This window comes from Corvus moneduloides, chromosome 1 (assembly GCF_009650955.1).
Source record: "Corvus moneduloides isolate bCorMon1 chromosome 1, bCorMon1.pri, whole genome shotgun sequence".
NCBI classification, from domain to species: domain Eukaryota; kingdom Metazoa; phylum Chordata; class Aves; order Passeriformes; family Corvidae; genus Corvus; species Corvus moneduloides.
The window spans coordinates 154,168,919-154,226,664 of NC_045476.1; the positions used below are offsets into that span (position 1 = coordinate 154,168,919).

A 57,746-nucleotide genomic window follows, 5' to 3' on the forward strand; every position below is an offset into this window, starting at 1 on the left:
GAATCAGGGTTTCATCATCACTTTCCCCCTCCCCCCCCACCCAACATCAACAAGATTCTGCAGAGGCCTTGCCAGCATCCCACAGCTACAGCTCTTTTATGCACTTTTGCTCCCAAATAGTGTAATCACCCCTAGATCCTGCTCCAGATGATGAAAGGGTGAGCCACGGCTGCAAATGGAACTCCTTTCATCACCTGAACAGTGTGCTTGACAAACACAAGCAGCTGAAGTGTTCTCATCTTTTCAATCCTAGAGAACAGCACATCATCACCTTTTAGATGTAAGTACTTCTGCTTAACATGCACATATTACAGTATTTAGCTTAATTAATCAAATCATGACAACAGACTAAATTCTGAATTTCACATTGTTACTATCATCCATGGCAAAATAAGAATCTAGGGATGCTTAGAACAGTCAAAACCATTTACTGGTGCAGGCGATGGCAATGCTAAGAAGAGCATCTTCACCAAAATTAGTGCTCTGTCACACTATGGCAAGTTCAGATTGATCCATCATCCTAAGTCTAGCACAGAACAAGGGAGAATATGAATCATCTTAATTTTATGGATGCAGAACAGGATTACAAAGCCACTACAAAATGACTTGTTGTACCAGAAGCTTCAGAGTGTAAACTAGTGTGTATCTCTCCAGCTCGCTACCTGAACCATCAAGGCAAAGCAATCTTCCTCCTTGATAAGGTACACAGCAATACATAAACACAGAAAGAATCTTTTGTTGTAGTGCAAACAATATGCTCCCCTGAAAATGAAAGACTCTAAGTTTTCCTAATGCAACCATTGGATGACAACAGATCATTTCTTATTAAGCCACTGGAACACCACATCACTGAGCTGTGCTGAGAGAGGAGCTGTCGCCAAGATAAAGTGACAGGAATGAAAGATTAAGCATTTGATTTCATATTCTTAGCTCTTCTGCCGACTCTTTATGCAGCTGGAAAAAATCAAAAGGCACACACTTGCCATGCTTTTCTATTTAGTATGGACCCAGCCTTCCCAGTTCAAGGAGCACAACTAATTCATACAGTGCTTTATGTACCAAGTCTGTGATTTTCTTTAATGCCACTATGGTAACAAACAGGAAAAGTGCAGTCAGATGAACGCTGAGGGCCCGAAGAGTCATTCAGAGGATGCCCAATGTGTCCATCTCCAAATGAGTAAGGTAAGAGCCTCAAAAGGAATTCTGGCAGCTGTGCACATCAGTCTGGATAGAGAGGGTATTGCAGAAGTCCAAGCTTACCTCTGAAAAAGCAATCTGTATCAATCCCACAAAGTTTGAGGGTAAGTAGAAGAATGCTTTCTCCCAGAGGACAAAGGATTAATAACCAAGTATACAAAAAACAGCTGTAAAATGGTAATAGCCCAGGAAGGACACAGTCTGTCAAAACTCATGGTATAAACAGAGACAAAGAAAATGCCTTTATGATTTTGCTACTGATCAGAGAAGATAAGACTCCCACCCAAAAGCATGTCATTTTCTTGAGTACTTTTATCAACAGCAGGAGATGGTGTCACAGTGCAGCTGTCAGACAATACCCATGGACCTGCAGATCACAAGGCTTGTCTTAAACTGAAATATGATTTAGCAAAACAAAGACAGTAACAGAGATTAAAATTTTAATTTAAAACTTTGCCAACAAAAATTGATTACAAAAAGGGAAATTATCTGTACAAAATAAGAAAGGAAGTACTCATTTTAACAAGAGACTGCCATTATCAATGTATGTGGGAGGACAAACAGCAGTTCAGGTCAAGTGACAAAGTGAGAAACAAACAAACTGAGCTTGTAATATGGAATTCTGAAGTGAATTTTCCATAAACAAAATAAATTGACCTGAAGCAGCTCAGAAGCTAATCAAGGTTTATAAGAAGTCTATTTTCCTTGCAAACTTTTTCCTCTTAATTTAGAGAAGGAGGACATACTAGAAAGCAAGACCCCATGCAGTGCCATGGGCCAGTACAATGACTTTTGCTGTGCTTTCTCTCACTCAAGCCTTCCTTTGGGCCTTCCATACAGAGATATTCTGCAGTTTGTGTGTGCCAGGGGTTTAACTGAGTCACAAACTACTGCATCTTCACTTAAAAGTTGGGTCCTGACTCAAAATGAAGACAAATGCTTTGGAGACAGTGATATTCCTATGACTAAAAAGACTCCTATTAAAATGATGATTCTCAGACTGTTCAAGTCCACATCAAATAACAGCTGTTGGTCAATGATGGATTTGTATTTACAACACTGCACTCCTCTTTTCTACCTACCATTTTATACAAAGAAAGAGACAAGAGCATCTTTAAAACTCATCACTGAATAGGCAAAAATGGCAGGTCATCTCTAAACTCCAAGTTCCTGTAAAATGTAAGCACACAGTATGATCATTACCAGTTTTCTACATTTTTCCACGAGCCAAATCAACATAACTGAGTTGCAGTGAAGACATGGAACATGCATTTTTTTAAATTTCCAGACTAACCGCTTATTTTCCACTCAGCTTTGCATCATGTAGTATTTACAAGTTTTTATACCTTCAGAACCCAAGTTTAGTGAAGAAACAAAGTAGTAATAAAAATGTATCAGCCCAGATTCACTTCACCAACTTATAGTTACCTGAGATACCTAAGTTGGGGCAGAACAGCTGTCCATGCCCCACCTACCCAGTAAAACAACAGACAAATGCTAAAGTACAATTCAGTCAGACTTGAAACTCATCCTAGTGACAATGTTCTTCTTCCTCCAACTACGAAACAAAAAGTGAGCCACTACATTCGGACTTACAAGTCTTGGTTAAGCTTAGAGTAATTGTGTTGGATTTATGTAAACCTAAGCCTTACTTGCTCACTAGCAGCTCCCAGCTAGGGAGGTCAGGGGCAGCTGTCTTGTAAGAATGCTGTGAGACATGCACGAGTCCTTCTTACAGCTGGGAAAACTGAGATAAGTAAGAAGTTTGCTCAAGAGCATGCAGTGAGTCAGTAACAAGCTGGCAGTACAGCTTCCTGCATCTTAGCCATGTGCTCTGCCCATGGGAACCCAGTGCAAGGAAAACTATCGTACAGAAATCATTCCCTTTTCCACATCAAAAATTTTTACCAGAAAAAGGTACAGATACTAATAAACAGTGTATGCAATTTCTTATTTGACAACGAAAGAGTCCTGCAGTAAACCTGTTAGATTGTGTCTTCACCCTGCAAAAGATTATTTCCAGCTTTGATTCTTAGACATCTTAAAGCTTTTAAGATAAAAGTTGAAGAGTCAGTTAAACAATGCTGCAGTCAGTACCCTTAACCACAACGTTACATTTTCTAGTTTAAGCAGTATTTATGCCATCCAATTTGGCAATCAAAAGAGAAACCTTGAAGCCAATAATTCACAGATCTGGCAGGGAAAAAAACATGCCAGACAACTTCAGTTTCACCAGAACAAGCTTTGTAACATGCCATGAAGAGTTCAGAGATTTTAATTCTGTGAGTATCTGTTATTGCCATTTCAAACAAAAGCCCTCTAATCCTTAGCCTTGCCCAGCCCATGATGTAGCAGGTAGGACAAATGCTGCACGGCAAGAAACAGCTCTGCTCAAAACACATCTTAATAACAGAAATTAAACATTTGCAATTTGCTTTACAAATGCAGCAGAGAGATATCACTTAAATAATATTTCCAAAGACCCTGGGGCTTAAGCACAGCTATGGAAAAAGTCAGCTTCCTAAATCTGGGGGGCTCATTTGAGACATCTGCCTTGCACTAGATTTTACTTCACTGTGGTCAACAAAGCTTTTAACATACCAGGAAAGACAGGACACCACTAGCTTGTTCCATCACATCATGGAACAGGACAGCCAATGGATCCTGTTGCGACAGACAATACTGTATAAAGAAGGCTTATTTTTAATGGCAGAATCACACTGGACACTACTGGCTAACCTGGAGCAAGATCTACATTTTTTCCTTCTGGAGTTTTTAATTTGCTCTTGAACCAGAAACATTCTTTCTTTCTAATCAGTTAAATCCAAGAGTACTACACAGAGCTCAGTTCTTAAGCATGCTCTGCACCAGGAACAGTCGGTTCTACATCCAATTGAAACCGGAGAGTTGCTGTTTTCCAAGGGCAGGAATTCTTCACTGATCCCCTAGCCGGAAACCTTGGCCCCAGTTGTGTCTTCCACCACCCTGCTGATCTTCTGCAGCCCTTCTCATGCTGGCAGGAGGGACACCAAAGCCCGACACTCCTCCTCTCCTATTTGGCAGCCAGCGGTAACTAGGACAAACCAGAGGAGGAGGAGTTAGAGAAACAGCTGTACCTTGGGGGTAAATGCCAGACCTTTTCCATGCTCTTCCTTTTAGCTGATACACTTTGCAGAAATACCAGCTTTTCACAGTAGAACTTCAGAGAATTCTTTCCAAATCTAAGCCCTCAGCACACTGACAAATGGAAATACTGGGAAACTTCCATCTCTGAGATGTGTATGGTAACAAGAGAATTGCACGGAACCAATAAGACTGAGGGCAGCTTCAGAGCTGTTACCACCTTGAAAGACATTTTAAAAAACAACCTTGTCTTCTAATCTCTATGGAAAATTAGGTTTACCAGATGGGCTTGCAAGCACAGAATTAGAATATAAAGCTTCCCTATTCATTGAAACTTGTACAGAAAGTGTAACTGTAATTCAACACTTTATGCTATGAAAAGGGTTAACTGAGTTGCTAACTAAAGTTTGACAGAGGAGGAATATTTACAGCCCAAAAGGATGCGGACAAGGGCAACTGAACAACAAACTTTGGCTTCTGATTATAGTATTTCAATGCCAAAACAGTGAACATATCTCAAGAAAAAGCACTTCCAAAACCAAGACTTGCAGTCTCAGTCAGGGTGACTGGTACAGACTGCAAAGCAGAATCTTTTATAGCCCTGAACAAGTCTACAACTGGCTCTTATTGTTAAACATTGCTGAACTGGTAGCTACTGTAATGATACATGGGGATACAGAAAACAGATAATTTACAGGATGAAATTTCTTTTATATACCATCTGATAATTGTTAGGGAGTTCTCTTTACTGCAGCTCAATTCAACAGCAGAACTCATGACATTTACTCTCACTCTTAAGAGGGGGTAAAGACATAAGCCATCCCAAGAGGCACCAAAGAACTCTCACATGGGCCATTTACAAGTAACTCAGCAGTTTTTATGACTCATTAGCTCAGTCAATACGAGAGTTTGAAGAAGGTTGACTTAGCAAAGTATTTTACACTTTACAATCCCACCAAACATATGTCTGATGAACTATACAAAAAATTGGACCAAACAAACAGTGAGGTAAAGAATGAAGTCAGCTTACAGGAACTGAGGTGTGGACAGAAAATTCCTTCCTCCCAAATCCATTGGATATTTAAACATTAAGAAGAAATACAGATGTCCAACCAGATTTCCTATCAGCTCATTGATGACTCTGTAAAGCAAAAGAAAAAAGAATGGTTTCAAATGCTGTCTTCTCTGAAAATAAATGAGTGACAATCTTCTGTTCACCTGCCACCAGGATTTGCTGGGGTCGTGACACACAGAAAATTTCCCTTCCCTCGGCATTTTTCAGCCACTTCTTTAGAAGGGCCAACCTCCTGTGCCAGCACATCAATCAACAGTCTGTTCCACCCTCCCTTCCAAGCCTTCTCTACAGTCTGTATTGAAAACACAATTAAATACTTGTTTACATTGGGGAATTAGACCGTATAGCGATTAGTGACCAAAATAATCGTCTGCAGAGCTAGAGACGTTACTGCTGTTTTCACTGGACAACCTGTCTCCTGCTGTAGTGAACTGTTTTGTTCCCAGTTCTGCAAAAACACTGCTGAATGGAGGCCCTTGAGTATCTTCTGTCATGCATAGAAACAGCAGGTATCTAACAGGAAGTAGTTTTCACAAGTGACGGATGAGTCAGTAGGAGGCACGGCCAGAAAAGGGAATTTGGTTCTGCTGTACCATCTCCTCCTTTTATAACTCAACCACAAACTTGTTGTTGTCACTAATTATGTTACAGCGGCACCAAGAGGCCCCAATGAATGCAGGGCCCCAATGAGGCAGACTGTGCACAGAGGGGATTTCTGCATCATGGGGTTTAGTCAAAAAAACCCCAAGAGAGACCAAAAAATTCAACAAGTGCTAACATGGCATGCTATGGGCTTACTGCTGTTTTTCCTTGCTTAACAAACTGAAAAAAAAGATCAGGTTGGACAAGTCTGTGAGGGAAAGAAGTAACAGCATTATCAGAGTCAAGCTAAATTTGTTTCTAAACCAGTAATGATGGCTGGTTCCAGGGAATGACATCTTTCTTTAATGTGTGTTACTTTCTTAGTATGGAGAAGGCCCAATGCATAGAGTTACTAGAAAATACACCAAACTCTCATTACTTTCCCCTCACCTACATTCTATTCTCTAGTTCTCCCATGCACATCTCCTCTTTGCTTTTATGTTAAATGACCACCATGTGACACTGAGCATTATCAGTCAGATTACACAGTTTTAAGCTTATTTTAATATTACTCCTAAATTCAGGAGCAAGTTAAATAGCTGTAAAAGCTTTTGTAACTTCAAATTGGCCATATAAGTAAATACATACGATCCACCAATGATGTAGTTGAATCCCAGAATAACCCATGGAAGGTAACAGGCCTGAAAAAGAACGCAGTGGAGAGAGTAAGTACAAGTTAAGGATGTAAACCTGCTCTCAATATCCCACTGCACTAATAAGCACAATCATAATCTCAATGTTTTAGGCATTACATGTCCTGATCTATTAACTTAAGCAGATTCAATGTAACAAGGTTACTCCAAACTGAGCAACCACTAACATTTTTAGACAAAACATACTCTTTCAAACATTATAAGCAAGTGTGCCTTTTGCGCCCTATGTTCCACAGCAAGTCTGCATCTAGAACAAAGTCCTGAAGTTTTCAGTTTTGAAAAGGCCTGGAAATTATCAAAAGAGTCTTCACTATAAGAACGGGCAGAAACAGACAAGGTCACACAGAAAAAACCAATTTAAAATACCAACATTTTGTCACTACATTCAGCTTTTATCCAGGCTAATATTTATCAGAAATGTTATCCTTTTTTTCAAAATGATGAATTGTCAGGACATCTTTTCAGTAGAGACACACTGAGTAGAGACACCACATGGAAGACTGAAGAAATTTGTCTGCTGCATCTCAAGGAGTATTCAGCTATGTGAGAGTATGGGTCACCTTTAATAAGAGAGAATATTTATATTTTGCCCCTCACCCACTACATATGCACCTTGCAGGCAGAAATCTTTCCAATATCCTGTCTGACATACCTTAAATCTTGTTCCAAACCAAAATGATACAATCATGTCTCTGTTCAGCTGGGCCCACACATAAAGTACTGACATGATGAGAGGAATCATCAGCAACTGCAATGTTTAAAAAAAAAAAAAGAACAAAGTTACCATTACTTTCACAGAAACACAAGGAACTCAAACAGGCAGCAGGAGCTATGTTTCAGAAGTCGTTTGTAAGCATGGTACATCACCAAAGTCTTTACAGATTGCCCCAGAATCTCTTCCACTACATGCCATGGATCTGTTCAAAAACTATTGAGAAAGTTAAGGAGGAGAACCTACTTGGGTACTCTCTTTTGCATGACCATACCAAAGCAAAGGGCTCCAACCTGTGCCAAGAAAGAGCAGCTGCAGGGAGCTCCTCTGCTCCCACCTACAGGAGAGTCAGCCCTGTACCTGTGCCACAATCACTTCCAGGGCACTGACCCAAACATTCTCATCTGGGGCAAAGCTAATATGCCAGATGAAGTGTTCTCCATCCAACTGCCACCTATGTCCCCCTCCTGAGAGCACCACAGGGGGAAGGTGCTCCAGTCAATCCCCATTTTAGAGTACCACAGCCAGCCTTGGCACAGCCACCTTGGCAGAGCTTGGAGTTAACCTGTGCTCCATGCCAGGAGCTGAGGCTGTTTCAAATGCTTCTTTACATGGACTCAGTATTAGCTGATTGGACTATTTCTAGTGAAAGAAATACAAAGCACTGCTTTAGCTATCTGCTGATTTCTGAACTGAAGGCAGACTGCCCCAGCAACATTTCCATGAACTGGCTGAATGCTGTGAAACAGCTCCTGTGTTTGGAAAAGAGGTCAATACTCATCCCTTGAGGGGTGCTGCTATTTAACAGGTTCCACATTAAAGCTGGCACCCTGACATCAGTCCAGCCTTCCACAAGCCCTGTGGTGCATTCTGACTCCCCCACATAAGAACCTTAGGGTCTTTACTGAAACCCTTTTTGTATTACTGAAAAAAAGCACAATATCTAGTATCTGAAAGCATTTGACTTAGGAATAGAGGCCTAGCTATCCTACTCCTATCTTCTGAATTTCAACAAAGGCCACTCAAGACGAGTAAAAAACCCCCTATTTCTAAGAAAAAACACACTTTTACATCAAAAAACTGATTCTTCTTCAAGCAATACTTTGTATGCAGATTAAAAAAAAAAATTAAGTTCCTCTTTAAAAACACACAAATCAACACAATCAAAAATTTGTCTAAAATTTGTATAATGTGTGGGTGACTCCAGCATGCTTTTCTAAAATTTTGTAGTATCTTCCCCATGGAAAAGTGTAAGTATAAAGTTATGGACAGCCCTTAACACAATTCACTCCTGACCAGGGATGCATGATCGCTGGTTTTGTCTACCAGGGAACCAGAGAAGTGATCTAATAAATGTTAAGATAATTCTGTATGGAATACTACAGATACTGGTGGAGTCTTTAGGTGCTGGAGACAATTGAAGATGAGAACAGCAGAGGCAGACTGAAGACATGCAGTTATCTGACACTGTTGTGTCCCAAAAACACTTCCCAATTTTCACCCTTGATATCTGGGGACAGCAGAATTATTTCACTGAAACTGATTCTTAAGACCACTATCTTAATCATTCCTGTGAGGATTTTGCACTTCACAGTTCTGGTCTCAAACTGAAGCTGCATTTTTCACAAAAAAATCTTCTGTTGGCAAGTAACAGGCGTACTAAACTAAATTTGAGAAGATTAATAAACCCAAGAATCATTTTTAAATAGAAAAGTAAGAAAGCAGATCCACAGTCATTAAAAGAAATAGTGCATAGGTGACATCTTGTGCCCATTTTAGTAAGTCTGAGCACTTCCTGACTGCACAAAGACACAATTTTTGCTTCTTAACTCCCTAACTGGGTTAGGTATGGCAGTTAGATCCAAGCTTATGCCTTCAGCTGAGGCTAACCCAAACTAAAAAACTAACAATACACACACAGTAGTCCATCCAGATATCATCTGAACAGCCTAGCTTAACTATGTTCTGCAGTTAAGTCAATAATGCTCCCTATAAAGTCATTAAGTAGTCATAAAGTTTTGTAAAATTGTTATCTAAGAAACTGCACCACACTTACCTGCATATCCATTACCAAGCCAGTTATCTGTCATCACACCATGAAGGAAAATGCAGAAAAACCTGACAGGCTACAACAATAAAAAGCTGCAGGCACACGGAATACACATGCAAAGATCTTTAACGGTCAAAATTGATACTACACTGTTTTAAGTTAAAATTTCCAATGATCTAGAAATGTACAAACTTTGTTTCAATAACTGCTTTTTGGCAGCCTTTCAAGTTCCCACCTCAAGTCATTACTCCAAGGGCCGATGGGTGCACTGGCCTTTCCTCCCTGATGAAACTGGCTAGCTACAGACTCCATCAGTCCTTGCATAAAGGCACGTTAAAGTTTAATAGCTGGATTCTTTCATTAGTTTAACACTGACATTTTGGTTTTCTAACTAAAGAAATACCAGATCATTAAAAAGTACCAATACATTGCCAATGAGTCATAGAAAAGAAACAATTTCTTAAAGTGCATTGATGCAGGCTTTTAATACTCCTCTCCCACCTTGGAGCTCAAAGAATCTGTTGTAGTAACTGCTGAGTAGAAACAATCACTGAATGATTTTACTATGATCAGGATGCTTTTAACAGTTCATGAATACATATAAAATGAAATCCAGCATTATCCCAGAGCATGCATTCAAGTTGCTCCTTACATCACACAGGGAACAAGCAACTAGAAGCTTTTAAATGACCAGTTAGAAAGATACGTCACAATTAGATTAATTAAATGCTCACAGCTAACAACCTGCAATAGTAAAGACAACCATCATCTTTAAAACAACATAATTAAATGCACCTTGTTACAGCTGTGGCTCGACAGGACTAGCAGGAATAGCAATTCCCTCCATATAGTGGAATGCAACTAGAGATTATCTATTGATAAAGCATTTCTATACACCAGCTCTCCTGGCTGTATCTGGTTCACACCGATGTCACCGCTCCCTTTTTTCCACCTGCTGTGCCACCACAAATTCCTACGAGGAGGCAGCAACAGCACAGACAGAATGGGAGCATCACCAAGGATGGAGGTTCCACACCTTCTCTTGCCAATCCTGTCAGTGTTTCACTGCCCTTACAGGAGAAATGGTCTTTCTTACACTTAAATGAAATTTCCTGTGCTTCCTTTTGTGGAATTCAGTGTCCAGCTCCAGAGTCCTCAGCACAGAAAAGACACAGACCTGTTAGAGTGGGACCAGAGGAAGCTGACAGAAATTACTGGAGGAATAGAACACCTCTCTTTTAGGGAAAGGCTGAGAGAGTTGGGGACAAATTTTTTAGTATGGCCTTTTGCAATAGGACAAGTGGTAATGGTTTAAACTAAAAAAAGGTTGATTCAGACTAGATGTAAGAAAGAAATTTTTTACAATGAGGGTGGTGAAACACTGGCACAGGTTTCTACCGAGAGAGGTGGTAGATGCTCCACACCTGGAAACATTTAAGGTAAGCTTGAATGGGGCTTTGAGCAATCTGATTTAGTTGAAGATGTCCCTGCTCATTGCAGGGGGGTTGATAAGCTTTCCAGGTCACTTCCAGTTCAAACTACTGTATGATTCTATGATGACACCCCAGGCTGCACAATCCCAGCTCTCCCAGCTTCTCATGTGACAAATGCTCCAACCCTTTAATCATCTTTGTGACCCTTCACTGGACTCTCTCCAGTATGTTCATGTCTCCCTTGGACTTGGGAACCCAGAGCTGGATGCAGCCACCACACATCTCTCAAAGGCTGAGCAGTGAGGAGCAATCACCTGCCTCAACCTGCAGGCAATCCTCTGCCTAGGGCAACCCATGAGGCTGGTGGCCACTTTGGCCATAATGGCATATTGCTGGCTCATGGTCAACTCGGTGTCCAGCAGGACACCCAGAGCCTTTTCTGGAAGACGCTTTGCAGACTGTCAGTTCCTGGTCTGTCCTGGTGCCTCAGGCTGTTACTTGCCAAGAGCAGGACTCCACACTTCCCTTTGCTGAGCTTCATTCCTGACCAGTCCATTTATCCAGCCTCTAAAGATCCCTCTAAATGGTGGCACAACCATTTGGTTTATCAACAACTCCTCCCAGTTTTGTATTCAAGATCTGAAAGAAAATTTAGGTGGAACAGCACAGCTCACAGAAGTGTTTCCCAGCATTCCCAAACCAACAAGCCCAGCTTCTTCAGGAAGTTGTCTCAGTGCAGATTATCGCAACACTGCTTTCACAGGCTCAGATGACTTGTACCCAGCAGGTAAAGGATCTCTCCAGGAATTTCAGAGAATGGCAGTGATCAGTCCCTTTTGCACATGGCAGCTTTAACACACTAAATTCAGTGTTAGCCCACACAAGAGCAGCTCAGCAAAGCAACCCAGCAAACACCAGGGACACTCACCCAGTACGTGCTGAGCTCTGTGTCAGCAGAGCTTGAGTCCCCACATTGCACACTTGCGTGAGCACATTTTAAGTGTTCTCCCTGCAAGCCACTCACTGCCTTTTCAGGAAGGTTACACACTTACAAACTCTACAAACTCGCCTGGGAACGTTTGCTACATTTTAAAACTGTTCCTTGATAAAACCTAGTCTTTGAACACATTTCAGGCAGAAGCAGGAGAACCAAAATATTTCTCAAAGTTTGATGATGAGGATACAACAATGCAGATCCAGTTAAACAGGAGCATGAACATGTAATCTGCTGGCCTTCCATCAAAAGCCCCTGAAAATAAAAAGAATCATTATGAAAGGTACTGAAATTTTGATAATAAAATTAAGACAACTTTTATTTTTCAGAGCCTAAGAAAGCTCAGTTAGTAACAGTGGCTTTGCATGCAGTCTGTGGTCTGTGATTTTTTTTTTTTAATTTTAAAATGCCTTAGAATAGAACAACCTACGGACTGAAAAATAAGGCATTCGGCGTACCGCATTAGAGCACAAGCAGTGTCTACACCTAAAAAAGAACACACTGACTCTGGAGGAAAGTAGTTCTAACTACATAAGACTTCAAAATGGAATTGGACCCCATCCTTCATATGAAACTGTGGGTTAGAAGAATAGAATAAGGAAATACACGTGCACAGCAAAAGCAGAAACACCAAGTTTAATGACTGAGTCATGTGAAAACCAGCCCTTACTTAGGCAAATTGCATCCTCTTCGTATCACCTCATCAGACTCAAGAGATGCAATGCTTTTTATACTTCAGAAAAAATTAGCACACATGACAAGGAGGGTACACATGTGCAGCACATTCTGTTCCTCCTTCTAAGCTGTACTGCTTGTCTAATTCACCATTTCAAATACGTACCAATTTTTTCAGGACACTGGAAACAAAAATAATAGAGTAACATTCCCTGCAAGTCATATTAAATGAAATGATCTTTAGATGTTGAGTTTGAGACCTGACAGAGAAAAGGATTAAAAAACAACCCCCTAACAACGTGAAAACCTGAGGCTCTCGCTCTTGCTAACTGTGGCAAAAGGCTGACAGAGACCTCAGCATCTGTGCAAGACTCCCATCAACTTTCATATAAACCCAGGCAGGCAAGGAAAGCCTGAGAATACTGTTGAAAAAGACCCAGACTGGTGAGGGTGAAACACAGTGACAGCAGGAATGACAGTGACACACTCAGCACATCACAGACAAGCTGAATTACGTGCTCATAATTAAACATCCAAATGCCTAGGAAGAATGCTACTGCTTAATGTGATCACTGCTCAGCTTCATATAAGTATTTTTAAAGGAAGAAAATCTACTTTTAAGCACTACCTTTTTATAATAGCCTATGTAAAACAAAATTACTAAAATATCGGTTTTAAGTTCAGCCATGCAAATTGCATGACAGGAAAAAAACCTGCTTTGAAAAATACATCAGAATGTTTTGAAGTTGTAAAACTACAGGAACTGAAGTTTTTTTCCTTACTGTTGCCATACAACAAAAAAAATAAAGAGAAGAAGCTGACTAAGGCTGTAGAAATGCCAGCTCAGGAATCCTTCCAGAATAGGAAGAAATCAAAGCTATTATTATTCTTTTAAATTTTTCGCTTCTCATTATCTACAAGATTGCTAACAAGAATATCAGACATTTAAGTTGACTTTTCGATGAACATCTAAGGAAAGTGGACTACAAACTGCCAGAAAGCTCAGTACAGATATGGGGTGAGCTCTATCCCACAGGTCCTTCTATGAGGCCTGGGGTATAATCCAGTCATCTGGGAAGAGCTGCTGACCCATAATCTTATTCATACTGCTGGGGAGTGAACTCTGCATATTCTGCTTACTCTGTTGATATTTGTTATGTTCTTCTCCAACCAAAGCAAAACAAAAAATATATCAATCTCCCTTTCCTTCTGAAGTTACAGGTCAGCCTGTTAGGAAAGCACAAGCACAGTACAAAACCATATGGATATTTCTGACAGCTAAATTTGAAGCTGGCATGAAGCAGCAGTGTATGCTCAAAAACCATGCACAATACTGAAAAAGTTTCACTTTCTCAGTTTCACAGACAAAAGGAGGCATAGACCAATGCTGACTTCACCTGTAAACATTATCAGCAACTTATAGAACGTCCAGCTACAGAAGGATTCAGGCCTTTTTCACAGAAAGAAGGGCCAACCTAACAAGGGACTTCATTTATACCCAGAAAAATAACTGTAATATAAAAGAAATGCATTGGTTCAAACAACACAGCTGACTTCCCAGTTTCAAAATCCAGATGTGTTGTATAGCAGAAATTTACTCCCTTTAATGGTATTTGTGCCACAGCACAGACAACTAGAGCATTTTGTAAGTAGATCTACAAGCAGTGAGGTCTTTTAGTTTGCATAATTAACCAGGAACTCTTACTACACCTACCTTTGCCCAGTCACAACTGCCAGCACTCTCATGTGCTCATGATCTACTGCAGAAAGGCTCAGAGAGAAGCAGGAATGATTTCTAGCTATTAAACTACTACTTAACCTTCACTAAGAAAACAACCAAATATCATCTGGCACTACTCCTCCCCTTCCCTGCTACTCTTCTTAAATGTGATTCCACAGTACTCTCTGGATGGCAGGTCTGCCAGGGATCTCTTCTCTCTCATGGACTTCCCAAACATCACCTTGCAATGATGCAATCCCTTTTACACCATCAGTTCTAAGATTCCAGTAGAACTACACTGAAATTCTTGTTCACAAAGGCTTTCAGGAGGAGTCTGGCTTGGCAAATACTTTAATTATTTATGCCAGTTGAATGAATTTTTGTCTAGCTTTAATGAACTGGGCAGTGCAAAAGGAAACCAGTTTTGAAGCTACTTTGTACCAACAACCCCTTCTTCTGAGAGAAATGATCCATTATCGGATCTCCTTTTCTCACTTGATTTTTCCCCTTAACTGAAAATCCTTCTAGTCTCTTAACTTTTCCACGTATCTGTTAGGCAGAGGGGTAGACTTCTTTTGTAGGAGGTATCTCTCAATTCAACGCAAACAACAGAATAACACAAGTTAGCATTCCTGTTAAAACAAGAAAAAACTGACATTATTTTCTCTCAATGGATAAACCCATTATTACATTATGCTCTATCATCCTTCTCTGATAAAAGACATCAGATCCAAAAAAACGGAGGTAAATGTAATCTTTTAGTCTGCCCCACTCACTTCCTGAAATCCAGCAACTAAAAGCACCAGGCCCTCCTACTGAAAAAAGTATCAAGTTCAGATCCTAAATGGCCAAAGCGAAGGAGCCAGCCACAGAAAACCAGTTTTCAGAGCAGTTTCACATTGACCAACATATGCTGGCAGAGAGATGAGCCATCTCTTATCAGGTCCAGGCAGGGTTCACCAGGTGCATATAATTTAATGGATAACGTACCTGTTTCTAATCGTGACGAATATTGATACAAGAAATACAAATTCACCAAGTAGAGAAATCCCGTTCCAGGTCCCACTGGGAAGAAGAAAGTTGCTGTTATCGGCCGCCAGATCTGTCCAGATCAAAAGAGAAAGATATATTTATAAACTGCAGAATGAACTCATATGCACAGGCTATTTGTTTACATTCATTACTTGATAATGAATGAAAACTTGGAACATCAAGAAGATGATTAAAAATAGCCCAAGTATCGATTGCTGCTACTTCAGCAGCCTTTATAGTTGTGGGGTTTTTTCAATCTGATAAGCAAAGCTATTAACACTACACCAGAAATAACACACAACTTTCCAAACTGCTTTCCATCACATCTTTGCAGTAGTGAGTCTTTACTGCAGTGCAAAAGAGACTCACTGGCAAGGATGCTACCCTGTTTTAAAAACAGACATACAAAACCCATTCTTCCCTGTTGAACAGAGGCCAAGGAATTCACAGCCTTTAGTGTACCATTCCAGACAGCATGTGATACTCTGAACATTTGGGATCTGCTTTGGGACAGTCTCCCAACTATGAATATTGGGCATAGCCAACTGCATGGCAGCACGTAGCAAGGACAGAAAATGTCTGGTCATTCATGAACAAGCTCTTTAAGCAGCAAGATTTCCAAACTGAGTATTAGGATCCTGAACATCACAGTTCAAGAACGAATAACAGAACTAGAGGAAAAAGCAGTCATTTATGCTACTATACTTTGCGGACAATACATGAATCAAGGTAGATAGAGCCATAGCTTTATTTTTTTTTTTTTGCAGTCAGCCTTCTTCAGTGAAGATATAACGCGACAATATAACAGAAATTTAAAGATTGAAATCCCTTCTCTTCCTCCACTTTCAGCTCATCCAATGAGTGCTCTCCCCCAACACTGAACCTGTAATGTCAGAGAGCAAGGAAAAATGTCCAGTTTGTGACCACTTTTGATATTGCTAAGGCACCCAGAAACACTGCATGTCTGACACCTCAAGGCGTTAGTTGTTAGTTTACATGCACCATACCTAAGCACAGAAGCTGACAGAAGCTTTTTCAAATTCCAAACCAGAAGGTGCAAAAGACGCACTTCTTTACAGAATAGGTCATGTTAAAAGGGACCACAGTGTGTCAGCTGGGCCAACCTCCCTGCTCAAGCACGGCCATCCTAGAGCACATGACATACGATTGCACTCAGTTCTTGAATATCTCCAGTGAGGGCGATTCCACAGCCTCCCTGGTCAATCTGTTCCAGTGCATAGTCACCCAGTTCAGGTGGAACTTCCCATGCATCAGTTTCTGCCCATTGCCACTTGTCCATCCTCTGACACTCAAAGAAATTGATGAGGTCCCCTCTCAGTCCTCTTTCCTCGAGGCTGAAGAGGCCCAGCTCCCTCAGCCATTCCTCATTAGAGAGATCCTCCAGCTCCTTGATCACCTTTGTTGACCTCCGCTGGACCTGCCCGAGGAGCTCCATGTCTCTCTTGTAGCTCTGCCTCAAAACCTCCTGGGCCAGCTGCAGTTTGGGATATTTGCACACCCTGTAAGCTCAAAGTTACAGCTCCCAAAGTCACGGCCACACGATGACACAGAGCTAGGCAAGCCACCTGTAGTCACAGCCATAGAGCTCCTTGGCACAACGTCTAGCGCCTGCCAGAACAACTCCCACAGAAAATTTAGGAAAAAACACACCAGAATGAGGCACAAGACGAACTACAGGGCTGCCAGGGTCAGCAGCCCTCCTTCTGTCACCCTGGCAGGGACGCGCAGCCCGTCACCACGGTGGGGGCCCAGGGCCTGCGGGCAGAGCACCGGCTAAATCCGGGCCCAGCCCGCAGGCCCTGTACAGGTTGAGCGGGAAGGCGGCTCGGCTCCCGCCGGAGGGGCTCCGGTCACCCCTGAGTGTTGTCTCGCTGCGCGGCTACTCCAGCGCGGCCGCGGAACCGGAGGAGCGGCTGGTCCCGCGCGCAGCCCCAGCGAGGCCCCGCAGCGCGGCCGTGCACTACAACTCCCAGAAGGCCGCGCGCGCACCAAGCCACGCTGAGCTACGGTGCGGACGCCGCGAGGCACGCCGGGAGCAGTAGTGTGGCTCGTACCTGGAAGCGGTGGATGAAGGCGTCAGGCCAGAGGAAGAGGTTGACGGGGCTGACAAGGCCCAGCTTGCCCACGAGCGGCACCGCGATGGAGCCGGCGAACCAGTAGCGGGTGATCAGAGGGATACTTCGGAACCAGTCCCCTAGGTCCGACATGTCGCAGCCGCGCCTGGCCGCCGCCGAGGCCTCGCCACGAACCGGCTGCTGAGGAAGAGACGAGACGAGGGTTCAGCCGCTCCCGCTCCCGCTCCCGCTCCCGCCGCCGCCGCCGCCGCCGCCGCCGCCGCCGCCGCCGCCGCCGCCCGGTCACGGAAGGGGCCCCGAAACAGACGTGGCGCCACCGAATTCGGCCGAGCCGCCGCGCTACTTCCGGCCCCGCCCCGGCCGCCAGCAGTCCCGCCCCGGGGGTGGAACGGGGGGCGAGCCGCCGCTGCCGGGCGACGGGGTCGTCGGGCCAGTCAGCGGTCCCTTCTCCAGGAGGCGCTTGTTATGCGGGGTGCGGGAAATAGGAGGGAACGGCAGCAAGGCCTGCGCCTGCGACAGCTGTGTTTCTGAGTGACCTATTGCACTGCGTTATAAACACATCTACCTGCGAGGATGCGACGTTTTGACTCGTTTTTAGTTCAGTGTCCGGCGCTGGCCGCGCTCCGCTCTCCCGTTCCCATCCAGGCCGACGCCGGCGAGGAAAACTACAACTCCCAGCAGCCCGCGAGGCCGGAGTTGGAGCGGTTCCATTCCCCGACATCTGCGGGGAGAGCCCTCGCCTCCCTTCCGGCTCCTCTCCATTGGTGAAGCGGGAGCGGGCTGTACCACGTGTGCGGCGCCCCCCGGTTTGGAGCGTGGGCGGAGCTCTGAGGGCAGCGCGGGAGCGGCGGCGCCGGGCGGGGATGGAGCGCTGCGATCTGGGCGAGCGGCGGCAGGGGCCCGTCTGGACCCGCAGGGCCGGGGCGGCCGCACCGCGGGGGTAACGGGGACGGGCCGGGGGGAGCTGCTGCCCGAGAGGAGCGGGCGGATGGGGCAGGGCTGACCCGGGCCCACCTGAGCCTCTGCAGGGTAGTTGAAGGGGCAGCGCGAGGATACCCGGTTAGGTAACGAAGGAGCACGTTCCCCTTGAATTACAGAATCGTTAGGGTTGGAAGGGACTTCTGGAGATCATCCAGTCCAACCCCGCTGCCAAGGCAGGGCAACTTAAAGCAGGTTACGTGGAAGGGCGTCCAAGTGGGTTTGGAAAGTCTCCAGAGAGGGAGACTCCACGACCTCCCTGGGCAGCCTGTTTGGTGCTCTGCCATCCTCAACGTAAAGAAGTTCTTCCTCCTGTAGAGGTGAAACTTCTTGTGGTTTAGTTTAAGGCCAGTGCTCCTCGTCCTGTCGCTGGCCCCAAAAAGAGTCTGGCACCATTCTCTTGGCACCCACCTTTGAGATACTTACGTGTATCGATGACATGCTCTCTTGAAAGCGGAGCAGGTCCTCGAGGGTGCTGTGAAACCTCCGTGCCCAGGCTGCTCACAGTTTGGCTGGGCACTTACCCCAGTTTAGTGCTTCGGTTTTGGTGGTATTGAATAAAATGCCATGGGGGAATTGCCAGAGTTTAATCGCAGTGTGGTATGCTATGTAAATACTGCCTGGTCCAAGCTGAAAAGCAACAGCACAAATGCTGCTTTGGGTGCCTCTGCCCTGGGGGCCTCTGGATGCAGCGCCGTGAACTCCTAACTCTGTTCTGCTGGGTTAGTTTAGTGGCAGGAAAACTTCTGAAAGGCAGAGAGCAACGTTGTGAAGGTCTTGGGAGATACTGTAGCTGCGGTGATAAGTACTTGCGTTTCAGCGTGGTTTTAGAAGCAGAAGTCATATTTCATTTGTTAGGGTCTTTAATGTCATAACCCCCCCCCCCTCACATCATTAGATTTTAATTATAATTTAAAATATCTTATCTTTCTAGTTTCATTTTTATGGTCCTTTTATTGAAGAAAAGAATAGGCTTAACAGTGAGGTGCAATTAGTTCTATCTCTAGTCTGCACCATGGATGTATGACTCTTCTTCTGGTGTTCACTCAGACTTTGTAACATGCCCCCACAGCCCCATGCAAGTGCTGAGTAGCATATTCTGCATCTCAGAGAGCTATCAGCATTTTGTATAACCATGGTCAGAGCATTCTGCAAGTGCTCTGCAGTCTTTAATCAGCCTGCCAATATCCTGCACAGTTTTAGGTGTTTAGTTTAACTGTGAATTTACATCCAAGTGATAATACAAAATGATTGCCTTGCTTAGTGTTAGGCAGTAAATCCAAGAGTAGCAGATCTTCGAAATCTTGATGTCCTACTTCCTGGAAAAACCTTCCTCTAACAGCTTATTCTGCACATTTCTGCATCTGGCTCCATATTATGTGGACAGCACCCTACAAGGATAGAAATGGACAACTGGAAACTTTTTTTCTATAATATCTCAGATGAATAGTAATAAACAAGGCTTTCTTCATAGAATCATAGAATGGTTTGGAGTGGAAGGGAGCTTAAAGATCACCTAGTTCCAACTCCTCTGCCATGGGCCTTCCACTAGACCGGGTTGCTCAGAGCACCATCCAGCCTGGCCTTGAATACTTCCAGCGTTGGAGCATCCAGAACTTCTTTGGGGAGCCTGATTCAGTATCTCACCATCCTCACAATAAAGAATTTTTTCCTAATGTCTAAACCTAATCTAAACCTCTCTTTCAGTTTGAAGCCATTCATCTTTGTCTTGTCATTCCAGGCCCCTGTAAAAAGTCTCCTTACCTTTCTTGTAGACTCCCTTCAGGTACTGGAAGACCACAATTAGATTACCCCAGAGCCTTCTCTTTTCCAGGCTTAACAATCCCCATGCTTTGAAGACTGTGAAAAGAAGTGATACTAAAACTGATTTTTCCCACACCTAATCAGAGTGGTTTCTTACAGTAATGCACAGCTTCTTAGTTTTCTAGAACATTTCTTTGCAGTGGTAATGATGAGCCACGTTCCTTGCTGAGTGTTGAATTGGGCTTTCAGATTCATTGGTAGATGATACATCAGCATATATTATCAGTGTTATTCATTAATAGTGGAAATCAGGTAACCAGGAACCACACAAAAGGATTGTGAATGGTGAATTTCCCCCTACCTACCTTCCAACCCAGTGAATTACTTCCTCTGTAGTATATTTTTTATATTAGAAATACATGGATTTCATGGAAGATTTTTCATAGAACATGGAATATCAGATTTGTAAAATCATAAGATAGAAACATTTTAATCCTATGTCTTGCAAATATACATGGTAAAAAAATGATCCTAAGCGTGGTTGTTTTTCTGGCTTTCTTCCCAGAGTTATAGTAAACATCATTCGCAGTGTCCAAGGGTACCATTCAAAGACAATACATTTTCTGAATGCGGCTTTTGACAGTTCTGGGGATTCTCTCCTTGCTGGAGACCGCCAAGGGAATATATACGTTTTTGACTTGAATGGGAACAGGTAAGAATATTTCTGTCAAGACTTTTTAATTGTCTGAGACATCTGTAGCATTCAGGGGCATGGAAGTTGCCTGGACAGGATCCCACAGGTTGGGTTTTAACTCGATAGTTTTAAATAGATAATAGTTTGCTCAGGGCTGAGACTACAACCCAGTGTGTCGTGTAGGCTCCTTAAATGTTATTTCATTCGTTTAGCTGCTCAAAAAGATCAGAGGCTTGTAACTAAACAGAACAGCAATGCCACAGAACTTAAGTGCTTCCACAAGAAGTTATTCTTTGGCAAACGGATCAATGAATGAGCCATGAATTACAGTAGGCTAGACCTAGTGTTTTCATTTGCAGAAAGACATCAACCAGTCCTTTAGCTTTTTACTACTGAGTTTTAAAATATTAGCACTGATTTTTAGATCTGTTATAATTGGATATGATTTACTTACCCCGTTCTTCTGAGTTGATTTATTTTTTCTCTCTGTGAAATATATTGAAACCGATTAAGTTATTTTACTTCATGTTAAATGAACCGAAGTTTCCTAACACAAGAGAATATGTATTTTTAAATAGGTTCAACCTTGTTCAGAGAACAATGCAAGCTTGCACTGCTTTGGCATTTAATCTTCGCAGAAAGACAGAATTCCTTGTGGCTTTGGCAGATTATTCTGTTAAGTGCTTTGATACAGGTAAGGAGTAATTTCAAAGTTTAAATGCTATCTGTATTGGCATGAAATAACTACATAATTTTAGTTTTGATCTTAAATTTTTGGATAGTTTGTTTTATGGAAATCATACTGTGTATTTCATGCCATATGTCTGACAAAGAAAAGTTTGGGCTATAGTCCTGTGGGTAAATGAACCTAAATGAACCCTTTGCTTTGCCAAAGTTCTTTATTCCCACTGAGTCACACAGGCATCTGTTTAACTGAAGTCCACCACAGGACTGTAGTTATGTATGTTACCTTTTTTTTAAATGTTTGCTTAGAATGAGGTACTCCATTAAAACCAAAGCCAGTTGACAGTATGTTAGTTTGCAACTGAACAAGTTCTTAACTATATTTACAGCAAAATATTTGAACAAAGTGACAATGTACACTAAATGTCAATACTTTTGAGTATTCAAGTAGTTCTATATCCTTATTCAAAAGCAATATTAAAAATTAACTTCACAGCTATGTGTCTCTGTCTTGATTAGAAGTTAAATGGTAAAGGGCAGTAACAATTCATTCTTCATAAATTATTCTTTACCTATCAGAAAATGCAGTTGTAATGTCTTCATTCTATCCAAATATAATCTGAATTTCAATCTTTTTAAAAAGCTGTAGGAATCACTCATCTACAGTTTTAGAGTTTGAGATTATCTGTGAAGATTTTAATGTAACACAATGTTCCTCAAAATAGAGGAAGAGTCAAAGCCTGAAATCCTCTGCACTTTTTCTCTTCTTTTCAACAACAGGAAGACCAAACTTAAGACATTTGGATGCACTATCAAGTCATACTGAAGAATGTTCTAAAATAGAAATGGTACTCACCTAAGTTGGTACTGGGTGAACTATTCTTAGGGAGTATTAGACAGTAGTTACTTGATGGGCTCCATCCCCTTCTTTAGAAGACTCTCTAATCCCATGTCACCTCTCAGGTGATGATAGTTTTAAGTACTCCATTGTCTGTAAGCACAGCAGAAAGTTTGACTGTTAGTCTTTATGAGCTGCTTTGTAGCCATTTCCTATCTTTGATGGCACAGCAGTAGCTGGAACCACCCCATGGACTGCCAGGCAAACCACCCAATGTAAACACTGTAATTGCCGCAAGTGCAGTTTGGTTGCTGAGGGAAGATTAGTGGTCATGCAGTCACAAGTGGGAGACAGTGTAGTCAGAGGAACCATTTCCTTAGAATGCAGTGCACAGCATAAAAATGTTTTGGATTCTAAAAGATTAATGAGCTGTTGCTTTCTGACTCTGCCTTTCTATTGTCATAGCCCGTTCTCATTAAACCTTTCTTCTTTGCACCTGTAAATAGTTGTGTAATCATTCACACATTCTGTCCACAAGTAAAAACAAGTGCAGAATTCTAACTAGAACATTCAGTCTCAGCTTCTGTGGGTGTTCACATCAGATATTCTATGAGGCATGCTGAACTTCACTGATCACATTGTTCATGACTTTTTAAGACTGATTTTTAGGCTAAATTAAACAAGTCTGTGCAAGTTAGCTTTCTGTGCAGAACTGAGCATAACTTAAAAAATCGGTTATTTGGAGACGAGGAGAAAGTTGTGCCTCTCTATGGTTTAATAGCTGTTTGAAGACTGAGACCTTTGTTTCTTGTTTGTTGGACTGTGATCGCAAATGGTTATATACTAGTTATGCTTAAAAGTCTCTTTCACGGTATAGTGTTGACAATAAAGATTAAAGTAGTAGTTGTTCCACTTTGAATGACTTTCATATCATTTTCATCAACTTCTGCAGGAACCCAGGAGCTAGTTAGTTGGATGAGAGGCCATGATTCTTCAGTGTCTTCCATCTCTGTCCATGGCTCTGGCAAGTATGCCATCACTACTTCCACTGATACAGCTCAACTGTGGGACTTGGACACCTTTCAAAGAATAAGAAAGCTGAATGTTCGTCAGTCTGTGGGTATACAAAAGGTGAGTAAAGAGCAACTGCTAAAGGGTGAACAAGCACACCACAGGAGGTATAACATCACATATTAAAATCATATTACTTGTAAATAGTCTTTAAAATACAGCTGAATCTTTTTTGTCTTCTTTGGGCATATCATCTTAACTCTCATCCTATCACATCACCCAGACCACTGAAACCATAACTCAATAATTGCAGAGATGTGCTGTGAACTTTTAAGGAACCTCCATTTTTAGAGATACTCAAAACTTGCTTGGATATGACTTTGACTAAACCCAATTTAACTTGGAAGTTGGAACCATCTTCTAGGTTGACCTTGCTGTAGCCTAGGGCGGGCTCAGAGGACCTGTGTAGATTGATTCCAACCTGAATGATAGTGGGATTTAAGGGTGTTGTTAAAAAAACAGTTTTGGTGTCATAATGGTAACTTCAGTCACCACCACCTGCCCCATTCAGCTTCTTCTTCCACAGCTCTTCTGTGTGTGCATGCAAAACACTGAATGTGGGAACAAACAAGGCTGAAAAGGAACTCAGCAAAAAAAAATTGCTGCTTTTCAGCCTAGTGGTTTCTTTGCTTCTGTTTGCTGCACAGACACACTGGAACAGCATGGGTTGAGAAGGATGACATGTTTGTGTCAGGGAGTGGTTTAAGTAGTTCTCCCTTAGCATTACACTCTTTAAACAGGTCTGCCTGCGCCACTAAATGCCACACTTTGGTCTAAGTACTACAGAAAGTCCTGACACAGTGCCTGAGCATGGCTTGCACACGTGCTGCCCTGCAGTGAATAATCTGACAAACACCACTTCAAACCAAAGTTCTCATCAGACTGACCACTAAAAAGCCATGCTGCTTTTGCAGAGACCCAGGCTATTCATTTGAGTATCCTCACCCAGTTCTGGGTCAGGCAGAAATTCTGTCAGCTTAAAATAGTCATCTAGCAATTACTGTGAAAGATCATCCATAAATTTTTGTTTGTTTATTAAAACTGTTGTGTGTTGCTAAAATAATTATAACATCTTCCCTCCAAAGAGGCAGGCATTTCTTTAGTGGACACAAGATTTTTCTACTGCTCAGTACCTTTCTTTGTGTAGGCTATGTGTAGGGACTTCTTATTGGTAAATGGCTCTTGGAATTTGGTAGGATCAGGATGTTGCAGTATGGAAACAACCTTTAAAGCCAAACAGCGATTATGATTGAATTAACAGATCACATTTGGGAATCAAGTGCCTGCTGTCTTGGTTTGGTGCTACCATTTCTTATAGGACATTATGCAAATGATCTAGATTCCATTTTTTTGTCTTTAGAATAATGGTATTTATTCTCATGCCACGATCTAAGACATACAGATGAGTAAGTGCTTTACTGAAGTTCAGGTTTATTATTAGACTGCAGGCCTGACACTCAGGGTGCAAAGATGGATTCTTGCTTGCTCTGTGGGCCAGTGTAGCAGTGTCACACTAATCTTGTACTTTTTGATGGCCTCTTAAGCCCAGTTGCACTCCAACATACACCTTCTATTAGGTTGGCATGGGGCAAAGGTAATTTAAAAACATAGAGACTGAGGTGCAGAGTGAACAGACAGCAGGTGAGACAAATGAAAAGAAGACAAACACATCTACAATGTCCATTTCCAAAGCACCACTGTTGATTCAACAGCTGCCTGTGACCATCCTGTGGTATTTTTCTATAGCAAAGCAGAAAATTAGCAACTATTTGATACTCCAGTTTACCAAAATTTAAACTTCATTCATCTTCTCTCAATTCATTGTCTAGTCTTCCTCAGGGTCCCTGAAGGACAGACAGCTCTGTCTGAAGATAAATGACTCTGGTAGCTGAGATGACTCTTTTTCCCACAGGTTACTTTTGCTCACTGTCAAGTGACTCATTTGGCCTGAATGTCCAACTTTCAGTCACTAAGATGAAACCCAACCCATATATCCGTATTTCAAGATTTTCAAGGCCCCAAGAGATCATTCAGACCAAAACTATGAACTTTGTAGCACTGACTTAATCTCAGCCAGTGATGTCCCCAGCGTTTATATTATGTCCTTTCTGGCCCTCATCCGAAACAATAAAGTTTTACAGTCATAAAAATAAGAAAGATAAAATTTAAGTTATTTCAGTGAGTTAAAGTGGCTTAGCAAAGGGTACAAGTTTTAACCAGTGCAAGGAGAGCAAGCTCCTCTCTAGACTGTCACAGGGAACAGGGACCGGTTCCCTGTGAGATCCAAGCCTTGCACAGTTACGGTAATAGCCACACCTACCATGCTTTATTTTGCCATGCACTTTGGTTAATTTAAAATGTACTTCCTTGACAACATCCCATTTTTTTTTCTTTTCCATATTCTTCCAGGTTTTTTTTCTTCCATTGAGTAACACCATTCTCAGCTGTTTCAAAGATAATTCTGTTTTTGCATGGGAATTTGATACTCTTCACTGTAAATACCAGTTGCCAACTCCTGTAGAAGGTTCTGTATTATTTTATAAGGTGTTTGCAGTTACCAGGTAAATTGCTATTTTAAACATTCTAAGGCAGACTAAAAAATCATGGTTTTAAACAGGTTCTCTTTCTTTATTTGTAGTATTTTATGAAAGTATTGAGCTATGTACTATGGTAAGCTTTTGAACTCTGCTGTGACTGATACTTTCAGCAAGGATCAGTAGCAGTTTTTATTATAGTCTCATAGCAGTTGAAATAAAATAGGTTGATTTTTAGTGACCACCAAGGTTTAAACTATCCTTTACTAAAGCAATTTTATTATTTAGGAGCTATTTTGTTCTTTCAGGAGAGTATCACAGAAATAATGGCAGATGCAAAAGTGATTTGAGGGCATAGAATAAAATGAACAATCTCTCTCTTTAGCTAACCCTAATTTAAATTATACTATGCTGATGGAAACATTACCTCATCTGTGATCCAGGGATGGTCAGACTTTGGTAGCTGGTGGGAAATCAAATCATCTTCACTTATGGTGTTTAGAATCAAAGCGGTTGATAAGAATAATCCAGATGCCTGAGAAAGTGCGAGCTGTCCGTCATCTGGAATTCCTCCCTGGCAGTTTTGATGGGGGCTCCAGTCAGGTCAGTTTTTTTATAAAGCTTAAGACAGGAGTATTTGGTTAGTTGGTTCAACACCTATACTTGGAGGGCTTTTGGGTGGCACTGGGGATATGGGCTCACAAGATACGAGAAGAAAGTTACTGTGCTGAATCTTTGCTCAATTGTTCCTTTAGTTTAATGGAATGTCACTGCTGAATTGGGTATTCCACTTTGTTTTACACTGGCAGTATTAATGGATGAATCCTTTTAACTTATAGGTCCTTGGAGTGTTAAGTCAAGATAATGTTATGAGATTTATCAATATAGAAACATGCAAACTTCTTTTTGACATTGGGAGTCCTGAAGAGGGAATTAGTACAGCAGTGATTAGCCCCAACGGACAGTATATTGCCTCAGTAATGGAAAATGGAAGCCTTAACTTATACAGTGTCCAAGCTTTGACTCAAGAAGGAAATAAGGTATTTTACATTTCTTAAAACAGGAGCTTTAATCCCCTTAAAGTTGATATTTGTCTGCATATCTTTTGCATCAGCAGTAGTTTGCAGACGTGTTGAAGTGCCTTATTTAACAATACAAATAAAGAAACAGTGATCTGTACAGTTTCTTTCATAGTTCCTCCAGCCTGACAGGTAATTTGGTGTTTTTAAGGTATATATATCACTGTGTTACTGGTGTTGGAAGAATAGGGAAATGGTATTTCTTTCTACAGCAATTTGTCTGCATCAGTTTCTTTTTGTAATGGTGTTTTGGGGGAGATGGAAACAGAATAATTGTGCCTTTTCTGTTCCATTTCCTATAGGAAATGTTTTGCAGCTAACGCTCTCTTAAACTGTGGGCATGAATGGTGCTTTTGTTACTGTGATTTTGTTGTTCTTACCATGTTATTGGATACCAGCACCCATCATTTATGGCACAATCATACACTCCTAATCCTTCCTAAATAACAAACATTCTAAATACCAGTTCTTATTTTATTACATTAATTTATTAATGGGAGTCACATTTCTAAATACAGAATTCCATGTATCTTTAATCACTATGTCTTTGAAGTAAACAGTAACCAGCTCTGGATAATGATGGAGTTGGAGCTGAGGAAGGATGTGTAAAGATGTCACACGCATTCCATTTGCACTTTTGCTGACAGTTTGACATGAACTGGGATATCCACTTTGTCACTTGCTTTCACAATCTCCAGCATTGAATTAATTAATACCTGCCTGACACTGAAGACTAATTAAAGTTTGTAAAGGTCTTCTGTATTCTTTTAACTGGTGCTATAGAAATGCAAAGTATTTTAATGACACTGAGAAACACACTAAAGTAAATAACCTGGACAGTACATGATACACATCTATACTATCCCAATTATATTTGACTGTTTGCTAAGGAAAGGAAATAACATGGTGTTTGAGTTAGCTTGGAAGCTACATAAACCTTCTCGTAGTTAGGGCAGTTTTATTCATGGACATTGTTTTTCACGAGTATACAATCTATATGTATTTATTTACAGTACAAATGTGTTTCTATTCTTCTTTCTATGGCCATCAAACTCAAAAATGTGGCACATAAAATAGAGGTAAACAACAAATTATATTTCTGTGTAATCTGCTTTACAAGATTTTAACCAAGGTATTTGCACTTAATACTAGCCTCCACCATCCATGTTCAAAGTTGTACAAGATGGGCCCAAGTACACATCAGAGGCAAATAAACTGATAACAAAAGTGACTTCTGGAGGGTCAAAAGGGCCATGGAAATCCAAAGGAAGCAGAATTCAAAGCAGATTGCTAAAACTGCAAGCAAATACATCCCTTGAAAATAAAGAGGTAGGAAGAAGTTGCAAATATTTTGTCCTTCAGTCTGCAGCATTTATATTTCATTGCCATTTGCTTTAAAAAATAAATTCAGGCACTGATACATTTGGATATTTGAGCAGAGCAGGCATTAAGGAAATTTTAGTACCATCTTCTCTCTCTATTTAGCCCATACTCCTACAGTATGTGACACAGCCAGAGCTGCCTCCAGTCAGCTTGGGGTACCTCTGCAGTTGTTCAAGCAACTTGTGACACATATGGATATTTGCTAGATCTGATCTGCTTCCCTGCAGAAAGCAAATTGGCACCTCTAAAATGTCTGCCTAGAATCCATTTCCTTTTTTTCTTAATTATTTAGAAGATGAATTACTGTTACATTTGTTCCCCTCTGTCATCACTGTGCCATTTTCTGTCTTTATCATGTGCCTTATATGTGTATATATTTCTATATCTATATCTATCTTCCTGTTTATGTGTCACCATATGATCTATTTCTTATGTCAGTATTCTTTATGGTTTTTGCTGCATCCATCATTTAATAGTACATAGTTCAGTCAGTTTGGGTCTGATCTGCTTCTGACTGAAATCGGTGGCAGCTGTTCTTTGAGTTTAGGAGACAATAAATGATGTTTTGAATTATCTTTTGTTTTTGTTGAAGTACCTAGGACTGTGTTACATATAGCAATACATATTTGATTTTTTTTTTTACACTATGTGAGAAACTTCAATATTTAGCCACTCTAATAGATTAGAGTGCAAAGAAAGAGAAAATGGTTACATTTACTGTTGATACCATGTTTTGTAGAATGAATTGCCAGGTGGATTAAACAAGAAACGTCTGCGGGCCTTATTGAAAGGATTTGGAGAATATCCAGCTAAGTACAGGTATTTTTTGTGTGCATGTTCATGCTTGCACAAAATAAAATTGCTTGTGTTTACTGGCCTATGCTTGACTAAGGCTGCATTTTAATTGCAGGATGTTTGTTTGGCGTTCCTTATTACAACTTCCTGAAAACCACTTGGCATTCAGTAGCCTGATAGATAGGGGAATCCACAGTGCGTTCATAAATATTCAGAAAGAGTATCCCATCAAAAGTAGGAAACTGCTGAGAGTTCTACAGAGGTAAAATATATATTTGTATAAATTTAAGTATTATGGATTTTATTTTCATATAGTCATCTGAAATGTATCCAGTAGCTGGAATCAGCTGTAAGGAAAATTCTAAAATGAAATAGTAATGCCCTCATGCAATTTTGCTTTGATAACTCATACAGTCCTGCATCTGTCTTGAAGTTCACAATCTTTCTATGTTGTGGTTGTAAAATATGTACTATATTTTTGTTTGGTTTTGGACCGATGTTTTCTACACCTTTGTTTGCCTCTGTGTACAGGACCTTGTCAGCTCTAGCTCACTGGTCTGCTATCTTTGCTGAGACACCTTACATGCCTTTGCTAGCATTCCCATTTGTAAAATTATTCCAGAACAACCAGCTGATCTGCTTTGAAGTTGTTGCTACAGTAGTTGGTAAGCAATGATTTTAAAAACTCCAATATGCTGCAACATGTTTAAGCTTTCCAACACAAAAGAGCTTTCCCTGCTGAAATGCGTAAGGTATTTCCTAAGAGGCCACCAAGGTGTTACCAGGAATTAATATGGAGCTTAAAACAAAAACCTTTTGCAGTGTTTCTAGCAAAAAGTTAGCAGTTTTAACAGTGTTTGTAAAGTCTAATCGAAATGTATCTAGCATTTGCAAGCCCAAATGTATCTAGCATAATTATGTTATAATAATTAAGTCTCTGAGACATGGGAAGAGTAGTCACAGCCACCCACCCCACCTGTCACCTGCTTCCAGTCAACAGGGAATGATCTCTTTCAAGGTTTTACTCTGTTTAGTTGTACTGAGCATGTGGTAACTCAAAACTAGGCATTTGTCTGAACCCTGGCTGTGGCTGTATTCTGAAGAAACATTCTAAATTAAAGTGCTTTACACTTAAATTAGTTGTCACAGCTGCTGCTAAGTCTACAGAAGATATGTGCTGCCAAGCATACATGCCCACTTTGCAACCACATGCTGTTGGTGAATAAGTATCCAAGTTTACTGAAATTATTCTTAGTAGGTTAAAAATTACTCAGTCCAGGCTGTAGTTTTGTGAGACAGAAATACTGGTTTAAGTATTCCCATCTGCCTCCCATGCCTTAGTTCCACAGCTCACAGACTTTTTTTCATTTTATATTTGAGCCAAATTAGTTCTTCAGTCTGGTTCACTGTGTAATGACACAAAAACTCATGCCAGTGCAGCTGGAGGAGCAGTGTACTGTGGGAATGGTTTAGGAATACTAGGAAAGAGAAGACGTGGGAATATCTTAAATAGGTTTTGCTGCCTGAAACGACCTCTTAAATGCATGAGCTTTATAACCGAACTTTAAAGGTTGCCATGAGTCTTTCACTCTGGATTACAGTGGATTGTGTTCAGCTTCTTATTCTCTTTCAGTTAATTTTTGTCAGCACTGGTTTGAGTACTTTCCCAATCCTCCAGTTAATGTCCTTGGTATGATGGAAAATGTTTTGGCACATCATGACAAAGAACTACTTCAGCATTTAATAAAATACAATGTGACTTCACAGGTAATATTCTAGACAGCTTTTGTATACAAAAATATACTGCAGTGAATAGTAGTGTGCTTGTCTTTTATTTTGATGTATCTCTAGTTTGGGGGGAGTTTTCATTAAATAACAGTGAATTACGTGGGAGTGTAAAGAATGTATCATTGCTTACCTGTTGTTTTTCCTTGTCCATGATCATATATATGCTACTGTAGTTCTTTAGAAGTTTTTTGCTTTCAAGTCCACATTGCTTAAAAATCTACTAATCTAATTATAAGTGTACTTTTTTTTACATGGATATAGGTGTGATGAATTTATTTTGTAATCCCTGTTTATCATTAAGGATGATTTTAGTTTCACAAATCTAAACAGAACATTTAGACATCCAGTGAAATAAGAAATGTATTTATAATCACCCCAGATTACCCTTGAATGTTTAGAGAGGGTAATGAAACTTATCTTGAAATGTTCTGGTTTATTTCCTCTTTCTTTCATAAATTAATAGATTCTTGGTATAAGGCAAGAAAAATCATATTATTTCTTTAAGAGGGATGGTAAAATTGTACTAATGGATTATTTTGTCAATTTTCCCAAATAATTTAGGTTTATGCTTGGCCTCTCCTAGAAACACTCTTATCTGAGGTTCTAACAAGAGAAGAATGGCTGAAAGTCTTCGACAATATTTTCTCCAACCATCCTTCATACTTTCTAATGGTTGTCGTTGCCTATATTATATGTTCCAGAGCTCCCTTGCTCCACTGTTACCAAGCAGCAGATTTTGAGGTAAACGTCTTCATATTTAAGTCAATCATGTGGAAAAGACATATAAAACATTGTATCTGTTGTTAGACAGGTTACAAGGAGATCCATTTCCACCTTAATATATTAATACATCATCTGGTACTTGACAAAGACACAATAAATGAGTAAAACATTGAGCAATTTCCTGCAGTTTCATGCAAGGAGAGATTTAAAAACTTTCATAAGCTTTCTAATGTCACTAAAAGGCATTTTAGAAATTTCAATAGTTCATCAACCACAAAATAATTCTGTCTCTTTTTTGAAGATCTGGTATGGACTTCTCCCTCTGGAGACAATACACAATAATTTTGTTATGTTGTTCCATTATCCTCCTGTCCGATTTTGAAAATTAGGCAGTATTATTGGATGTTCTCTGCAGCTAAATTAAAACGTTTCCTTATGTTTAATGTTACATGGGAAGAGGATTTTTTTCTTATGAAAATTATCTCTGTAGGCAAACAAAGGGTTCCACCTTTAAAATGTGCTTATAAGCAGTCAATTTGACTGACATCAAGCAAATAACATTATTCCTATGTTTAATAATGACCTTTTAGAGATTTTCTTGGTGGCTAAGATCTTTGACAGGAAGAATAGTCCTGCAAGAAGAGAAACTTGCAAGCTTCATTGTTGAACATTGAAAGCCGAGGCAGGTTTATCCAGTGGTAGGAGTCACTGTGTGGGCTGCTGGACACTGAATTGGCACCTAGCTTCCCAGATCCCTTACACAGCTGCCATTTGAAGACAAGGAAAAGAACTAGAGCGTACTTTGACACCTTGAAGAAGTTTGGCTCAAGTCACTTGAGCTGGTGATGTTTTATGAATTGGTAGAGAAAACCTAAAAAACTTTTTTAATTAACTGTTGAAATATAGATCTTGCTAATCTTCCTGATTATTTCCAAATACGTATATTAAAAATAAATATATATTTATGTAAAAATACATTAAAGTGCATAATCTTGAGTAGAATGTAAATGGCAGCATGTCTCTTACAGTATTTCTTTCATCATCGTAACAACGTGGACATTAATGTTGTGATTAAGGAAGCCTATCATCTTATGGAGGCTACACCACTGGATATCCATCCACAGCGTATGCTTGATGACTTCACACCACTTACAAAAGAACAGTACCCTGTATTTAATAAATATCCCACATTCGTTGTGGATTATAAAGCTCAGGAACGGGAGAAGATCAGACAGGATGAAATTGAATACTTGCGAGAGAGGTATTAGTGGAAAATTGAAGACAGTCTCAGACTGGGAGGGACAGGTGGACATAATTGCCTTTGTACGTTGTAATGTGTATTCTTGAGAAGAGAGACAAGAAAATTCAGGAAAAGGACTTCAAATAGCTGCTAAAGGTTGAGAGTTGCTTGGTTTGACATGGTTTTAAGTTAAATTGTCAGTCTTATCTTAAATAGAAAATGTTTGCTAATTAGCAGAAAATACTGGGCCACAAGTCACCAAAAACTTGGAAGCTCATAGCCTGAGCCTAAACCTCTTTTGACATTGTGAGATCCAAGTTTGAAGGGCCAGGAGTTCTTAGGTTGCTATTGAAATCAGTGGGTACCATGACAAAAAGGCACCCTTAGAAACCAGTTTTTGTTAAGAATGCAAGGAAGGAAGTACCTGCACTCATCTGTAATGCCCTGTTGTCTCTAACAGTCAATATTGTAACTTTTCCTCATGTACTTTGTCACTACGAAGGGGATGCAATGTTCTTTTATGTCACCTCATTTGAGCAGTTCTTTGCTAGTACTGTTACCAATTTCGAAGTAATCAAGTAATTTCTTGATATTTGGTTTGAATGATTAACATGTGACCTCCTTCCATTTAGACAATTTGCACATGAATCAGCAGCCAAAGCACAGGAACAGAAAGCAGAAGATGAAGTCTGGTATCGAAAGCAGAAATTACTTCGAGAAGCTCAAGAACAGAGGCGAAAAATCCTACTGGAAGAAGAGGAGAGGTTGGCAGAACAGCGGCAGAGGTATTAGAATATAAGAAACATTAGGGGTCTGGCTACTGTATCCTGCTATTACATTTTTAACCATGAGTAAAGGAGAAATAACCACTAATTTGTATAAATTGTAATGTGGGATAACTGTGGTCTGATGGGTCATATTTTGGTGGGGGAATTAAATGATCTGGGTTGTATTACTGCCTCGCCTATGACTCCCTTGAGGGAATACAGCAGATTAAGGTCAAGTCACTTCATATTTTTGTGTCAGCTCCCAGCCATTTGTCTGGTTCCTTTGGATAGGAAAGTCTCTTAAACAGTCAATTGCTGTGTGTCTGCACATTGAGACTTCAGACTTGCACTGTGGGCAGACTCACACTGCAGAGAGGAGAGTCACTTACAGGATCAGTGACTGTACGCAGTCTTGTATTTCTAATGGATTTAGAAAAAAGACTGCTTTATGTATCAGTTGATGAGCAAAGAGTTGTGATAGTAATGATGCTGAACTGTAAGTTTGTACATTTTGCAGTTGGGAAGGTTTAAGAGAATTTCAACATCTCCACAGTTTCTTAGATCAGCTACAGGTAATCATAGAAACATTTAAGTTGGAAATTACCTTTAAGATCATCAAGTCTAACTGTTAACCCAGCACCACCAAGTTCACCACTAAACCATGTCCCTAACTACTACGTTTTTGAGCACATCTCCTAAACCTCTGTAACCTACAGAGGTTTTTTTTAAAGAGGACAGCAAGCCTTTATTAACAAACTAATTCTTGAGTTTGTGGTTTTGTTCCTCGAAAGAGTTTGATATTTTCCAAATAAACTTGGGACTAATTTTGTGCAGCAAGAGGTACCAGGACACTGGCAGTTATTCTAAGGAGTAGTTTCCAGTTTTGGATCCTTGCAACATTAAACTAGTACTTATTAAAGTGGAATAGGGACAGGGTACAGGACTTCAAAGCTTAACTGGAGACATTGCCATTAGAAGATATTTCTGTGTCTGTGAATTTAATTTTGTCTCATAAATGAAAACTGGACAATTTACAGGAATGAAAGCAGCTGTCCTAAGCTTTGTAAGTTAGAGACAAGCTCATAGTAACTAATGGCTAACTGCACAGCATGTTTGTGCTCTTTGGTACTGACCTTTTACATATACAGGTTCCCTTATTTCTGTTTATTTTGGCCTTGAAGGCTTGCTGTTGCAAAAACAGAACTGAAAGTAAAGGAACTGCAACTTCTAGATGCTTCTAGAAGGCGTTTTCTGAACTACCAGCAAGATCAGCTTCAAATGGAACTGAAACGTCTTGATGATGAAATTGCAAGAAAGGTTGAGTACTACTCAGGCAATTCTTTTCCATAAGGTTTAATAGTGAAAATAAACAAGGAAAAAATGCATAACTAAAATTTTAGTTGATATACTGTGATTTGTGAGCCTAGAGGTGTATTTAGCATGAGGTGGACTACTATAAGTGGTAAATGCATAATTTAACAGTTTTATTTGGCACTTAGTATGTTCCACTGTCTTGCTTTAACTGGCAAAATTCCTGAGAAAAGCCAGATTCACTGATTACTAGCAGTATTGAAAAATGTAATGGGCTCTTTAAAGGACTAGTGAATTCTCAGTTCTCAGCTGTCTGTGGGCTGTATGGCCAGATTGCAAATTAACTCTGCCATTGATTGAGAGGCTCTGCAGTGGCCTCTGGCCAGACCTGGCTCTGCTTCCGAATTACTAACTCGGGCACCATGGCATGCAGATGCTGCGAATGGAAGCTTTTGCAACTCATGGGCATGAATTGAGCCTTCGCAGGGCTATTCCTTGTGTCTCAGCAACACACTTTGCAGAGCACAGTGCAGCTGTGTGGTTGTTTCTGCAGTCAGGGTGCTGTAACACTCCTTAGCTCCAGCTCAGCACAGGTTCTGCCAGGTACAAAGCGGCCACTTCCCCTTCTGCCTACCGTCCTCCACAGTATTCTGGCTTCAGAGACTCCTTCCTCGATTCAGAGCTGCATCTGGCAGGTTATTAGCATTAGTTCAAGACTGGTATTTCCCTAACATAGCTTGGCTGGAGGCAAAACTCTTCCTATGCTGCTTGTCCACCTTGCCCTGTGCTTTTGTTATGCAGTATTTCCCATTCTTCATATGACAGAAAGTTAATCAGAACTTAGGGGCATGGGGGTTTGGACTTTCTTCTTGATAATGTTTATTCAAAGCAGAAGAATTTCTTTACTGTATTTTCATGTGTTTCTCTTCTCCACAAGGCGTCTATGAGAGAGCAAGAAACAGCTGCTGCTGTTCAAGATATAGTACTACAACAGATGGAATTTGAATCACAAAAACAGCGTTTTGAACAGGTAATTACTAGGGAACCATATTAAATATAAACATTTAATGGTTCCTCCTTTGAAGTTCTTGGATTTGATTGTGTTCATTCAACCAGACCTTGTGAGGAAAAGGAGGGTCTGGTTTTTTCTCTTTTTCCTCTTTAATAACTTTTTTTAGAATAAACCCTTTTGATAAAAACATTAGCAGAACTCACTATTATCTTGGGGAGTTTTGGGTGAAGATACGCATATCCTCCCCATTTTGTTCTTCTGTGCCGAGGTATCATTTGGTTGCTGCAGGGTTTAGCTGTGGGCTCAGCTGCTTGAGGGAAGTGAGGAACATGTAAAAAAGAAATAAGTGTATAACAATGTGTTCCTCGTCCCAGAAACTCCCACCTTTTCATCTGTGATATCCAGACATATCTGCATTTTCTGGAGAGAACAGTATAGCAGATTGATGTAGATGATGAAAAAGTGTCTAGTTGCCAACAACATCATTAAGCGAAAAGGAGTGGATGGTTCATTGGGAATGTGCAGTTCCTTTTTGAAATGACAGATTTATTCAGAAATAAGGCTATTCAGTAATAAAGGGCTTTAACCAGTAATTCTGTTTAAATATTAGTTAATTATTATAAATAATTATTATACATTACTGAAAAGCAAGGATGCCAATGGAAGGCTTTAGAAATGTTCATTTTGGTTAAAAATTCTAAGTTAAGTTGTTTAGAAATCACAGCTACATGTGCCCATCTTGAGTATGTGTAGATCCAGTGGAATAAAGGAGAAGTAGACATCCAGCTCTCTGACTCATTTTGAAACATGTGTCAACTTATATTTTGGTTTTTTAAAGCTTTTGGTCATATACTTTTTATAATTCATACTGAGTGTGACTGGGCTAACTTTCTGTTAGCATTTATTTATTCAATACACAGCCAACTGTATTGTGGCTACATAACACAAACCAGGCTAAGCTCATTTGTATTCCAGTACATGTAAAGTCAGCTCTGTCAGGGAACTAATTCTACAGTGATCATCCTCTCTAGGCTAGAAAGGTAGCAATTATTTAACTAGCTGAGGATCTCTTGTTTGCCCACAAGAGTCTGTGCAGAGAGGCTTTCCCGGCAGTTTCACTGCCATCAGTGAGGGTCCCTACTCCAGCTTCAAAGGCCGTGTATGTTGACTTTGCCTCAGTTGCCCAACAGATTCCCACAGGCCTGGGAAGGGGTTACGACTTTTCCAGAAAATTGTGTAGATGATGTGCCCTGGTGAACATGAAGAAAAGGTGGTGCTTTTTCTGGATCTGCTGTTGGGTTGTACTACTTTGGCAAATCATCTCTGCGGTCAAGCTGCAGATGTGTTTATTACAAACTCAGTGCCATGAAACACAATTTATATTTGTGAAACATTTCAGGGTTTTGGCTAAAATTTTCATGATGAGTCTACTTTATTTAGGTTGGAATTCTGCTTTTATTCTCCACAGTAATCCAGAGAATGAAATTACATCCCCTGTCATGACTCACGCCACTGTTAGGACTCATGCTTCATCTAATTCCAAGCAGATGAAACAGCAGGGTCTATGACTTTCTTGGACAGTTACGATATGTAGTGGGATGAGATGTGGGGATATATTCAAATACTAGTTTAATGACATTTTAATAAATATTAAAGAGATGGAATTACCAATGTGAGCTAGTAGCTTAGCAACAATAATTTTTGTTTGTGTGCTTGGCAGCATCTAATCCAAGACCAAGAGGCAGTTACAAAGGAAATGAAAGAAGAGGTGGATGCCCATCGAAGAAAGGTGGATCTGGAAGATCAGCGTGTTCAGAGATTGATAGAAATAAATAAAGAAGAAATACAGAAAGCTCATACAGTAAGACAGTTGCATCTTAACATGTGTTCTGGGCAGTCAGTATGCTAATTTATACAAGTAGTACTGGTTCATAGTATTTTGATTGCAATTAACTAGTTCAAGTTAATATGGAAATATTTTCTAAAGAAATCTAATTTCTAGGTACCTATACTAATAGATTAAGATTCCATGTTTAAAGTTTTGAGGTTTTCAAAAATCTGACTGAAGTGTCCAAACAGCTATATAATATTGAAATTCACTGGACCTGCCAGAAATACTAACTTTTTTTTTACTTCTCAAAACTTAGCATGTAAGACTCAAAAGTACTTTTCAAAACAAGTTATCCTTCTGTTAAGGAACGTGTTTTGTTTGTAACCATAATGAAATCTCAAAGGAGATTTCAGTTGGTAGTACTTGGCAGGAAAATCAGCTGTAGAAACTGTCTTCTAGATCACAGTAATGAATGTGTGTAGCTTGACATTACGAATTGCTCAGATTTCCAAGCTCTGAACTTGTAACTGTGCAGTTGGAAAAATAGTTGCAGCTATCCCACTGCCCATATGCTTGGCATCTGCATTTGTATATTGTCTAGAAATAAACATACGGGTCTGAATTTTTGTAAACAGCGTTTGATTTTTGGAAGCAGATGGTTGTGGGTGAAAGTATTGGCATTCAGGTATCAATCTTATGTCAGCTGCACTTGTTAATGAGTGGCTCTAGCAGGGACATCTGACAGGGATACTGGAGAACACCTCAGTTTGTCTTGCCTGGTCTGTAGGTAAAGCTGTGCAGTTGGAACAGACTGAATTTCTGGTAAGAAAGGTGTTTTGTTAGGTGGCTGAAGAAAATCTAGCCAAAGCTGAGCAGAAGCACATTGACACCGACTGGAGGCTGCAAACGCAGTGGAGACTCAGGCGTGATGACCAGGACCGGCAGAAGTGCTACCAAGAGATTGTGAAGCTCCTGCATGACAACAGGGTGAAAGAAGCTGAACTCCTGAAGGCTATGAGGGAGACAGAAGAAAAAAAGGTATTTGCATAATTTCTTTTTCTAAGTGGGCCTGGCAAAAATGTCAGTCTTTTGCCTGTACCAGAGAGAGCACAAAACTGAAATGTATCCGGGAAATATTTTGTTAGAAATCTCCTTTTCTGTTTCGACTGGAGTTTCTGGAAGCACTAGAGTGAATTGGTAAGGATGTTTTAGCCTTAGGAAAGCATATTCCTATTTCTGTAAGTTCCTCTCTTTTTTTTTTCTCTGACCCAAGACTTCTACCTTTCTCCAGGTGTTTGAAAGAGACATTTTTCAAAATGAAACCTTCACATATTTGGATTTTAGGGTGAAGCATAATCTGTAATAATCCAGATGGTTCTGTTTGTTGCTTTTTCCTTGCAACACATCTGTTGAAGACATTTAATATCTCTGTTGCACAGTGGGAAGACGTTGTACACAAAAAAGTTCAACTGGAGGAAGAGCAGAAGGTGGCTGCTGCTGCAGATGAGCACAGGAAGCAGTTCTTAGATGACAAAATGAACGATGCGTTAGAATTGGCTGAGAAGCTGCAAAGGGAAGATGGCTGTTCTGGTGAGCACGTAGATAATACAGGTCTGTGTGGATGTTGGCATGCAACAACATGAAGCATTCAACAACAAATGAACTGTCCAATATTTGGGATAAACTTAAGCATAACTCCTTTACACAAGTGCTTTTTGGTAATATTCTTTCATGAAACAGTTATATCTTGGAAAGAAATCTCGGTTTGATATCTATCAGATGCAGCAATATAAATGGCATTTTTGTAAGAGCACAGGTTTAGTTCATCTTAAGACAACTGTAAAACTGCATCCGTTAGAAATTTTCTGTCAAATAATGCTGTCCTGTGAGGACATACAGTATTATACCAAGAAGTGGCTTTTCCAAGTGTCTGTTCAAAAAAAACCCCAACAAACCCCAACACATTTATGTGCTTCCAGAATTGGCCAGTACATCTGATGCCTTTTCCTGGTCTTAAAATCAAGAGTCATACACGGTTAGAAGGGGAAAAGGGATTTTACCTTGGTATTTATTTTAAGGATCCTTCGGTGTACACGTCTAGGTCGAATGCATTGAGATGCACCCCGCCGAGTCTATCCCTGTGTGTCTCTCTGTGTGTCTCTGTGTCTCCCCCCCCACCATTGGGTATAACATTATAGGTTTTACTAATTAGCTTATCTATCACAGATTCCCCAATGAGAGGCTCAAGTGAGCCCCCCTCCCAAGGAACCTTCCCCTGGATGGTTCTATCTTGGTTTACAGAATGTGTTCTGGAGAGGACCTTGGGGTCTGGGGCACACTGATCCCTAGCTACGAAGCTTCTAAAATGTTTAGTCTCTTAGCTTGACAAACAAGTCCAAGAATGTAGGCAAAAAGCACTAAGAATACAGAAGTTGTAAAAAGGTATAACAGGGGTATAAAAGAAAAGGCAAAAATCTTCATGGCATCACATCCTTCTCAAGTGCTGCATTTATATGTTTTTGCAGATATTTCTCCTATCCCCCCACCATATTTCCAAGGCTCACATAAAATGAGTGATTAATATTAGGGTTAAGTGGTTAGTGTTGCTTTGGGCAAACTTTTTCAGCCTTTGTCCTTATTTACCTAATGTTTTAGTATGGAGTAATTTGCAACTGTGCATAATTAAAATGGGTGTCTCCTAAAACTGCAAGCATGAGTAGCCATATTCCATATAATCTTAGTGGCCTATTTGTCAGAAGATTAATTACATAGGAAGAAACAGCACATGTAATTTCTTGAAGAGCTGCAATTTCTTAAAGGGAATTTTAAGAAATTAATGAAATTGCAGAGCTGTAATTCTGTAAAATGAAATGCAGTGATGCATAGCTTTGACCTGAAGAGTACTGACCTCTAATTCTGAGCAAATTGTACTTGCCATTAGCTGGAGTGGGTGATTGTTCTAGCTTTGCTTCCTGGAGAAAAACTGTTTTACCTCCAGCTAGAAAAATTCACTAGAAGCTTAAATATTTTTAATTTACAAAGGATCCTTCTTTCCATTTCCCACAGAGAGACACTGTGATTTAAAGGCCACGTGTACAGAGAGAGGGCTAGAAGTCCAGCAGGTGCCAAGGTCTGGAAACATCCATCTCAATGATTTGTCTACATTAGCACCATCACCACGCAGTAAGTTTCTAAGTTAGGACTCCCTTTCACATTTAGTTTCAGAAGCATTGCTGGAACACCTGACTGTGTGATTGAGTCATTAGTTGTGTAGGTGTTTAGTGGATAGTAAACCAATTTATTGTTGTGCTCTCTTTCACACCTGCAGAAAATGCCTTTCCTACCAGGGGTGGCACAGGTAGGAAGTGCCTGAAGTGTGTCACGTTATGAGAGTGGTCCTAATAAACCTCAGCCTAGTTTAGTCACATTCTGACTTGATCATCTTGCCTATGCTTTTCCTGTGTTCATAGTTGTGTATGATTTGGGAATGTTGAAAGGACATCTTTCATAAAATATGACTGGGAGTTATAGTCAAGAATTAGTCTAATCATTTCCTCTGGTCTGTCCTAGCCACTCTGGCAGTGAAAGCACAGTTTAAAATCCAATGCACCTTATGTACAAAAGTCTGTAGGCAATGGGAACCTCTGGACCTACTGTAGCCTCCATTAGCATCTGACCTGGTAGCCAAACAGAGGCACTGCTTTCAAAGAACTTGCTCTTACCGGTCTGAGGGCTGCCTCACATCCAGTGGTACCAAAAAACAGCATTTCTCTGCCAGAGGTGTCTGTTTTCCAACAGGTATTTGTAGTGTTTGTGGAAAACCACTAGTTGCAACGTTAATTCCAAGTTTCTTGCACTTCAGTGTCTTTAGACAGAAGCCGAACTGAACTGGCACGCCAGGAGCGGGAGCTGATGGCAGAAGTCCGGCGGCTCAGACAAAGGCTCACTGCACAGGCCCAAAACAGACACCCTCCAACTCGTATCCCAGCTACAACATGGTCACCTTGAGATGCTTTGCTCTGGACCTTAGCTGTACTTTCAGATTATTAATCAGTGAAAAGCTAAATATGTATAGTGTGATTCAGGATGGATCATAGACTGTTTACTAAAGACTTGGGGAGATATTTTTATATAAGAATAAAATGCTAGCTAGAAAATGTCTGTTGTTTGTAAACTTCTTGTTATTTGTTACTTCTAAATAAACTCACTTTTTACCATTAAATTACTGCATGTGCAGTATTTGTATACTTCATTTTTCTTGGTGGCTGCCTTGACTTCAAGAAACAAACCACTGTTAAAATGTTGGTTTTGTCAGTGATGTGTAAGTGGATTCTACAAGTTGCAGCAGGGAAATTTGCAATTAGAGAAAAAAATCCTTTCCATCAAGAGCCAAACACTGAAACCAAGGCCCAGAGAGGGTGTAGAGTACAGGCTGCTGGAGATGCATGTCGTTATAACACACATTAGCAGGTTCATTTCACGAGAAAGAAGGGGAGAGAGGATCTAAACTAATACTGGCACTGGGCAGACCCAGGCAGCAGCTTTTTGTCACCTGGAGCTGAGAACAGTCTCTCTGCTTCTCATTAAATTACATGAAGATCTAAATGCACAAAGGTACTTGGTTATCCTTGCCTTAGCATCCTCTGCATCTGAAACTAGAGAGTCACATTAGCAGCAGCCAGGGTCCATGGAAATCTCACTGCAGCCCTCAGCAGAGTGCGGAAAAGAGGCATCATTCATTTTCAAAGGGAGAAAAATGCAACAGGTCACGATCATCTTGGAGGCAGAGGGAGTAGATGAGAAAAATTGCCTTTTTCTGGTGATTGTCTTGAAGTTTACATATGATTATTTCTATACTTAAAGGGAAATAATAAACCCGCTGAGGTTTTGGCCTGCACCTTGGGCCATATGTGTATGTGATTATGGTTTGTAAAAACGCTGAAGCTGTAAATGTGCATAAACTGGAGTGTTTGTGGCACGCGGGGCCGGGGTCCTGCCGTGTCCCCACCGCAGCTCCTGGGCCCTGCCCGACCCCGGGTGTGCCCAGCCTGACCCCGGGTGTGCCCACTGCCCACCGCAGGAGCCACTTCCCCATCCCCCACCCCTGTACGGGCTCGGAGGCTGAAAACCGTCTGCCAAAAGGTAGAACAGTCGCAGAAGTTCTTCCCGTGGGCCCAGCACCGGGACAGACAGGCCCTTGACCTGGAGCTGCCACTTCGGAAGTCACGACAGGCACGACGTGGAAGTGACCGGCGGCCTCCGAGCGCGGCGTCGTGCGGGTTTGTCGCTGCAAAAGCGCGGGGGAGGCGGCCGCGACCAAAAAAGCGCTGCCCGCCTTTGCCCCGTGTGAGGATCGAACTCACGACCTTCAGATTATGAGACTGACGCGCTACCTACTGCGCTAACGAGGCGGCTGCCCAAAACTTTTTCGTTTGGGCCCTCGATGCTGCCCACGGCCTCGCTCCCCGCCGGGGCCGAGAGCGGGCGCAGCGCGGCCCGGCCTCGCCTCTGCCCACACCGGGCGGGATCCTGTGCTGGCCGCGCGGGGGCTCGGCGTGATCATGTGGGACCGCAGGATGACAGCGGGGCTTCGCTAGGGTGACAGTGTGAGGCCCCACGGGATAACCTGTGAGAAGCCCCGCCGTGACCATGTGGGGGACCAGAGTGACCCTGAGCCCACATGGGTGACCATGAGAGAACCTGGCCGAGGCGGGGAGGGCCGTCCCTGGCCCCGATCGGCGTTGGCAGGGCACAGTCCTGCATGTCAGGGTAATTAGATGGCATAATTTTCGGCCTAATTGCGCAGAACAGGTCAGGAGATAATTAGTGACTTTCGGCCGCGTCTGGCAGCTGCGGGCGGATGTTGGGGGCGGAGGGAGGGACGGTGTAGATTTTAAAATCACCCCAGGAGCTCAGGACGGCCCCGCCACCGCCCCTCCTCGGCCCCACGTGGGTGTGTCCTGCCCCCCGTCGCTCCGGGATTAATATCCGAGCCATTTCGTACCCTTCTCTCTTTTTGTACATATTGTCTCATCCTTACGTGTAATTTTTTTTTTTTCCCCACCACATAAGGCACCTGGCATAGACCCAGAATCTGTGAGGCCGCCCTGAAAAGCCGTCCCTGTGCGTCCCTGAAGGCAGCCGTGCTCCCGAGGGCAGGGCGGCGGGACCCTTTCCCTGCCCACACACGGCCTCAGCAGCCCTCACCCCTGCCAAGAGCCGCGGCCGGCACATCCCCTCGATCCCGCGCTCCCCTCTGCAGCCGTGGCACAGGGCTGCGTGGACACCGAGCTGCCGGGGCGAGGGCCAGCCCAGCCCGCGTGAGGGAAGTGTGTCACACGTGGCGCTGCAGCCAGGCACGCACACAGGAATGGGCTCCCGCCCGCCGCTCCTCGGTCAGACCAGCCCGGCTGCCCCCGGGCTCCGGCCTGTTACCCCGCTGCAACCCGCGCCTCCGTGCACCTAATGACACAGCAAAGATCTGCCACGGGGACAACGTGACTCCAGGAGCTGCAGCCTGGGGAAAAAAAACAAAAAAAAACAAAAAAAAAAAACCAACCAAACAACCCTAAATGTGCACAATCAAGTGATGAGTGTTTGTATTTCTGATGCTTTGAGGCCAGCTCACAACCCTTCCTCCACGTAATATTCAGGATGTTTGGGAAGGGGTATTTTTCTTTTAATAGGATGGCGTAGTCACAAAGCTTTAAAGAAGTAAGTGAGTGAATCGGCTATGGTAATAGCAACATACTCCGTACGGGGCACAGTGACGAAGTTCACATCTATTTTTAAGCCTGCCTGGCAGCATGTAGGTGCAGAACAGAGCCCATGACCCTTTTTACTGTTCCGAAGCCATGGACATGGCTACTGTCTCTGTTCCAGTTCAACATCAGAGCTGGTTTTTCTCCCTAACGAATACTATGGGAAGACAGAGAAGCCTCAAGCTGTTTTGAAGATTGTGCAATGATGCTTGGGAGCCTACCTGCTTTTGCTTGAGTGCTTTCCTCACTCATATTTCACGGGATGCGGCAGGAAGGGAAATACAATCGAATCCGACAGCCGTGGTAAATTTGACTCGAATCCCTCGTATGCCCTGGGGCTGAGGTGGGTGCCTCTCAGATAAGCAATCTAATCAGCTTTGCGCTTGTGTCCCATCTGGAAACAGATTGTTGCCGGAGTACACCACCACCTGAGAAGCAACCTTCAGGTTTGTTTTGAAGGTAATTGTACAGACAAATTCAGGGAGTGTGAATTTGCCTGTGGTAATAAGATCTCTTTATTTTTATTCATAGTTAATTCGTTCAGCCGAGGCGATTTCATGCCAGAATGCAGTCCTCAAACAAGAAGGACGATTGCACTGCCTGTGGCACGCATATGCATGGTGCCTGCCCAGCAGATCGGCTGCTGCGACAAAGAGCCATGAACCACCCTAGACATATGGGCAAGATAAGGAAAAGGCTGGAGGATATCAAGAACCAGTCCCCGAAGTTGACAAAAGTGGATTTCAGCCACAACGAAAGCATAAGATTGGCCACCGACGCCTTCTTGGATGGTGGGACAGACTCTTACCTCGAAACTCTAAGCAAAGAGGGCGAGGTGGATTTCCTCTCCTCGGTGGAAGCTCAGTACATCAAGGATAACGCCAGGGAGTCTTATTATGCACAGGAGTCGCCAGCTGCCGACGGGGCAGCTGCGCCAAAGCAGAACGATGCCGGGTCACTGCCTTCAGGGACCTACTTCCCCACCATTTCTGACTGCAGTGAGCCGGCTCTGCTCCACACATGGATTACAGCAGAGAAGCCCTATTTAAAGGAAAAGTCCACCGCCACTGTGTATTTCCAAACAGAGAAGAACAGCAACATTAGAGACATCATACGCCGGTACATCCACAAGACCACTCAGGTATGGGGAGAGAATTGCTGTTCTCTCTGCACTTGGTTGTCTTCTTCCTCTTACAAAGCTCAAGTGAACATGGTGTTTAATCCAAGGCAGCCCTGTGTGCTGCAGTGTAGCTTTGCTCTAGAAAGTGGCTGTGAAGAAGCTGTTGAACACAGGCAGTGCTATTTTTTAATTTATTTTTCTTTTAAACTCACACCAACATTTTTCTATGTTGGTGCCTTAAAAAAAAGCATTCCCTCTTCTCTCTTCTAACCTCCCATTCTCCCAGTGGATTAAATGTGCTGTAGAAAGGGTGGATTGGCTCTGTCCCTTCTCATGTAGCCCCAGAAGAATGGTTTGATCTATTCAGACCACTGCACCATTAATGAAAATTAAGCCTAAGTGAGCTTTCAGCCATGGAACAATCCCAGTTGTTCAAGGGGATGTGGAAGATGTGGGTGAAGGGGAGGCCAAAGAAAGGCAGGTATGGCTGGTATGTCAGCAGCCATCCCCAGAGGAAGGAAATTATTCAGAAAATAGAGCTTTCATCCCTGATATGTTGCCTGTATCAGTTAAAATGTCATGTGGGGTCCATACAGAGACTCTGCAGTGTAACTTGGCACATGGGAAAGGTGCAGATGAGGACCCCTGGCTACATACAGGTGATGGGGGCCACAGAGGTGCCAGCCACAAGCCAAAGCCAGGCTGCCCACACTCTGGGAAACCAGAAACTGAGCAGCTGGAGGGGTGACAGAAATCTGTTGTCACGTGTGTTCTAGCAGCTCTTTTGTTTTCCTGGGGAAAAAAAAAGATACTTCAGGGCTGTATTTATCATCATCCAGGTGTTTTGCCCTTATATAAATTCAAAAGAGCAGCAGCAGTTTCACCCAGGAATGGTCAGGAGCCAAGCCAGGATGTAATAGTGCTGCCCAGCACAGGCTTCTGAGCCTCTGGAGCCAGAGGATTCCTTCCGCTTTGTTATTCCCTGCAAGGGCAGGTGCTGGGCCTGGTAACACAGAGCGTAATGGCAGGGGAGAAGGATCCCCGGTGGCAACTGCTCTCTCAAAGCCTACAAGTGCTTACTACATCAGGGGAATTATAGATCAGTCATTTCAAGTTGGAGGCATCAGAAAGATGCAGAAACAGAAGAAATGTCTCTGGAATAATAAAATACATATCAGGTAAAATATGAAGCCAGACCAATTTTCTGTCCCAAGAGAAGATAACTTGTAGGGGAAAAACTGGGAAATGTAATATAAACCTATGGTTCACATGACCTTCTTAATCATCTAATTTACATTACAAGAGTGTGCTGAAGCAACACTAACAGTATAAATTTGTCAACTGCTTTTTGAGCACAGTTTGCCAATGGCACCAATTATTAATTAGCATCTGGTAAGGGTCCATCCTGGATAGCCTAGTATTTGATATATGCACTAAAAAATTAAATAACAGAATAAAGACTGTGTTTAAGGATGATCTCAAACCGAAAGGGATTGGCAAGTGATACTACAATCTTAACACATTTGCGGAACTGGTGCAAATCATAAAATGAAATTTGGGCAAAAGAAATGAGAAGTACTGCAAGTAAGAGAGGAAAGGTGCAGAAATATAAATTGGGAACAGGTGGTGAAAAGCAGTACCAGAGAGAATGGTCTGGAGCTGGGTGTTAACAGAAGTGTGGATGTGAGATATTGGACATAATTGTGCTTACCTAGCCAAGGCAAAGCTCTTTCTGAAGCACTAGGCCTTGGCAGCTGGAGGAAGGTGTGGGATCCTCATGGCTCCACAAATAGTTTGGCTACCTGAAGAGGATGCTGGCTGCACAGGATGTGCCTGGTCTTGTAGGATATCCTCGTGGTGGCAAGGGGAATAAGCTTGCTGTTAGGTGTGGGCATAGGCTTTGGAGGAAGATGCAGTGCAAGCTGGCATCAAGTAGTAAGACAGATCTAGAGAGATGCTGTAAAGTTTGTTTTGATTGAAGGTAATATCCCATGAGCACAGTTATCAAAGGTTCCCTCTCAAGTCAGTGCAGAAACAAGCACCTCCTGAAGATGTCAGGTAACAGCTGGGCTAAACTGACCCCTTCCATGGGCAATAGCAGACATCACACAAGACAGCACTTTCTAGAATGGAACTGGTTTTATATCACATTTACAGTTCCCTTAATCCACACTGGCTGCAGGCTGTGCACTTAAATAGCTGTCAGGGCTTTTATGCCGAGTCCTGAGACTTTTACACACTGTTCTGCCAGCTGTGAATTGGGGAGCATGGATGTGTGGTCAAATTGTAACAGTTAGTTTATAAATCAGTGTTTTTAAAAAGTTACAGATGGAGCTGATGATCAACAACAGGGTGAGGCTTTAAAGCCAGGGCTGTCCAGGTGTAAATCATAAAAGAGAAAGCATCATCCAGGGGTTCTTGCTGAATACATGTGGATTGTGACACCTAGTGAGCCATTTGGCAAGGGCTATGGTCTTTTATTTTAGCTACATCCTTATTATTCTCCGATCAGTGTTTCAATATATTTCCTAGTGCCGAAATCTCACCTACAAATTCATGGGTCATCTTGGGTTATATGTTGTGTGTTATATTGGCTTTATATGAGCAATAAAACAATGAAGCAATGTGTTTCATCAATTTTGTGATTCAGGCACTTAGGGAGAAAACCAGAAAAAATAACCACATATAACCGTGAATATTTGTGTTTACTGGAATACTTTTTTAAACAAATAAACTACATCACAGTATCCTCATAGCAATCTTAAGTTATATAAATTGACTCTGCTAATGCCTCTGCTCTTTTTCTGAAGGTGTTAGCTATCGTGATGGATGTGTTCACAGACACTGAGATTCTCTGTGACCTCCTGGAGGCAGCTAACAAGCGCATGGTCTTTGTCTACCTGCTGCTGGATCATGGCAGTATAGATCTTTTCTCGGAGATGTGCGACAAGTTGCAAATTTCTGAGGATCTATTCAAGGTACTGTGGCTCTGTGAAGCTCTTAGGCTGAGATTTGTCTGCCTAACTGCAGGCATTCTGAGCTAGAAGCATGGTTATGCTAGGGTCAATCCACCTTCTAATTAAAAGGGAGCAAGAGATTTCCTGAGGTAGCATTAGTGCACCCAGTTCCTCTTTGAAGATACCTACGTTTTCCCACAGATATTATAGGAAGGTAGGCATTTCCATTAGGTCCCCAGATGAAACTAATCTTGGCCCCGAAGTCTTAAAGCAGAGCTTAAGTTTTCTAGTAGAGTTTCTAACATAAGCATTAGAGCTGCTTCTGTTTAATAGCTGTGCAGCAGCTGTGATCTGGCAGCCACAGGGAGATGGACAAAACTCTTTTGCATGGCCATAGCTGGGTTGTGCTGGGTGGTTTCTGATAAAATGTGTTAAAGCTCTCTTTTAAAGATACCGCCTGAAATTTAGCTGGCTGTTAGTTTAATCTGCCTTCATCTCTGTCAGAGGGAGCTGGCTTTAAAAGAACCCCTCCTAGGGATTATTTCAGTTGTTGCTTGAGATGCTGTAGAGCATCTGTGGCATCTCCCTGGGGATGGGTGATACTGCAGAGGCCACAGACCTCTGGAACAGCAGCTGTGGGCACACAGGAGACCTGAGGGCATCTTGCATGCACCAGACATCTGTTTTTCAACAGCTGAATTCCATCCTAAATATATAAAGAAGCTGAAATTATAATGCATGTTCATAACTGTTTGCATGCCTGTAAACCCTCACTCCTAAGGAAGAACAAGCCTGTGCTATTTATTGTAAGTCTGCTGCTACAGCACATAGGCTTCCACAATGTGCAACTCAAATCCTTGGTGCCACTGATTCACTAAGGCCTTGATTCTGCAAAGTGTGTGTGTGGGCAGCAGTCAGGGCCTGAAAGGCACTGGCTCAGGTATGAGGACAGTGTCGAGCATCCCATGGGCCAAACCAACATGCATCTCCCCTCACACGTGTACCTGCATCTGTTTCCAAAGGACAGCATTTGTCTGGGCTGCTCCAGAAGAGCAGCACATGTGTCCTTGCAGGCCCAGATGGATTGGAGGAGCAGAGGTTTTGCCCTGCTGTGTCGCGCCACAGCCAATGTAAATCAAGGGCGTACAGCTACAGCAAACTGTGCCGGGAGTGTCAGTGGAGGCAACAGGCTGCTCCCAGCTATGGACACATCCCACGCTCCTTTTGGCTGGGGTAGGGTCAGTTACGCAGCACAGCTCCACCTGCATGAGCGTCCATGCAGGTTTATATCCCCAGTGAAACAACTGACCCTGTGGCGAGAGACCTTGGCTAGGTTTCCTCTGGACACAAACCTTCCAATATCACAGCAGAGTCCATGAAGAAACTTGATATTGGGGCAGTGAAGAGCTAAAGGCAGTGGGGGGGGAAGGGCCCTCCCTGTCTGATTTTTAATTAAAAAGAAACGTAATACACTTAATTTTATTTTTATTTACAGAATATTTCAGTCCGCAGTGTTACTGGAGAGGTTTACTGTGCCAAATCAGGCAGGAAATTTTCAGGACAAATACAAGAAAAATTTCTTATATCTGACTGGAGATACGTGCTCTCTGGATCCTACAGGTGAGATAAGCCACTGCAGTTCATGTCTAGGTACTCTTCTATGATTTTTAATACTTCTTCCCAAAAAAGTGCCATGGAAATTTTTGTATGGGTAAGAAGCTTTAGTTTAACAAAAACCACCCCATGTTTTCAAATACCTGCCATTTTTCAAAAATCGACTTAACTTGCTTTAAAGGTGCTATTAGTTCTTTATGGAGCATGGGTTTTAATTTAAATGTTCAGAAACTAATGTAAACAACTTTGCCAGTGCAGCCCTGGGGCAAAAGTAGAAATGTGTACTGCTTAATATTATGCTTTCCTCATTGTTTGGGTTCTCAGATGGTGTGATCATGAGACATGATACATTTCTGTCTCCCTTGGGATCCCTTAATGTAGCATATGTCACTCAGTTTATCTGAGGATTTGTTCTTCATGTGACAAATTTAGTGATTAAAGGTAAAACAAATACTTCAGAGATTTACTGTTTTTCCTTGTGTTTCATTAATAGGTAGGCAGTATATATCTGTATAACTGCTGTACCTTCATTTTTTCCCTTTTTAAAAATTTTCTTTGTTTGTTTGTTTTGTTTGTGCTGCTATAATTATTTCAGGTAGTGGATATAGCATCTCAACAACTGAATTTTTAATTAAGATCCTAGATTCTCTGGTCAGGGAATTTCAGGAGACTCTGAGCTTGCATCAAATAAATGAAGTTTCTAAGCATCACGCCTACATAGATAAGTTTCACAAATGACCAAGTGTATCCTAGAAATCCAGGTACAAAAATACAAGAGGTGATTATTGAAATTAAAGGATGGGATTGTTTTTCTTAATCTCAATTTACGATTTGGAAGTTTAAATGCCTCTGGTCTGATAAAACTGTGCCACCAGGAAGATTACAGAACTATAGTAAGGAAGGAAAAGGTGAATATGTGGAGTTGGGCTGCAGGAGCTCAGACGTACACAAAGACAGGCATCCACTTTTCATTCCATTTCCAAATGAACCATCAGACAAAAATGAGTGGACACTCAGGGCTGGGGTTTTTTTATTGACTGTTCTTTTGTTTTCTTGTTACTTTGGGTGTTTTTTAATCCCTCATCAAAGATGTGTTGAAATGCAACAGCAGATTTGTATAGAGTAGAAGTGAAGGACGTGTGGCAGAAGGACAGAACAAAATCTATTTTCTTTGAGCAAGAAGCTTCCTTTTGACTTCTCTTTCAATACCAAAAAAACTAAAAACACTTGAAGTCCTGTGCAGTCTCTTCGGTCTTTCTCTACTGCTGTTGAAAATCTTCTAATATCAAGAACCTTGTCAAACTACGTAATTCCATATCCAGCAAGCAAACAGAGGGTGGTGAAGAACAAATCTATTTAAAACTATAAAAAAATATTTAACTTCAGCATGCTCAGCACCAGTTCGCAATTCACATGGATTATGGCCGACTATCAGTATGTGGTATTTCTTGCTAGCTCTCACTTTATTAATCTGAAAGATTTTTGTTATGCCTAAATCTTCTCCACCAATCTCTTCAGGTATAAACAAGAATGATATTGAGTGAAACAGACCCAAACTCTTCTGCAATGCATTTGCTGGAAATCACATTGGAGTAGATCTTAAAACTGATACAAAGATTTTAAAATACAACACCAAATTTCACCAAAGCGCTGAGCTCTGCATGATGTTGTAGTAGTGGTGGGGGGAACAGGCTGAGGAAATAAAATAGCCCTTCAGGACATACTGCTCTAAAAGGGACCTGTCTCACTGTTTCACAAAGTTTTTCAGGACAGAATATATTTGCCTAATGGATAACAAAGACTGAAGCCAGCAATTAATTAGAGGGAAAGGAACCACCCCTGAGTCTGTGACATCTCCAGCTCTGGAGTGTTTTTTAAAAGAACATTAAAAAAATCACTGCTTGGGTCACTGTGGGTATGGTCCTGCTGCATGGGGCAGACTGCAGATGAGAAGCTTCTGAAGGCTGTTCACACACGTTAGCAGAAGTGCAGGCATGAGTGGTTTAAGTTACAGTTTTACTCTCAATTTTTATTGCCAATGTCTATGGTGAGGGGTTAGGATGCAGTATTTCTTTTTGCTGTCTCTATGTCACTCTATCTTGTCCTATGATAACTGTTATTCTGGTTTTTGTAATGAATTTGAAATTAGATAGTGCATGAACTCAGCATTCCTAAGGAAGGCAAAATGAGAACAGCAGAAAGCACAGACCTTGAACCCCAGGGCTGTATCTCCGTGGCTGCTACTCTGAAAGCCACTGGCCTCTTCTAAGTCAGTAACAACTAACATGGACATGCTTTGCCAGGAGCATGAGTTCAGGTGGGACAGGTTTCTCCCACACAGGTTATCCACCAGCAGGCAACACTAACATGTAGGTTAACCCAAATCTGAGCCCAGCTGAAAACCCCAGTCCTGCCTTCTGTTTCAGATTCCATGTGGATGTGCTGCATGTTGCTGCAGCACTGCAAACACAGGGATGAGAACATCCCCAGTAAACTGCAGCTCCAGCAATGCAGAGGACACTCTTTATAAATAACAAGTCCAGCGCTGAACAGGAGAGGTGGGATTTGATTGAGACAATCATAAATGAGAGGCTCCATAACAGGACATAGGACAAAGCTCTGGAAAGATGGCTGAGAAGTATCTATCGATGACTGAATTTGTGATACAGCGTTGGCCCCAAGCCAGGCATCATTTCTTTGTGCTTTCTCTTCTTTTGATGGGCCTCAATCGAAAAAGCTTGGGAGAAAAATGATCCCTCTGGGCAGGTGATGACAATAACAGACTTCTCTGAGCCTGTCCCAAAAGAGGACTCAGAATTGTAAACTAAGGAGCAAAACATGGCCTAAAACCTAAACAATGCATTTTCTCTTCGAATTAAGCCAATGAAAACCTGTTAAGTCTTTTATGCCAAATTCTGTTTTGTTCTCCAGCAAAGTGCACAGAATGTAAATTGCTGTGACGCACTACACGACAAGTCCACAATCATTTGTTTAAAATCACAAGTATCTTACCTTGTAACTTTGAGCTGACCCATTTGCCATCAGTTCCTGGAGACTCTCTGGGCTATTCATTAGTTCTAACTTGCTCTGTTTACAGAGATCCACAAACTAGTATTTGTCCGTCGGGTACTTCAGGAAGTTACATGTAGGAGTAAATTATCAAAATTCTGCAGAATAGGATTTTTCCTCTGGTTTTGTTAGGCTTTTAAAAGCCATTTACATGCATAATTGATTTTTATTTCTGTCTAAATTTTCTTTTATAAACTAGGTGTATCTCTACTGCATAAAGTATAAATATGCCACTTTAGACCTCAGCCCTTTAATGAGTTTGTAACCTTCAGTGTAGGTATCCAACTGTGTGCATTTTTGTATTTATTCTTGACCAGTTGTCTCTTTAACAGTTAGATGAAGGACATACAAAGGTTTAGAGAGCACTGCTTAGTGAATAAAGGCAATGTTGAGCTGGCAGAGCAGATGTTATGCACCCAGCAGGGAGTTAGCTTGCTGTGCTCTTTACCTTGGTTTCCAAGGTTTTGTCCATATTTAGAATGATTTGAACACAGTGGATGAGAAGTACCTGTATTCTGGGACCTTACTGGGTGTTTTCATGTCCAATCATAAAATGTACAGTATATATTTAATTTTAGGTGCCCAGTGGCATTGAACTACTGATTTCTTCATTCCTCCCCTTGCTCCTGAAGCAACAGTATAAAACCACTGTGTACCTCAAACCCAACTCTCTTTAGGAGTGCTCTGGACAAGCAGATGTAAATTGTCTGTCTTACTGCCTCAGTATCAGCTCAGGCTGTCAGTCCCACTGAGCTTCACAGGAGTTTTATCAAAACATGACAAGAAATGATTTTAAGTGCACACACCTACAGCCAAATCTGGCTCTCAGCAGTCCTGGTGCAAATCCAGCGTAGCTAATAAAGTCACGCTGGAATAACCATGGCAGAGTTTTACCAACATAGGATAACCCCAGGTTCAAATCCACTGCTGCTCTGTATCCTCTGCTGCACAGCTCAAGCCTTGGTCAGCTCAGGGAGTAATTACATTTCATTCTCTCAACTGTGTTCATTTTATTGGTGCTGCTGCTGCTCAGACATGGCAGCCTGCACAACACAATCAAGCTGGCTTGTGGTTTTGTAAAAGCACAAATTTCTGTTTGCTGAGTGGATTAAGGAAGCACATAAAAGAAAAATAATTTAAAAGCTGTGGGTTATCCTAAAGTGTGTCTCTGGACTAAAACTATTGTGGCATTTCTCCCTTACTTTATAGCAAAGTATTACACTTATTTTTGGAAATGCTGTAGGAAATATTTACAATTTAATTTTCTCTGAAGAAAATAAGCGTTTGTCAGGTGTGGCAGCTCTTTTGTGATGTGGGACATGACAGGAAGGTTGGGGTTTTATGTGTTCCTCTTGATCAATGCAGAAAGATTATGGAAAAATGAAAACAAAGGATAGTTCTTTTTTCCTAGTCTTTTTGAAGTCACTTGGAGTGGCTGAGAGTTACCAAGTGGCATGGCATGCTGCTGGGTACAAGGTACAGTTTATGTGTGTGCAGATAAGACATGGCAAGACCTGAATTTAAGCACTGTGCATGGAAGAGAGGTCCCCAAAAGAGGGGTCTAAACTCCTTTCCATGGAACAGACACCCAAACCTTGGGTGTTGTATCTGACATTTATCCCTGCAGTGGATCTGGATCACCGCTCGCTTTAGGGGGTTGCATAACTTTACAAGGTTTCTTGAAGGTTTTAGAGGCAGCTGCAATAACAAAGATTGATCCAAGTCAGAGAGCACTGATGTGAACTGACCTGAAATTCAACTGCGACACCATCTTCATCCTGTGTTTAGACAAGAAGCTTCAGCAGTAAAACACATTTGCCTTTCGCATCACCCCTGCGGGGGATCTGCAGTTCCTGATGGCCGGCGTTAACTCTAACCCTTACCTTGTCTCTGCTTCCAGCTTCACGTGGTTGTGTGGCCAGGTTCACCGCAACCTCCTCTCCAAGTTCACGGGCCAGGTCGTGGAGCTGTTCGACGAGGAGTTCCGGCACCTGTACGCGCTGTCCAAGCCCGTGCGGGGCCCCAAGTCCCCGCCGCGCAGCCTCCCCTTCCTGTTCAGCAGGAGCTGGGCCCCCCCGCGCAGCCTCCCCTTCAGCGACGAGGAAAGCGCCAACACCCTCTCCGACCCCTTCAGCAGCCTCTCAGCTGGCAGCACCCACCAGAGCAAGCAGACCCCAAGAAATCTCATATTCAACAGCAACTTCACCCCCCAGTCACCTCTCCACCGAGTCAATTCTTTCCACAGCTATGTCTCATTCACTCCCCCGCCTCCACAGAAGGCCATCCAGCCTAGCTACTATCAACCACACTACATGGCCGAAAACTCCACAGTTCCCTATAACAACATGAACATTTACAGACCTATAAGGCTCAGGCAAGAGGAACCAAACAGGACAGGGTTAAGCTCATCCTGGAGATGCCTTCACAAAGCTAACCTGTTTGCATAATAACCACCTTGTTTGGAAATGTAAGTAAATGTAGTGAGGACCTGTTTAGCAATCGCTTGTGTACTGATGAATATAGAGATTCGGTATAATACAAATGAGGATAATTTCAAGCCTCTTGTTTTGTTGCTTATGGATGCTTCATTTCCCTGATTAAAAAGCCAAGGCTGCTAATGTGTGAACCTCAGGTGCATCAGGATCCCAGGAAGAACACATCTGAATAATGCTGCTCACAGTGCAACTGCTGCTGCCTATCACCTGCCCCTGGCAGCATATTTGTGTACCAGAAGGATAGTAACTGTTTTTCTTATGTCCAGGCAACTGAAAGGGGAAAAGGCACAGTTTATTACTATGCATTTTATGCACTTGAATAAGGAGACTGAATGCTGCTATTTCTGTGGCAAACAGATGTGCTGGCAGCAGCAGGCTACCTTTGTTCTGTCATCAAACCTTAATCTTGATTTCGGGGGACTCCCTTCAGGCTGGCAGGGAAGCACAGGTCCTGCCATAGCACTGTCTCAGAGCTCTCTCTGCTTGAGCTGCACAGCAAGGATGGCTGTTCCCAAGGATTATTAGGAAGGGTACCCGTAACATGGACTGAGACCAACATCACAGAAGACACCTTACATTCACAGTACGTTCACTTCCACTCGTCAGCAACACAGGTGTGTCCCAGCACACTTGGTTACAAACCTCCAATCCTACCAGCTCAGGGCAACTTTCCTTATTGCAGAGCAGCTGTGAAGGTTCAGACTGGAAAATGAAGCTGAGTTAAAGAAGCAAAGTCCTACTAGTAACACACCAGGACTGAGTTCCAATTCATTTAATTGCACATGGATCTTTGCAGTTGTCTCTGTGGTCATCTGATTGAACATGAAGTTAGAGACATTGCCGAGTTCTTCATGGCCTCTAATTTTTAAAGATAAACCAAGTGTCTGTAGTGCCCATGGACTACAGTTAAAAAGGGAGTTACAGTGGTTCAGCAGCTCGAACCAAACCAGAAAAACCTTCTGCCAAATAATCCATGAAAACTAAGGAAGCTTCTGTAAGCAAAAGTAAGAAAATTCATGAAACAAAGGATTTCTGTCCAAAGTTACCAAGATGCCTAACAGCTGTTGATTTATCAGTACATATTTTTTTTTCCACACCCGCTTTGTATCATCTTTCATCTGCCTGCAACAGAAAACAGAACCCTAAACACACTTGCACTTTTGGCCTGTTTTCCTTGACTTCTCACCTGCTCAAAATGGAATACAATTTAATTATGTAGACTGTGGATGATGAAAATTGTATGCAGGTGAAGAAGGTTTCTCATCCTTGGAAGAGCAATCATTTTGGAAGCATACCTGTAAAGTTTTAAAGAACATTGTGAAAGGTACAGGATGGACACATCCTGCTCTAGCTTCAGTATGGGTGTTTTAACCAGTAATACCAAATTTTGGAGTCCATAATAATAATCAACTATTGCATATAATTGTAAATTCTGTACATAGCAACATTTTTTGGATTCCTTGGGGAGAAGGGAAATTTGATTTTCATGCCTATGATAATTCTACTTAATTATCTGAATATAGCAACCATTCAAATAAAAGAGAATACTTTTTTCTTCATATTCTCTTGCTCTGTACACCTTACTCTCTTCTCTTTCAAAAGCTGAATGAGTCCCATGCAGTCAAAGCCCAGATGAAGAAGAAACATATTTTGTTTCTTCTGAAATCAACAAGAACTGAATTAAAGTGTCCTAACAGAGTAATTAAGATTTTCCTTCTAAATGTGATTCAGTTCACTGATCCTGTTGTGGCCCAGCTGGGGTGGTACAGAGGGGGATGTGGGGAGAAGTTTGTAGACCTTCATTTCCTCAGACCATGCATGAAGGATCTCTTTTCA

General features: G+C 41.8%; 3 protein-coding genes, 1 long non-coding RNA gene and 1 other non-coding gene across 10 annotated transcripts; 2 read left to right on the forward strand and 3 right to left on the reverse strand.

Annotated features, from left to right (window-relative positions):
- Nucleotides 1–1,619: 1,619 nt before the first annotated feature.
- Nucleotides 1,620–18,053, reverse strand: DERL1 (derlin 1). The gene is made up of 9 exons (XM_032132619.1): nucleotides 17,968–18,053; nucleotides 17,382–17,582; nucleotides 15,265–15,376; nucleotides 12,070–12,134; nucleotides 9,459–9,485; nucleotides 7,343–7,438; nucleotides 6,626–6,678; nucleotides 5,351–5,461; nucleotides 1,620–4,270 (listed from the first exon to the last, which is right to left on the reverse strand). The coding sequence occupies exons 2-9, from the start codon at nucleotides 17,532–17,534 to the stop codon at nucleotides 4,132–4,134; spliced, it is 756 nt and encodes a 251-aa protein (XP_031988510.1). The 5' UTR covers nucleotides 17,535–17,582; nucleotides 17,968–18,053; the 3' UTR covers nucleotides 1,620–4,131.
- A 47-nt stretch (nucleotides 18,054–18,100) lies between these two features.
- On the forward strand, nucleotides 18,101–42,116 carry TBC1D31 (TBC1 domain family member 31). 3 transcript variants are annotated; one of them, XM_032132461.1, is made up of 22 exons: nucleotides 18,101–18,342; nucleotides 20,710–20,856; nucleotides 21,417–21,532; nucleotides 23,313–23,491; nucleotides 25,841–25,992; nucleotides 26,409–26,568; nucleotides 26,805–27,005; nucleotides 28,197–28,373; nucleotides 29,167–29,246; nucleotides 29,338–29,484; nucleotides 29,754–29,887; nucleotides 30,856–30,989; nucleotides 31,572–31,751; nucleotides 32,762–32,994; nucleotides 33,606–33,758; nucleotides 34,922–35,057; nucleotides 35,989–36,081; nucleotides 37,784–37,924; nucleotides 38,738–38,932; nucleotides 39,334–39,505; nucleotides 40,961–41,077; nucleotides 41,757–42,116. In XM_032132461.1, the coding sequence occupies exons 1-22, from the start codon at nucleotides 18,266–18,268 to the stop codon at nucleotides 41,900–41,902; spliced, it is 3,270 nt and encodes a 1,089-aa protein (XP_031988352.1). In that variant the 5' UTR covers nucleotides 18,101–18,265; the 3' UTR covers nucleotides 41,903–42,116. The 3 variants fall into 3 exon arrangements, with proteins under 3 accessions (XP_031988352.1, XP_031988361.1, XP_031988368.1); XM_032132470.1 differs by having other exon boundaries at nucleotides 39,334–39,484; XM_032132477.1 differs by lacking the exons at nucleotides 18,101–18,342; nucleotides 20,710–20,856; nucleotides 21,417–21,532; nucleotides 25,841–25,992 and having other exon boundaries at nucleotides 23,379–23,491.
- LOC116455145 lies at nucleotides 19,254–55,381 on the reverse strand. The gene is made up of 4 exons (XR_004244307.1): nucleotides 55,299–55,381; nucleotides 22,379–22,513; nucleotides 21,293–21,324; nucleotides 19,254–19,771 (listed from the first exon to the last, which is right to left on the reverse strand). It is a non-coding gene; the product is annotated as an uncharacterized LOC116455145 (long non-coding RNA).
- TRNAM-CAU lies at nucleotides 43,233–43,305 on the reverse strand. The gene has a single exon. It is a non-coding gene; the product is annotated as a tRNA-Met (tRNA).
- FAM83A (family with sequence similarity 83 member A) lies at nucleotides 43,831–57,471 on the forward strand. Of its 4 annotated transcripts, none has more exons than XM_032132609.1 (6): nucleotides 43,831–44,958; nucleotides 45,060–45,114; nucleotides 45,187–45,796; nucleotides 48,586–48,753; nucleotides 50,228–50,352; nucleotides 55,316–57,471. In XM_032132609.1, exons 3-6 carry the CDS (start codon nucleotides 45,221–45,223, stop codon nucleotides 55,860–55,862), a joined length of 1,416 nt encoding a protein of 471 aa, XP_031988500.1. In that variant the 5' UTR covers nucleotides 43,831–44,958; nucleotides 45,060–45,114; nucleotides 45,187–45,220; the 3' UTR covers nucleotides 55,863–57,471. The 4 variants fall into 4 exon arrangements, with proteins under 4 accessions (XP_031988500.1, XP_031988482.1, XP_031988471.1 ...); XM_032132591.1 differs by having other exon boundaries at nucleotides 45,060–45,101; XM_032132580.1 differs by having other exon boundaries at nucleotides 43,831–45,101.
- The last annotated feature ends 275 nt before the right edge of the window (nucleotides 57,472–57,746 follow it).

Excerpts from the sequence above, each read along its gene's own strand:
- DERL1 (XM_032132619.1), bottom strand. The coding sequence starts at position 17,534 with ATGTCGGACCTAGGGGACTGGTTCCGAAGTATCCCTCTGATCACCCGC. Across the intron at positions 12,135-15,264 it reads TTCGTCACGATTAGAAACAG|GGGCTTTTGATGGAAGGCCA; the intron begins GTACGTTATCCA and ends TTTTATTTTCAG. Across the intron at positions 6,679-7,342 it reads GGTTTGGAACAAGATTTAAG|GCCTGTTACCTTCCATGGGT; the intron begins GTATGTCAGACA and ends GTTCTTTTTCAG.
- TBC1D31 (XM_032132461.1), top strand. The coding sequence starts at position 18,266 with ATGGAGCGCTGCGATCTGGGCGAGCGGCGGCAGGGGCCCGTCTGGACC. Across the intron at positions 33,759-34,921 it reads TTGGCAGAACAGCGGCAGAG|GCTTGCTGTTGCAAAAACAG; the intron begins GTATTAGAATAT and ends TTGGCCTTGAAG. Across the intron at positions 37,925-38,737 it reads AAATACAGAAAGCTCATACA|GTGGCTGAAGAAAATCTAGC; the intron begins GTAAGACAGTTG and ends GTGTTTTGTTAG.
- FAM83A (XM_032132580.1), top strand. The coding sequence starts at position 45,221 with ATGCAGTCCTCAAACAAGAAGGACGATTGCACTGCCTGTGGCACGCAT. Across the intron at positions 45,797-48,585 it reads ACATCCACAAGACCACTCAG|GTGTTAGCTATCGTGATGGA; the intron begins GTATGGGGAGAG and ends CTTTTTCTGAAG. Across the intron at positions 48,754-50,227 it reads TTTCTGAGGATCTATTCAAG|AATATTTCAGTCCGCAGTGT; the intron begins GTACTGTGGCTC and ends TTTTATTTACAG.